At 43.8% G+C, this 70,658-nt stretch overlaps 4 protein-coding genes across 9 annotated transcripts in view; 2 read left to right on the plus strand and 2 right to left on the minus strand.

Annotated features, from left to right (window-relative positions):
• The window catches only part of Bag4 (BAG cochaperone 4), a 19,975-nt gene extending 12,878 nt beyond the window's left edge, over positions 1-7,097 (minus strand). For all 3 annotated transcript variants that reach the window (XM_034520316.2, XM_034520317.2, XM_034520315.2), the window contains exon 1: positions 6,677-7,097. In XM_034520316.2, the coding sequence (XP_034376207.1) occupies positions 6,677-6,949 (273 nt within the window). In that variant the 5' untranslated portion in view covers positions 6,950-7,097. The remainder of the gene's footprint in view (positions 1-6,676) is intronic.
• Positions 7,098-7,264: 167 nt separating this feature from the next.
• Positions 7,265-23,265, plus strand: Lsm1 (LSM1 homolog, mRNA degradation associated). The gene is made up of 4 exons (XM_034520401.2): positions 7,265-7,481; positions 12,854-12,922; positions 14,285-14,400; positions 22,670-23,265. Exons 1-4 carry the CDS (start codon positions 7,436-7,438, stop codon positions 22,838-22,840), a joined length of 402 nt encoding a protein of 133 aa, XP_034376292.1. The 5' UTR covers positions 7,265-7,435; the 3' UTR covers positions 22,841-23,265.
• Positions 23,266-29,346: 6,081 nt separating this feature from the next.
• On the plus strand, positions 29,347-36,499 carry Star (steroidogenic acute regulatory protein). Its single transcript, XM_034520596.2, has 7 exons — positions 29,347-29,527; positions 30,380-30,490; positions 30,736-30,863; positions 31,975-32,133; positions 32,243-32,427; positions 32,782-32,875; positions 33,958-36,499. The coding sequence occupies exons 1-7, from the start codon at positions 29,464-29,466 to the stop codon at positions 34,054-34,056; spliced, it is 840 nt and encodes a 279-aa protein (XP_034376487.1). The 5' UTR covers positions 29,347-29,463; the 3' UTR covers positions 34,057-36,499.
• Positions 36,500-37,706: 1,207 nt separating this feature from the next.
• Positions 37,707-60,708, minus strand: Ash2l (ASH2 like, histone lysine methyltransferase complex subunit). Of its 4 annotated transcripts, none has more exons than XM_034520415.2 (17): positions 60,506-60,708; positions 59,862-59,925; positions 59,597-59,742; positions 58,053-58,141; positions 57,314-57,408; positions 55,288-55,383; positions 53,902-53,997; positions 52,508-52,583; positions 51,667-51,684; positions 50,022-50,115; positions 48,292-48,509; positions 44,150-44,317; positions 43,705-43,898; positions 40,529-40,621; positions 39,388-39,486; positions 38,457-38,516; positions 37,707-38,361 (listed from the first exon to the last, which is right to left on the minus strand). In XM_034520415.2, exons 1-17 carry the CDS (start codon positions 60,679-60,681, stop codon positions 38,254-38,256), a joined length of 1,890 nt encoding a protein of 629 aa, XP_034376306.1. In that variant the 5' UTR covers positions 60,682-60,708; the 3' UTR covers positions 37,707-38,253. The 4 variants fall into 4 exon arrangements, with proteins under 4 accessions (XP_034376306.1, XP_076770055.1, XP_034376307.1 ...); XM_076913940.1 differs by lacking the exon at positions 60,506-60,708 and adding an exon at positions 60,301-60,322; XM_034520416.2 differs by lacking the exon at positions 51,667-51,684.
• Positions 60,709-70,658: the final 9,950 nt, after the last annotated feature.

The following is a 70,658-nucleotide window of genomic DNA, read 5'->3' on the forward strand; positions in this document are numbered from 1 at the left end:
TACACCAAGTAACCTGAAATTTGCTACACCACCAAGGCCTCAAACTTGCTACCCTCTTGCCTCTGCCTTCCAGTGCTAGAATTACAGGGAGCACTAACATGTCCAATTCAGTCAGACAGCAAAACAAGCACATCAAATACCTCTAACATGAGGCAAGATTAGGAGAATCAAAAAGAACAGACAAAAAAGGAGCTCTAGTATAGAGGCATTATAATCATTATTTAATTTAAGAAGATAAATTACAAAGTAAACCACATGCCCCAGAACAACTACTGAATATCTGGTAAAGACTGGTCTTATGCATTACATGGCACACCACTTGAAATGATAATAGAAGGAATTCTAGGTCAACATGACTAGTAAAACCAGAGACAGCAGTTTGCCGTTATCTCTGTCAGTCACTACTACTCATCGGCACATGTGAGTGTGCCCAATCTGAGAATCTGAAATCCACACTGCTCTAATTCTGGACACTTGGTGCTTTGATATGACATCCCAAGAGAAAAACTTCATACTTGATCTCATCTGACAAGCTGCAGTCAAATGCAGGTCATGGGTGTATGGCTTCATGGTAGGGTAGTTGACTAAGCACGTTAGAGGCTCTGGGTTCCATCCCCAGCCCAGCAAAACAAACAAAATGCAGGGGTATTAAAATGTTGTACAGTTACCCTCAAAGCCACATGTAAAAAATTATACATAAATAAAGTTCTTGTTTAGATTCAGGCCCTGCCTTCAAATAACTCATGTTTTATGATTTCAAAAATCTGAAACTTGAAATACGACTGGTCACAAACATTCAGATATGAAATATTTACCCTGTTTAACCAGTACAAAATAAGTTACTCGTCACTATTTAGAATTATACTTACCTAACAACTTTGCAACACAAAACTATTACTCCACAAGTACATCTTTTTTTTTTTTTAATTCCAGTGCTTTCTCCTATGGCCAAGCCTTCTGCTTATAACTTCAGTATTATCAACTTATATAGAACAATCACCATTGGAAGGTGTAACTCTAGCTGTGATAGTATCATCTTTTCAGGCTTTGTCTTTAAATAAATTGCAGTAAGGCACCAACTCTTGTAAGAATCCTCCAAACCAATTCTTAAACCTTTCTGACTATCTAGCTGAACACACAATGTATTTATTCTTCTGAAAGGCGACCTATTTTGCTTTGAATTTACATTTCAAGTGCACTTTTGGCTCATAACAAATCACTTTGATTTCCTTTAAGTAGATGAGTTTTGGTCATGCAGACTTAAACCTAGAGTAATGCTAGTTTGTATTACCTAGAGGAATTTGGTTATGCTGGATTAAACCTACACTATCTACCAAAAAGACAAGCGCTGAAGTTGACTGTCCTAGATGTGATAAACCCAAACCTAAACCTCCAGACTCTAAGGGTCAGTCCCTCCAGGGGACTCTTTAAGATTCAATTTAACTACCAGGATCCTCCACGCTATTCATTTCCTCTCTTCCTGACTTAGTTTCCTAACACCATAGTTCCTTGCTTTTCTTTCTTCAGCCAAACTCACCTCACAAAAACACACACTGAAATGCAGTTATCAGCTGTGTAGAGGAAATGCAAGCAGTGCTCTAGTTTTTTGTGTTTGTTTTGTTTGGATATTTTTCTTCTCATACTGGAGATAAAACCCAGAGTTTGTGATGCTAGGCAAGTGCTCTACCAGTGTGGTACATCCCTAGCCATTTGTTATTTTATTTTGAGACAGTGTTCTATGGCATTGCCAGTTTGGCTTGAGATTTTCTATCCCCCCATAAGCTACCTCAAAAGCTGGGATTGCAGCCCTGTGCCAAGCACTCCGCCTGTGTTTTCACTTTACACTATCACCATAAGGCTCAAGTGGGCACTCAGCACTGTTAACAATTACACAGTCAGTCAGTAGGCTCACATTCTCACTCTTCTAAACAATCTCACTTTTTCTTGTCACCTCAAATCTCTTCAGTACATTTAATTTCAGTTACTCACATGAACATGGATAAGAGTTATTTACAGGAGCTCAGACTACTTAACAGTGGCTACATCATTGATGACCACCTCGAGCCCCATCCCCAGCAACTATTAGCTGCCATTCTCCTCTGGAAGGGGAGGGAGTGCCTTGTCAGCCACTCTCTACCTACTTCTGTTTATGGCCTATAAATCCTCAGAAAGGTGGGGCCTAATGAGTCTCTCCTCTATCAGAGATGGAATGCTGCTGAGCCCAGTGCTGTGTAGGTCTTCCATAGGTAACCACAGCTGCTGAGTTCCTCAATGCAATCATGTCATACCAGAAGACAGTCTTTCATAACACCCTCTCCTTCCTCTGGCTCTTACATTCTTCCCACTCCCACTTCTAGAATGTTCTTTGATCCTTGGAGGGGATAGAATGCACGATCTCTTTAAGACTGAGCATCCAACAGTGACTTTTTTCAGCACAGTAACCAGTTTTGAGTCTGAGCGTTATTAGTTACCACCCACTACCACACACAACACCCTACTACCACTACCAACACCAACACAACCTTGACCAAACCTGAGAACAGCACTAATCTGTGAACAAACAAAATTAGACGAAAGATCTTTGGTGGGCACAATTTGTCCATTTAGCAAAACAAGAGTAGTAGCAGTTTTCCCCATTAGGGTCTACAACTCCCCCCCACCCACCCACCCCCAGCCATAGGTTCTGAACAGACTTACAGTACCAGGTATGAATTCTCTCCTGGAAAGTGCTTGGGAACCCTACAACAGTCATCCACTCCATCACACAGGTAGGCACATTTTGCCAGGTAAGTTAGTGGGTTAGCATGAATCCACTGTTAGAACCTAGGTAAAGTATTAAGGCCTAGGTAACCGTTACCTGGCTAGCCTGCCATTTATAAGGAAAATTTCTCATATGTTTCTGCTGTTACTAGGAAACTTTCTAATGCCAAGTTAATTACATATTCTGTTATGTTCTGTGCCCTTGGAAACCAATCACGATAGAAATCAGTAGAACTGTTTTATATAGTTACCCATAAGCTTGGACTCCAACCAACCACCCAGCAGCACTTCCTGCACCTATGTACTTGCCTATATAAACTGCCCCTGGGATGGACCCCAACATAAGAGAAACACCTACACCAATATAAGAAACTGTTTAGAATAAGACTTGAATTTTGAATAGTGGTTGAGTAAAGTTTAAGTTCCCAAGACCTCCCTGGGAACTGACATCCTACTTGGCAGAAAGACATGTACGTGGGTAACTGACATCCTGGTTGGCAAGTTAACACATGAATGTTAGATAAGTCCCACCCTGGTAAACAAGACAAAGCAAGCCCCCTGCCACAGTTGAATACCCCAGCCAATGGAAGCAGGATAAACGTACAACAAAGACAGTCTTAAGGAAATCCTCCTAACTTGGCACAGATGTTTACGGATTTGGGGCTTAAAAACCCTGTAGAACCTTAACTTCTGGACGGTGGCCCTGGTTGACCAGTCCTGGGACATATGCTGAATAAACTCTCCCTGTCTGATGGAGATGGATGTTTGTGTGGTTTGTGAGTCGATTCTGGGACACCAACATACTTATCTAGTTAAGACTGTTCATGAACATTTTTCCTCAAGCAGCCTGCACGCAACTTGAGCCATTATCAAAATTAGCCAGAAGAGAGAAAGCTTCCAGCTCAGTTTCACTTTGATTTCTCTATGGCCTGCAAACAAAGTATGTGGTGTCTTCAACAACAGGATTTTATCATCCAGTTCTGGTGGCTAACCAAGAACAGTGGCAAATAGGATAAAAATATTACAAAAACATATAACTAGAGTTACAGTTGTGAGCTGTATGTGAATGCTGAATTGAACCCAGGTCCTCTGGAAGGGCAACCATTGAGCCCTGAACAGTCAGTCAGTCTGTCTGTCTCTGTCTGTCTGTCTCTCTTTAAAAAAAAGGTAAAAGTGGTAGACTTCTAATTTTACCCTGTGCCATATTCAAATATATTAATTTTGTTTGATTGTTTTGTGGTTGTTTTGTTGGAAACAGGGTTTCTCTATGACACCTGGCTATCCTGGGAACTTGCTCTATAGAACAGACTAGCCTTGAATTCAGAGATCCACCTCTACCTCTCAAATGCTGGGATTAAAGGTATGCACTACTACTACCAGCTGTTTTCAATATGCTAATTTAAAACCCAGAAAGGCTGGGGCTAACCTATAATATCAGCATTTGAGAGGTAGAGGCAAGCAGCTGAAAAATTCAAGATCATCCTGGAATAGTGAGTTTGAAGCCAGCCTAAGATACAAGAGACCCTGTCTTGGAAGAGTTAATTAGTCGAGTCTTAGTTTTATGGGGACACACCTGTGCAGGATGTACTTGCATAAATAGAGGTCCAAGGCTGACTCCTTCAATAGCTCTTCTACCTCACTCCACAAGGCACAGCCTCTCAATCAAACCCAGCTAGTCTTGCTAGCTCTGGGGATCCTTCTCAACCTGCTAGAGATGGAATTGCAGGTTGAGCCATCCCAGCCACCCAACACTTATGTGGGTTCTAGGGATCCAAAGCCCAGTCTTTTTACATGCAAGGTGTGCCTTGGAGATAATTATAAAATTTAGTAAAAGCCAATAAAGCTAAGATTGTGGATTTGGAAAAAAAAAAAAAAAAAAGTACATCCATGACAACATGCATAGGCAAAGGCAGAAGCAGAGGCAGGTGGATCTCTGTGAGTTGGAGGCCAGCCTGATCTCCAGATGGTGTTCCAGAACAGCCAGGGCTACACAGAGAAACCCAGTCTTGAAACAAAACAAAATTTACAGATACCCATTATACATTTCCAGTTTATCTCAAAGGACTCTAGCCCCATAACCTGCCCTATGTGCTCAGCTCTGCTCCAAACCTCACAACTCCCTCCGTGATGCTTTACTTCAACTTTTGCAAGTCTTTCCCTAATGAGACAGACTTTTAGTTTGATAATAAACTCTACAGAAGCCAGGTTAAAACTCGACTCCTTTTCCGCATCAAATTTATCTTTAATTTGGGTACTAAAAGGCTGAGTCCTACATCTCTAGATCCTGTGATTAAAGTAAATCCGTCGGCCTACTTATCCCATCCTACTTATTGAATTGACACAGAAAATACAGATCCTTCTTTCCAGCTAACTTCTGAATGCTACATAGTTTTCTTCTTATACAATTTTTAGAGAAACAATTACCTTACCCTGTTAAAATGTACAATTGGGTGGTTTTCAGGATACTCAGAATTGTGAAACCATCCTCACCAACTTTAAAACATTGTATCACCTCAAAGCCCTGTTTTGCAACACTTCCTTCTAGTCCCCAACCCCAGCAGCCCACCACCGATGTTTCTGTCTCTGGGAATTGCTTGATATGAGCACTACAAACAAATGGAATCACGTGATATGAAATGCAATCCTTATGACTTAACTTCATCCACCAAGCATGATCTATCCAAGGTTCATTCCATGTTAAAAACAAATATGTGAGTGGGGAGGGGGAGAATATTCACACTTTTCTAGATGTTATGTTCTAAAATGTAAGTCATGTTTGTTAATCCAGCAATCAGTTGATAACTATATGAGTTATTTCCAATTTTTGGCCATTATCATTAATGATGCTAGAAAATATATTAAATCTTCTTATGTGGACATGTTTTCCATTTTTCTTGTTGTTGCTCTTTTTTTTGAGACAGGGTCTCACCATGTTGCCTGTCCTGGAACTCATTATGTCTATGTGGACCAGGCTGGCTGGTCTGCCTCTGCCTCCTGGGTGCTGGGATTAAACGCACACACCACCCCCTTTTTTCCATTTCTTGAGTAAACTTACAAGTAGATCTGCTAGATCATAAATTCTCTGTCAGAAGTTATAGGAACGACCCAGCTATCTTCCAAAGCACTATACTATTTTACAATCCCCTCATAGATGTGTGAGAATTTTGTAATTAATTTTCAGCAAGTAAGAATGTTATAAAGGCCAAAAGATGTGTGCCACCATCCTAGAATGATAGCACCACACAAGGAGAAACTAGAAATATATTTTTGGCATGTATGCAAGTAATAAAATGTTACAGTTCCAAACATACTAAGCAAGTTGATCTCTCAGAGCCTTCTTCATTCAAAAATTGGGAAGCATTAATAACACCTGTCTTGCAGTCTTGTGATGATTCAATAGAACATAAAGGTGCTTTACAACATTGATTATTCCTGATTCAATTCCAGGCAGAGCTTTAGTGATAAAGAACTAAATGATTAGCCCGCCCCGGTCCGATCGGATCCCTTCCCCGCGGGAGGGGCTGCTGAGTAACGACTGGGGCTGCAGCTCCCCTAGCCACGCAGGATAAATTGTTACAGCCCAATCACGCTAACCTACGCTCTCGGGAGAGAGATCCTGCAGCCTGCTACTAAGCTCAGGAAGTCAGCGCAGAATAATTTTTCGGGTTTTTTTTTTTTTTTTTTTTTTTTCGTGGTAACAGGCACACTTATGATGGCTGAAGTAAAAACGAAGGAACAAATGGAACCCAAGCATACATCCCCTCATATCTCCAGTCCTCGTCTCTGCACTCTCCCCAGAAAAACAACAAATCAGAAACCCGAGTCGTTAACAAACCCTAAGTATAAAACCCTCAAATGTCCTCACCTCCGCCCAAGACTTCCCTACTGGAGCTCCGGAAAAGACTTCGAAGCTTACCTGGTGGCCTCCGCCGGCTCTGCTCGGTTCTGCCCAGGCGCCTCCAGAAGGGTAGTAGCCATCACCACCTGCGCCTTCTCCCGGCCAGGTGGTCTCGGCCGGGGCGCCCCCGCGCCCTCGCCAGGAAACCGGAGGCTGGGGAGGCTCCGGGCGAAGAGGAGGGTATAAGGGCGGAGGTACGTGCACCGGGACATCGCCTCCCCCGGGCCCATAGTAGCGGCCGTACGAAGGGCCGTCACTGGGGCCGTAGCCCGAGCGCCTCAGGGCCGACATGGGCTCCGCTGCCGCGAAGCGCTTCCCGCCCCCCACGACCGTCCTATCGCGCAGGCGCCTGCGGGCATCAGGTATTGGCGGGCGGCGAAGGGGGATAGGACGGCTACAGCCAATCCCGAGCCGGTCCCGCCCCTTGCACCGAGCGCGGAGCGGTCATGGACGGTACTGGTCAACCCGGACCTCGGAGAAGGAAAGCGAAGCGAGGAACAGCGCTTGTCACGCGTGAGGAAACGCCTATCCTCCGCCCTTCCGAGCTAGACTTCACTTCACTGACTAGAGAGGAAGAAAACGTCTGTGACCGCCCGCCCGCCACGCCTCTTTCTGTGGATGGACAGGCGATACCGGAAGTGGGTGGGGTAACCTGAAACGCTTCCGGCGACTAGCGGTGTTTGAGGTGCAGGTGAGCGGCGGGTTCCCGTCCGCGTCCCGCCGACGGGCGACTGGACGCCCTCGCGGCCCTCAGGTGCATCCTTGCGAGAGCTCAAAATGAACTATATGCCCGGCACCGCCAGCCTCATCGAGGACATCGACAGTGAGTACCTACCTCTCCCTCGGGGGAAGCCTGATGTGGGACCCTTTCGGGAATGGGCATCCCTTGAGAGTGATCTCTGGGCCCGGGCCGGGTAGTCTGCCTTCACAGCCTCGGAGCCCATCCCCAACCTGCCTGCTCTGTCCTTGACACCTCCCCGTCCCCCAAGCTGTGAAACTCCTGAGGGGCTCAGCATCCGACTTGTGAACGTGAAGTGGCCCAGGGGACTTCCTTCGCGTGCTCTGCCTTTCACTGCAGCATTTCAAAGTTATATTTGACAATGGATGGATGGAGAACGCTTATAGGAAGGACTCACCAGACCCGGAAAAAAAAAATGTTACGACAACAGCAGTTGAATTTAATTAGCAGTAAACGAAGGCTTCCTGTTGTGCAGCCACTTGCGGTTTTCTTTTTCTGTGAGGATCATTAGCACTTTCAGATTAAAGTTATAGAGACAGGTGTTGGACGTAATAACTGGCTTTTCTGCAAATGCTAAATCACTTCAAACTTACTGTTTTCTGTTCGACAGTTTTGCTTTATACTAAAAAAGAGGTTCGTCCTGTACAAACCAAGAGGTTACAATTTCGTTTTTTATAAAGGTTTAATCTTATTTGTTTTGTATCCATGTCATGTAATTACACCACGTGCACTGGTATCCATGAGGCCAGATGACCTTCTTTAGATCCTCTAGAATCGGAGTTATGGACAGAATTACAGAGTCACAGTGTGGGTGCTGAGAAAGGAACTCAGATCTTCTGCAAGAGCAACAGGTGCTCTTCTGAGCCATCTCTCCAGCCCCCACTTTCATTCTCACACTCCCCCCCCCATTCTTACCTGTGTATGATTCCTCAAACAGAATTTTTAAAAGCAGTCTTTTTTTAAAAAAAGATGTATATAAACATGTATAATGTGCACTGTGTGCTTGCCTGCTGCTGGAGAGACCAGAAGAGGATACTGGGGATCGAACCTGGGTCCTCTGGAAGAACAGCCAGTGCTCTTAAACACTGAGCCATGTCTCCGATCTGTAATCAGCATTTTAAAATCATTTTAATCCTGTGACTTTTCAAAAGCAAAGTGATTTATAGAACTTCAAATAAGTAAAAGTCTATAAATTTACTGTATGAGTTTGCAAATTAGATGGCATCTATAATTGTATTGACTGGGACAAATATATTAAACTTTGCTGATATGTTTATATCTACAGATATAGATATTAATATATACATATGTTTATATGTGTATTATACCTACATGTACACTATACACACACTAGCCACTTTATAAGCCTCTCTGTGAAGTGTAACGAAATGTTCTTTTACTGGAGCTTTTTACCTTCACCTTTCCTTAGATATCTGAATTACCTGAAGCTTCCAACAACAAAGCTGCCATCTTACGAATCTTGCTTGTGTTCTCAAGCCTTCTCATACTTCTTTGTGGATCTCAGACCCTCTCCATTACTAAAAAAATTTCAAACCATTTGATATACACCCTTTAGTCCCCCATCAGGACACACAGAGTGTCCCAATCTTTATGGGACTTTTTGGCTTTTCTAGTTTTTTGTTTTGTTGTTATTGTTGGTTGTTGTTTTTTGTTTTGTTTGTTCTTGTTTTGAGACAGGATCTTTACATAGTCCTGGCTAGCCTAGAATGCCCCTGCCTCTGTCTCTCCATAACTCTGATTTAAAGATGTGTGCCACCATGCCTGGCTCAACTCTGCATGTATTTTTCTAGCTCTCATATCTGCTTGTGTGTGTGTCTCCATCAGACTTGCATCTCTTCTGAGTGTCTTGACTGTGTGTCTCCATCAGACCTGCATCCCTTCAGAGTGTCTTGACTGTGTGTCTCCATCAGACCTGCAACCCTTCTGAGTGTCTTGACTCTTGACCATCCTTACAGGCTAGATGGAGTTTGCTGTCAGAAGCTTTAGAGATTTGTTTTTTTGTTTTTTTTTTTTTTTTTTTTTTTTTTGGTTTTGATTTCATTTTTGAAAGGGCAGCAGCTGCCAGGTTGGCCCCTTTAAATCACAGCATTTCTTCTGTCTTGATCTATAAAATTCTGGGATCAGAAACTGTGTAGTGGTGGCTCTAATCCCAATACTCTGAAGGCAGAGGCAGACAGATCTCTGTGAGTTCAAGGCCAGCCTGGTCTACAAAGTGAGTTCCAGTGAGTTATACAGTACATGTGTGCAGGATGCCAGAAGAGTTAGAAAAGAGCCAGATCTCATCTACAAGAGGAGCGGTGTTCTTCACTGTTGAGCTATTTTCTAGCCCCTCGAAGCTGTATTCATAGTCATAAGTCTCTCCTCTGCAGCACCTTACACTGTGTTGTGTATTGGGGGTTTTTAGAGGTTTATTTATGTATTTATATTTATGTGTATGTGTGTGTTCCTGTATGCTTATGTGCATCATGTTCATGTAGGAACGCACGTTTCAGGCAGTTGTGAGCTACCTGATGTGTGTGCTGGGAAGTGAGCCTGGATCCCCTAGAAGAGCAGTAAGTGCTCTTAGCCACTGAGCCAGATGACCTGCCCTTGGTTTTTTCTTGGTTTCTCTAACTCTAATTCTTGCGGATTTTCTTAGTTCTCTAAACTAGGTGGTCTGAGTTGCATGTTTGGTTTGTTTTCTCTATGAATTTCTAGACATTCCAGATGTACTTGAGCATTATAACTTCCTATTTTTCTATACACCAATCCTTATTCTTTTGAAGTTAAACTTGCCTTCAATACTTTGCTGAATTTACCTCCTGTTCTTTCTTTCAACTTTGAGCCAAATATGAATGTGACTTTTCCCCTCGTGCTTAATTTACAGATTTCTCCATTTCTACTTTCCCTTTCTCATAGCCAAAATTTATTTATTCTTGAAGATCCAACTAGGATAGGTCTAGTTTCTTTTTTAAGTCTTACATAATTAAAATTTGCTTGCTTAAGATACTTAATTATAGCCTAATGATGATGTAATTCCTTTAGAGAAGACTCATTCTCCCTCTTTTCAGACAGAAAGTACTTTATGCTGGGCAGTGGTGGCACATGCCTTTAATCCCAGCACTCAGCAGAGGTAGCTGGATCTGTGAGTTTGAGGCCAGCCTGGTCTACAGAGTTCCAGAACAGCCAAATCTATATAGAGAAACCCTGGTGTGGGCAGGGCATTCACTGCAACACCTCGCTTGGTGTATGCACTTTTGAGCTAGTCATAATGATGCACACCTTTAATCCTAACACTTAGGAGGCAGAGACAGAAGTACAGTAGATCTCTGTGAATTCAAGGCCAGCCTAGTTTATAGAGTTTCAGGACAGCCAGGGCTATATAGTGAGACCCTATCTTAAAAAGAAAAAACCCAAAAGTACTTTATGCATAGCATTAAAGAAATGAGTGGTTAAAATCTTGCTTGCTTTTCTAAAGGATGCTTATCACATCCTTTACTGTCACCTTAAAGTTATCTCTTCAGAGTCCCCATGCCACATTTTCTGTGGCTGTTTTGGTGTGTCCTTCATCCTACTGTTTTGTTATTCTGTTGTATTTATCACAAGATGTAATTTTCTTGCTTTCATCCTACAGTAAATATAAATTCATGAGGTTGGTGACTTTGAAACCTCAGAATAGTTTAGAGCAGTGGTTCTCAACCTTCCTATGGCTACAGTTCCTTAATACAGCTCCTCATATTGTAGTGACCCCCGATCATAAAATTATTTTTGTTGCTACTTCATAACTGTAACTTTGCAGGCCATAGTGGCGCATATCTTTAATCCTTGCACTTGACAGGCAGAGGCAGGTGGATCTTTGAGTTCAAGGCCAGCCTGGTCTATAGAGCTAGTTCCAGGATAGCCAAGACTAAAAAAAGACAACCTGTTTCAAAAAAACAGAAGAAAAAAACTGGTGGGGCCATGGATCTTTCAAACACACACACACACACCAAAACCAAGAACTGACTTTACTAATGTTATGAATTGTAAATACCTGAGATCTGATATGCAACCTCTGTGAAAGGGTGGTCTGATCTCAAAGGGGATGGTGATCTCAACCTGAGGTTGAGATCCACTGGTTTAGAGCCTTCAATAAATCTAAGGAGATGGCTTAGTGTTTATATGTGCATAGTTCTTTTGAGAACTATTTGTAATTCCATTTTGGGTTTTTTTTTTTTTTTTGGTTTGTTTGTTTGTTTTGTTTTGTTTTTGTTTTTTCAAGACAGGGTTTCTCTGTGTAGCCCTGGCTGTCCTGGAACTCACTCTGTAGACCAGGCTGGCCTCGGAACTCAGAAATCTGCCTGCCTCTGCCTCCCAAGTGCTGGGATTAAAGGCGTGCGCCACCACTGCACGATTGTAATTCCATTTCTAAAGAGTCGATGCCAACTTCTGGTTTCTCCAAGCACGTACACAAACACAACACAAATTTTTTAAAAAGCTTTTACTTGAATTCCTGTTCTAGATCACTATCACATCTTCTTGCATGTCTGAGGCATTTTTAAATTTTGGTTTTAGTGTCGGGGATTGATCCTAGGGTTTGGGGGCCTTTGCTTCTCAACTACACACCCAGCTACGCTAATTGTACATTTCAAATTTCCTTGATTGAAAGCAAATGTTGAAGTAATTCTACATTTAAGATTAAGGTAATAGAAATATAGCCAACAGCCGGGCTGTGGTGGTGCACGCCTTTAATCCCAGCACTTGGGAGGCAGAGGCAGGCGGATTTCTGAGTTCAAGGGCAGCCAGGACTACACAGAGAAACCCTGTCTCAAAAAAAAAACAAGAAAGAAAAGGAAGGAAGGAAGGAAGGAAGGAAGGAAGGAAGGAAGGAAGGAAGGAAGAAAGGAAAGAAAAATATAGCCAACAATGAAAGTAAGTAGAGGGCTGGAGAGATGGCTCAGCGGTTAAGAGCACAGACTGCTCTTCTATAGGTCCTGAGTTCAGTTTCCAGCAACCACATGGTGGCTCACAACCATCTGTAATTGGGTCTGAGGCCCTCTTCTGGTGTGGCTGAAGATAGCGAGTGTACTCACATGTATAAACAAGAGTTCAAGGTTATCCTCAGTGAATTTGAGCCCAATTAGGTTACATAACACCCTCTCAGAAAAATAAAAACCATCTGGACTATTCTCTGTTTAAGGTAGAAAAATTATAGGATACTAGAAGTGTTAAATATAACATCAGAGCCAGAAGCAATTGGCTTTCTTGGCTACTCAGTCTCTTTTTCTAACTCTGCAGTACTACCTGCTCCAAGTCTTAGCAGTACTGATATTATTTCAATCCCAGGCTACAGTCTTCCCTCCACCCTAAATACATTATAACAGCTTAGGCAGCTATTAACTGAATTTTCATTGGTACTGTATAAGCTCACTAAAACTGACACCTTTGTTTTAAAAGATCTTTTCTCCTTTCCTCAGAAAAGCACTTGGTCCTACTTCGAGATGGAAGGACACTTATAGGGTTTTTAAGAAGCATTGATCAGTTTGGTATGTATTGGTTATGATCCCATTGAATTTTTTTGGCATTACTTCATATTGAAATTTACTTATCTCTAACTTTTCCACATGTGTCAGCCTATTGGAACTGTTTGGGGTGAGTAAATTGTTTTAAAATTATGATTAGGTGTTTCAAAACCTTGTATATTCATTCACAAGTTTGTATTTTAAAACTGATTTTCACTGGTGTTATTTTACCCACTAGAGGGAGCCAAATGATAGAAATAAAGTTAACCTTAAAATCATTTCCTGGATGTAAAGCCCTCCCTGTCCAATGAAAATAGGTTTGAAGCCATTTCCTGAAACTCTTATTGGGGTGAGACACAGATAAGCTCAATAGTTTCTATACAGGGACACATCAGATTCAGCAGTTGTAGTCTGTCTGCAGCTTCTGAAGGAAAAGGTCTATGTTTTTCCCTTTGGGGTAAGAAACTTCTCAGTTCATACTGACACTTGTTGGCCATCTGCTAGGTCACTGGATCTGAATGAGAGGGAAAACGTAGCTGAAACAGTAGACTATAAAAGGTGTAACAGCCAGCTATGTGCCTTAAGTCCCAGGGACGTCATGGGTAGAGCAAGAGGGTCGGTCACTTTGAAAACAGATCAAGAACCTTCTCAAACCAAAGCAACACAACTTCTGTTTTACTTCAAGTAAGACAAATAGTACTAGTTCAAAGGAGAAAAATACTTTTGACAAGTTAATGTTCTAAACCTTAAGTTAAATTCATTGAAGTGCTATAAGGAAATAAAAAGCAAATACAGAGCTTACCATGCATGATTATATAAATCATTGCTGTGTCCTGATCCATAAAACTCAGATGGGACTACATGAGTCATAAATACTAAATAATTAAATCTCACTGAAGTCATCACATACGCATACTCACACAGTAAAGCAGCTCTCCTCTGAAACGCAGACTTTCAATCTTGGTAGTTTTCTAGGCTCAGGTTTTCCAGATTTCTACTCACTATTTCCTAGGGACCATGTTGATACTAGCAGTGAAATGATAAAGAAGTAACTTATTCCTACCTTTATTCATTCATTAGCATAGCATAATCAGAAATACTTTTTGTTTGAAAGTCTCCTAGAACTGAACATGCCTGTAATCTCAGCATGTATAAGAAGTTGAAGCAGGAGAATCACCACAAAATGCTGGGACAGCCTAGATTACATCTTGATTTCCAGACCAGCTGAGGTTGTGCAGAACCCTGCCCCTCCCCCCAAAAAACCAAATTCTCATAAATGGATTGTTGTAAATGGTAAAATTTAAAAAATAACTAAATAATTGAGTTATAGGCCTTTTTAGTCAACAATATGAACTAAATATCTGTTTCTTCTTTGTGTGCTTGTAGCTAACTTAGTGCTCCATCAGACTGTGGAGCGAATTCATGTGGGCAAAAAGTACGGTGATATTCCTCGAGGGATTTTCGTGGTCAGAGGAGAAAATGTGGTCCTACTAGGAGAAATAGTAAGTGAGACTTACTGCTAAATTGTTAAACTGCTGTGGATCTGGGTACTGATGCTGGCTGCTGCTTTCCAATTTTACCAAGCTTCCCATAGGAAGCCACCAACTAGGGAAGCTGTAGTGGCCGGAGCAACACTGCAGAAGGCAACTAACATTAGTCTGTGGCCTTTGGCATCTTAAAGATTTCATCTCACTAGCAAAATATTGTTGGCGTTATCTGATAGAAAACAATATTGCTGGTGTTTGCTTCAATAGCACATATACTAAGATCTAGACCGTGCAAGGGCAGCACACATAAGTGTTGTTCCACATTCTCTCAACTGGAAAGAGAAACAGCATTGCTAGGTGTGGTGGCTCATGTCTAAAATCCCAGCAGTTAGGAAGCTGTGGTAGGTGGAACTCCTCTAGCTTGAGGTTGTCTCAGTTAGGGTTTTACTGCTGTGAGCAGACACCATGACAAAGGCATCTCTTATAAAGCAAAACATTTAATTGGGCTGCCTTACAGGTTCAGAGGTTCAGTCCATTGTATCAAGGTGAGAGCATGGCAGCATCTAGGCAGGCATGGTGCTGGAGGAGCTGAGAGTTCTACATCTTGTTCCGAAGGCCAACAGCAGAAGACCGGCCTCCAGGCAGCTAGGCTGAGAGTATTAAAACCCATACCCACAATGACACACTTCTTCCAACAAGACCACACCCCAAATAGTACCACTCCCTGGTCCCCATGGGCTTGTTCAAACACGAATCTATGGGGGGCCATACCTAAACACACCATAATGCAAAATACATTTTGTCCAACTTCTAGAGTCCCCATAGTCTATAGCAGTCTCAACAATTAAAAGACTAAAGTTTGAAGTCTTGTGAAATTCATTCAGTTACTTAAAGTCAAAGCAGATCACATATCTAAAACATCACAGGATATATATTACCGTTCCAAAATGTCATAGTGAGTAAATACTAGAACAGACAAGACCAAAACCCAGCTGTGCAAACTCCAAAGTCTGCATCTCTATGTCTGTCGTCAAAGTGCTCTTCAGATCTCCAACTCTTTTCATCTTTGTTGTCTGCAGCACAGTTATCTTTGGCTGGTTCCACTCCCTGTTGGCATCTTTCCTTAGCAGGTTTCCCACAGCTCTGGCATCTTGAACATCTTATGGTCTCCAAGGCAACTTCAGCATTACAGCTTCTTGTTCCAATGTCTGGGATCCACTCATGATCTTCTGGGCTCTTCTAAAGGGCTTTATTACTTCTCCAGCTCTGCCCTCTGTAGCACTCTAGGGTCTGGTTGATTCCACTCTACTGCTACTGCTGTTCTTGGTGACTGTCCCATGGTACTGGCATCTCCAGTACACTGGGGACTTCCACTGCAACTAGGCTTCACCAATAGCCTCTCTTCATGGTGCCAAGCCTCAACTTCTTTATGTGACCCCTTCAGTCCTGGGCTGTCAACTGTAACTGAGGCTCCACCTTCACCAATAGCCTTCCCTGGCCTCTCACAGTGCCAAGCATCAGCTTTTCTCCATGACCCCTTCATGCCTTCAAAATCAGTACCACCTGGGTAACTCTTACACATTACCAAGTCCAGCTGCAGCATGAGGTACAACCTTGGCTATCTCTGGAACACAGCTTCTTTGTGCTCTCAGAAAACACTTCCCAGAAGACTTCACCTCAGTGATGCTGGTCTCTTCTTAATCACTGCTAATTTCTTAGCTCCAGCTAACTAGCATCAATTGTCTAGTAGTGCCTTCTGTTCATGACTCTCAAGCCAGAGCCACATGACCAAAGCTGCTGAGTTCTGCTGCTTGCAGGAGATAGAACATGGCCCCCATGTTCTATTATGTTATCACCAGCTTTTTGTTTTCCAACTCTTTCCCTCCTAAGCTTACTTGTCCTGGAACTTGCTCTGTAGATTGACCTTGAATTTAGATCTTCTTGGCTCTGTCTCCTGAAGGCTGGGATGAAAGGTGTGTTTCACCATACCTGTATTTAAGCTTTTCTCTAATTGGAACTTATTCTATACCAGGCTGGCCTTGAATTTAGAGATTTGCTTGCCTTAGGCTCCTGGGATTAAAGGTGTGTGTAACCTACCATGCTTAGACCTAAATTTAGTTGAGTGGGATTTGGCCCAAAGTCACCACTCCTTTAATCTGTTCATCTTTTTAAACATAGGATACAGCTCCATTTCACTTGCTAGTATCCCTTTTTTACTTGAATCATACATTTTATATTTTTCTTTTCTCAGTTTATTCCTTTTCATTAAAATGCTCTTCTTAAGAGGAGTGAACTTTAGTAACTATACAACAGAATTTACACCAGGCTGTTTTGAGACTTCCTTTGTCAAAGCAATTAATCTAAAATTTGTCAGGCAGGCTCTTCAGATAATGACAAAAGGCAGCCATGTTCTTTACCAAAATATCACAAAAACAGTCTGTAGGCCACATACTAACATTCTTCTCCATTGGAACTATTTGTCTAGGTCTGCACAATTCAAAACACTGTTAGTAACAGTCTTTCATATTCTTACTGGGATAGCCCATGACGTCCTATTTAAAGCATTCCACTGCTTTCCAAATCCAAAGTCCCCAAATCTACATTCTTCCAAACGAAAGCATAGTCAGGCCTATCATAGCAATACCCTAGTGACCCTGCTACCAACTTCTGTCTTAATTAAAGTTTTATTGCCGTGAACAGACAGTTTGACCAAGGCAACTCTTATAAAGGACAACATTTAATTGGGGCTGGCTTACAGGTTCAGTGTAGGCTTGAATTTTTCAAATCCTACTTTTAATAGGGTTCATAAATGTTTTAACCTTCCTTCTAGCCCACCATCCACCAGAGGTAATGGGAAAGAAAGATTATTAAAATATGGTGGGTTGGGGCAAGTGTATCTGTTTAGAAATAGTTCTTTGGAGCAAATCCAGTCTGCATTGTCAGGATAGCAAACACAAATCAGCAATGGTGGGACGATCAAGTAAGAAACAGCCAGGCTTCCCTCTGCAGAATAGGCACCAGTCAGTAGGATTGAGCAGGAACAGCAGGGACACCAGCAGGCATTCTCTGCCATGCCTCTCTCAGTGAAGTGAAGATCAGCGATGACAAAGGCTCGAGGCCAGTGAAGCCTTGCAAAGCTAACTATGCAAGCCCCAGTCACTGTTGAGGCCTGTTTATATTCCCTCCAAACATCACATGCCCTCCCACAGGTCTTTCCTCAGCAAAACACTACATGAGTCTGTATCAGCTGACCTCACTCTGCCAAAGTCAAGAAACCGCCAGAACACCACCAGAAGTTTTTTGGTGCATTTTTTCCTATGAAGTCTCAACAAACGATGACCATTAAGGAATGGCAAGGCATACCAATACCATTCAGCGTCGTCTACCGTCTGTTGGGTTATATTTCCCTTCCCTCTTAACATCACATGTCCTTTCACATATCTGCTTTAGCAAAACATTCTTTCACCTGTGTCTGCTTCAGGAAAACACTCCTTCACATGTCTGCCCCAGAAAAACACCATTTGACATAACTTCCTTTCCAAAGAAACTAGAAGTTTCCACTTCAGTTCAGAGGTTCAGTTCATTATTATCAAGGTGGGAGCATGGCAGCATCCAGGCAGGCATGGTGCAGGAGCAGCTAAGAGTTCTGTATCTTGTTCCAGAGGCAGACAGGAGAATACCAGCTTCCAGACAGCTAGGATGAGTATCTTAAAGCCCATGCCCACAGTGACACACTTTCTTCAACAAGACATACCTCCAAATAATGCTACTCTAATTGGTTAAGGAACTAGAGAGATGGCTCAGTGGTTAAGAGCACATACTCTTAACATACTGTTGTCACTGAGTGCCTAAGCTTGGTTCCCAGCTCACAGCTGTCTATAACTCAATCTCCAGGGGCTCACAGGGCACCTATGTCAAATGCATATACCATCCCACACGAACATAATTTAAAAATAGTCCATTGCAAGTAGTTCTTCATGGCATGGAGTTAGTTGGCAGCATTTGAGGAAAGTGTTTTATGTTTTTAAAGGGGAAAAACCAAAACAATAGGTTAGGAAAAGCTGTTCTGAGATTTCAGAGTAGAGCTCATGACCAGAGAGAAGAGACCAGAAATGTACCAGAAAGAGACCAGATATGTACCAGAAAGACCAGATATTAGTGAGATGATAATCACATTTGAAGTATTGCTTGGTATGTATTTGTTGATTATATGTATACATACATGTATTACATAGATACGTTTTTATTCACATTTTCTTAAGTATATTTAAACCTTGAATCCTTTTGGGTTTGCTAGGAAAATCAGTACCTGTGAAACTGGCTGAAATGAATGGGGCAGGAGGAGTTGGTTTGCTCAGTAACAGTGTGTTTGGGTGTCATGTCTGGAACCCTGAATTCAATCCTCGGCATCACAAAAGGAGATAGGGAAGGAAGAAGAAATTAAAGTCTGAAATAACCACTGATTTTCTTTTTTTTTAATCCTGCACTTGCTGTTTCTTACTTGGTTTTTAGAGTTTCTCAGTGGTTAGCCATATCTTAATTTAGTATAAAGAAGTCTTTTGAGTAGAACAGTTGGGTATGTAGCTATTTTTTAACAATATTTCCACAAAAATGAGAACATTCCTTCAGAGATAATTTAATGCAGAGACTTCATGTTGGAACAGTCAGCTTAGTCTCAACTATATAGTGACTTTCAGCTCAGCATGGACTACATGAGACCCTGTCTCCAACACACTGGGCTAGGCAGATAGCTTCTGGGCAAACGTTCACTGCACAAGCATGAGAGCCTGAGTTTGGGTCCCCACCACTTCAAAGCCAGGCATGGTGGTCCAAGGCTGCAACTCCAGCACTGGGAGGTGATTACGGTCAGATGCTGTAACCTCAGAGGCCAGCTGGTCTAGCACTCGCCAAGAGTTCCAGGTTCCTTGAGAACTATGTCTCCAAAAATAAGACCTAAAGACACCCTTTGTCAGCCTTTACTTGTACATGCACATAAACTTGCACATACTTCTCAAATACTGCTATAAAATGTATTAATGCCTCATTTTAAAATATTTTTTTGTGGTAGGGCTAGAAAGATGGCTCAGCAGTTAAGAGCACTTGCTGCTCTTGCAGAGAACCTGGGTTAACTTCCCAGCAGCTACATGGTGGCTTACAACCATCTGTAACTTAAGTTTTGAGGGCTCTGATGCCTTCTGAAGGCACTAGACACGAACACAGTGCACATATACAATCCTTTAAAAAAAAAAGGATTATGTAAATCAGCAATCAGTCTGAAGAAATTATGTACTAAAGCTCAAGAAAACCATAACCAGAATCTATTTAGAAAAACATTGCCGGGCGGTGGTGGCGCATGCCTTTAATCCCAGCACTTGGGAGGCAGAGGCAGGTGGATTTCTGAGTTCGAGGCCAGCCTGGTCTACAGAGTGAGTTCCAGGACAGCCAGGGCTATACAGAGAAACCCTGTCTTGAAAAGCCAAAAAAGAAAAAAAAAAAAAAAAAAAGAAAAACATTACATTGCTTAAGTAGTCTCTAATGGTACCTACCCCATGGTGGCATGGAGGCTGAGGTAGGAAGATCACAGTATGGCCAGCCTGGGCAAGACCTTAATTCCAAAAAGAAAAAGGTGCCTGATTTCTGCCTTGGTGATGAAGGGTGCCAGCACTAAGGACCTTTACTGTTGAGAGATGGTTGCTTCACAGTCATGGTGAGTAGCTCAGTGACATACTGAAAACCTGGCTTTTCTTCATCCCAGAGTTATGAGGAAAGGGTTGGGGGATTATGTAGTTTTTACAGATAATCTTTGACCCAGGTACTTATGCAACTTGTGTGGCTTCTAATCTCCTGGTGAGAGTCCTCCATCTGATACCACAAGTGCTGAGCTCTGCAACCTTGGAGGCCTGTGTTAGTTAACATCCAGATTGAAAAATGTGCATTTTTTTGATCAGTGTCGTTCTAAACCTTCTCATCAAAAGTCATAAAAGGAACTGGAGAGATGGTTCAATAATTGAGTGCTTACTGCTGTTCTAAAGAACCTGAGTTCTATTCCCAGTACCTACATAGGGTATCTCATAACTGACTATACTCCAGCTCCAAGTCTGAACTTGTCTAGCATCTGCAGGCACCCTGTATACACATAAATTAAAAAGTAAAACAAAATCTTTAAAAAAGAAATCCATCACAGGAACAGAAACAAGAATATAGCCTGCTGTAGTGGCACACGTGTAATCCCAGTATTCACTAGCAGGGACAGTTGAGTGTGAGGGCAGCCTGGACTAGAGAGTGAATTCTAGGACAGCTTTTGCTGAATAACCAAGAGCCTGTCTGGGCTTAGTGGGGGGAGCCCAGCAATACTTTGCTACTCTGTCTGTATAGGCTTTCTATGTTACAGAAATATAAATAATATCTATACATTTTAAGGGTAAGTGGATAAGTGAGGCTTGCTTATAGTTCTACATACAAAGTTGGCTATTAAATATTTATGACATAAAAAGTGAATTATGCTCTGTTGAATAAAGAAAATTTAGTCAATATTTTCATTATGGGCTTGGTTTTGTTCTAAGTCATAGTTATGCCTGGTCTGATGATATAGCTAAGCAGTAGAATGCTTGCCTGGCATACCCAGGTTCTGGATAATCCCTAGCACCACAGAACAAAAACAGTTCCTAGGCCTGGGAGATGGTGCAAGGCTGACAATCTGAGGTTTGAAGTCCCATAACTCAAGTGAGTGGAAGGAGAGGACGGACTCCACCAGTTATCCTTAGACCTTCACACATGCAGAGACCACATCGTTTAAAACCACAGTTCCAGAAGATACACATAGACTCAATGCTTCTGATGACATATAGACTTGCCTACACCTGAAAACTGACAACATTTACCAAAGTATTTGTGTTCTATATGAGAATTATATTTTTAAAGTGTCTGATTATATTATAAATTTCCTACAGTGTGTATTTTTGAAGTAAGAAAAATGAAGTGTATTTTTATTAAACCAAATAACTTATTCAAGCATGGGTGCATGTCTTTTATCCTAACATTTGGGAGGCAGAGGGCAGCCTTGTCTATGAAGAAAGTTCTAGGATATCCAGGGCTACACATGTGAAACGTTCAAAAAAAAAAAAAAAAAAACCAACAACAACAACAAAAAAAAAAAAACAAAAAAACCAAAACAAAAACAAAATTATATATATATATGCATATATATTTAAACTAAATTACTAGAGAAATAATGTGTTGGACCAAACTGGAATGACTTACCTGGCCTCATGATGTTTTCTATCAATGGTTGCCACAGAGGAAACAGTATTTGTCTTCTGTAGCCACCATGGCTTGGATAATTATTTGTATCCTGTATAGTTAAGAAGACACTTTTCTGTAAACAGCCTTAGAGGTGTGTGTGCATGCAAAGGAATAGTGAGTGCAGGTGCACACCTAGAGTGTGTGTATGTAGCAGGTAGAGGATAGCCTTGGCTCTCAGCGCTCATTTTGCCCCTTGTTTGAGACAGAGGCTCCCTACTGTGCACCCCAGGCTCGCTGGTCCACCATGTCCAGGGATTCTCTGTAACTTCCTCTCTCACTGTAGGTTCACTTGGATTGTAGGTGTGCACTATGTCTGGCTTTCTGTGACTTCTAGGGGTTCAAACTCAGGCCTTCACAAGTGCACAGCAAGCACTTTGTCCACCAAGTTATCTCCCAAACTCAAATTTTACTTTGAAGAAAAGTTATTCTTTAATATAAAGTTAACCCTGACTAACATGGGACTTTTTTTTTGTTTGTTTGGTTTTTTGTTTGTTTGGTTTTTTTTTGTTTTTTTTTTGTTTTGTTTTGTTTTGTTTTTTGTTTTTGTTTTTCGAGACAGGGTTTCTATGTGTAGCCCTGGCTGTCCTGGAACTCACTCTGTAGACCAGGCTGGCCTCGAACTCAGAAATCCACCTGCCTCTGCCTTCCAAGTGCTGGCTGGCCTCGAACTCAGAAATCCGCCTGCCTCTGCCTCCCAAGTGCTGGGATTAAAGGCGTGCGCCACCACCGCCCGGCTACATGGGACTTTATATAACCTGAACTTTTGGTCTGTGCCCTGATACCAACCCCTGTGAGTCTGGATTCGTATGTGTTGTGTGGCAATGTTGCCACTGGTCTCTTTCCAGGACGAAGGGTACTTTGGCCTTATCACAATTAGAAAAAGCAGTCCACGCTACACACCGGGATCTGCTTGTCTTGAGAGCCATGAACTTGTCTGTTCTTGGTCTTCGTGGGAAGTCATTCAAACCTGCCTGTTTTGCAGGACTTGGAGAAGGAGAGTGACACGCCCCTTCAGCAAGTGTCTATTGAAGAGATCCTAGAAGAGCAGAGAGTAGAACAGCAGGCCAGACTGGAGGCAGAGAAGCTGAAGGTTCAGACCCTTAAAGATCGTGGTCTCTCCATTCCTCGCGCAGACACTCTGGATGAGTACTGAGTCCTTGCTCAGAGACTGCTCTAGAGAGCAGGTGCTGTCACCTCTGGTCACACATTTGATCAGATATCACATTGAAAAGTGATATTTTCTCATGGATGCCAACATGAAGAAATCATGGGATTTTGTGTGTGTGTGTTTTTAACAAGATCATTGTATATTAGTTTTGCTTTTCTTCTTCAGTCTCAACACACGGTCCTGGCCGACCTAGAACTCACTATGTAAACCAGGATGACCTCTAGCTTGTGGGATTGCAGGTGGGCTCCACCAGCCCAGCTTCACTGTTTAAAGAAACAGTGGCATGACCTCCCCTCACATAAGTCACTGTGGGGCCAAGAATCATGTCTTTATATTGCTTTTCTTATCTCAATTACATTTCTTTTCAAAAAATATTTCATTTACTTGTAAATAAAAAATGAATCTCAGAACTGTTGCAAAATGGAGTTGCTTCTGGTGAAAGACAAAGTTCCCCACTGCAGCATAAGGCGTGAGTATCTATTCACTAGAATGCCTGCTATTCCTATAGCTGGCTCCTCAGGAAGACATTCTGTTCTCCCGCTGGTCCCCGTTCCCATTGTCATGTTTGTACCTGATAAACTGTTAAGCTTGAGAAGGGGGTTTTCAAGGAACTGGTTACAACAGAAGCCTTTGGTTTAGAAAACTTGAACCCTGCTTTACCCACAGCTCTTCCAAACTATAAGAATGTCTTCATAATATGCTTTTTTCTCAATCTTACATTAAGTTATCTAGGCTTTCAAGTCCTTTACATTTAAGTCTTGATCATCTTTTGCTTAGATGATCATATACACAAGAACAACAAAACCCGACCCCCCCACACACACACACAAAACCAACCTTCAAATGGTGTTTAGAAACAACTGAGTCATAATGACACTGCATTTTGTTAGAGTGTAATGATTGCGTAGTAAGTCTGACAGATGACACTTTTTAAAAGCAGTGTGGTTTAGTGCAGAGAGGAATGAGGCAACAGTGTAGAAATTGGCTTATTGGCACATTAAATGATTCTCAGTAATTTATCTCACATACATCATTTTTTATAATTTTTTGGACAATAGTACTCTTTTCTTTCCTAAGATGTTTATGGACTTTTTCATACTGCAATATGAAATACACTTTTTTTTGTTCTCAGGTGTTTAAAATCGACCCTGTAAGTCATTGGGCACATGAATTCTTTTTTGTTGAGTTGGTCTTAAGTAGATACTTTTTGAAGTTACTGTCCTTGGATTGAGGAGGTGGCTTAGTAAGTAGTAGAATGCTAGCTTAGAATATGCAAGGTCCACATGTCACATGCCTAAGTGCAGTGACATCCTCATTCAGGGACAGCAGAGTGACTGGCTAATCGAGCTCTGCTATTTCAGAACATTTAGCACCTTCAGGAGCTGTAGGTCACTTAGCTATTATTTGAGCATCAAACAATTCCAGTGTAATAACAGATACGACTTATAAAGGGAGAGAGGACATTCTTGCCCCTTGAAATCTATTCTTTGCAAGGTTCAGTTGTATGAGGTTTTCAGTCCATATCATGCAGAAGCCTGGAATTGAACTTAAGTTACACTGTCAGGCAGGACTGCTTGCTTTCTCTTAATTCTGACTTATCAGCCGGGGGCTTGCTTCAGCTGCCCTTCCTTGTGTTTGTATTGAAAAGCAGAGCTCTGACCACAGGTCATTGCCAGAGCAAATCCAGTTCATACTAAAAGTTCCCACCAGCTTGGGGGAGTGAGATCCCCAGCGTGCTGCCACGGAGCCATCTGCATTCTCAAACAACTGAGCATGTCTGCTTCAGGCTTTTTTAATGTCTCCCTAGGCCCTTCATATTAGATTTCATGCTCTCCACTCTATTCTGAATACAAAAGAAAATGCAAAACAAGAAAAAGAGTGCATCATATATAATGAAGTTAGGTTACAAGTAAAACGTATGTGTCTAGGTACTATCAAGTACATGTTTCTGGGAGTGACTCAAGCACTTGAAAAACATTATAGTTTGGTTTGATATGTCCATTATAACTAGGGAAGGAAGAAGTACATGTTGATTGTCCTAGCTTTGATTCCAACCCCTGATGGTTACCTTTGCCGTGTGAATGTCATCTAAGTGGGAATACGTTCTCTCTGCCTGAATGCTGTTCTTTTTACTTCAGATCTCTGCTTAAGTTTCACTATCCTTGACTAACTTTTCAAAATACCATCTCTAGGATTGGAAGGGTAGCTCAATTAGCATGCACAGGGTCCTGGGTTCTAGCCCCCCAGCATCAGAGTAGCAGGAGAAAGCCCTCAAAATTCCTACCCCACCCATTTCCCTTCCAGCTTTATTTTTCACTGTCAACAGCTGACAAAAGTTGTCATCATTTACTGTCAATCTCTAAATGATTAAGACTGGGATTTCTGATGCATGGCCACATGTCTATAATCCCAGCAGTTGAGAGGCAGGAAGGTTGGAAATTTAAGGCCAACCTCTGCTACACTGTGACCTGGAGGCCAGCCTGGGCTACATGAGTCTTTGTCCTTAAAATAAAACTACTGGAGACACACACCTTTAATCCCAGCACTTGGGAGGCAGAGACAGGGTCTATCTGATTTTGAGACCAGCCTGTCTACATAGTTCCAGGACATCAAGAGCTACATAGACCCTTTCTTGACCAAACAAAACCAAGTAAAGGGATTTTTGTGTCTGCTTGATCTTGTAGCCCCAACATCTGAATGATGCCTTTAATACTAGGTTTCACTGTAAAGCTGTTTGAAGGATAAACGGTATATGGATGTGAGCTCAAGTTGAGTCAGACCCTCCAGGGACCAGTAGCATACCAAAAGGTGAGGAGAGCTGATGTATGCACTGCCTTAGCTGCAGGCCACAGATTCCAGGTGTCTGAAGACATCTCACAGAAACGTGGGGTGGAGAGTGAGCTAGGGCCCCAGTCATGTTAGGAGAGGAGCCTTAAGTCTCTTCTTCCAGCTGCCTTCCAAGGAATTGAACTCAAGTGGCCACCATTTCCCTTACACATCACCACTCCCCAACTCCTTTTCCAGACTGCCTGGTAGGTGCCTGCTGGTCTCTGTTCAGCAGGTCTTACATTTACCAAGTGGCCTAGGATCAAAAGTAAGTTTTACATAAGTAGGTATGCATCTGTAGCTCCTAGCTATCAGGGAAACTGAGGCAGGGCCAGCCTCCACAATATGGTGAACTCAGCTTTTAAAGAGAGGCTGGAGAGATGGTTCAGGCTCAGCAGTTAAGAGCACTGGCTCTTAACTTTTCTAGAGGACTCCAGTTTGGTTCTTAGCACCCATGTGGCAGTTCACAATTGTAATTCCAATTCCAGGGGATCTGATGTCCTCTTTGGGACTCCATGTGCACCAGGCATACAAGTGGTGCACAGACATATATTGAAGACAAATCCAAAGTAAAAAATTTTTTTTTGTTTGTTTGTTTTTTTGGTTTTTTTTTTGGTTTTTTTCAAGACAGGGTTTCTCTGTGTAGTCCTGGCTGTCCTGGACTCACTCTGTAGACCAGGCTGGCCTCGAACTCAGAAATCTGCCTGCCTCTGCCTCCCAAGTGCTGGGATTAAAGGCGTGCGCCACCACTGCCCAAAGTAAAATTTAAAAAAAAAAAAAAAAAAAAGGAAGAAAGGAGAAAAAAAAAAAAAAAAACCCGGGCAAAATAGTGCACGCCTTTACAGAACTCAAGGGCAGGCAGGGAGGGTGTGTGTGTGTGTGTGTGTGTGTGTGTGTGTGTGTGTGTGTGTGTGTGTGTGTGTGTGTGTGTGTGTGTGTGTGTGTGTGATGGGGGAGGCATTATCAATGCGGAGCAAGGCAACCCATAACTTTAATCTCAGCATTTACAGAAGCAGAGGCAGGAATATTCTATGTAGTACTCCTTTCTCTCTTACCCCTGTATGAGCAAAGTACCTCACCTCACCTTTGAATCTATGTGACATGGTGGACATTCAGTGTAGGGTAATTGAATACTTAATGGAGTTCCCTTTTCTGTTCCGAAGCCTTGTTCCCTCTTCTCATCTGCTCTGTCCATTCAGTCTCCTTTCCATGTAGTCTCTGCTCTAATCAAAAGGGAATGCCAGATTTAGATGCCCAGAATCTGAGGGCATTCCCAGACCTTTCTGCTCAGAGGAACAGCAAGAGTTAAGCTGTCATTCAGCCTGGAAAGGATAAAAAGAGGAAGAAAGTCTTGGCACTGGGGGAGGTCATTCAACACCCCCTCCCTGAGTCAATGGCAGTCTCTGACATCAGCAACAGCTGTACGCCTCAGTGTTCCCGTCTGCCCACACTGCCCCCTCCTTGAATGTCATAATTCTCCACGGAATGGCAACAGCAAGGCCTTGAACATTATCTGTATGGCCTGTCCCACACAACCCCCTCCCAGCTCCCTACCACTTTCCCTGAAGGAGGGCCCACGTGTGTCTGGGGCTGCACGTGTACCAAGCAATGAGTAGAACGCAACTAGGCCAGCCAGCCTGCCAGTGCACCCTCTCTGCCTAGGCACAGACAAAGGAGCAGCAGACTTCTGTCTTCTCTGGGACTCTGAGGGCTGGAAGTAACACCTGTGGGCGAGCTTCCTGAAGTAAAGGTGTGCCTCTGTCCCTTGCTGCCTTGCTAAGTAAGGCCCCAAGAGAGGAATGAGAACACTGTCCACATAGGAACTGAGTGCTGGAGCTAACAAGGGTTTGAGAGGGAAGTAGTACCTGTGGGAATTAATCCATAGAAAAAGGTGTGGCAGAGCCTACTTAAAGGCCGGAGAATCAGGATCTTAAGGCTTGTCTGAGCTACTTAGCAAGTTTGAGGACAGACCAAGTTAGACTTTTTTTTAAAGATACACACACACACACACACACACACACGAATGAGAACATTGTAGCTGTCTTCAGACACACCAGAAGAGGGCATTGGATCCCATTACAGATGGCTATGAGACACCATCTGGTGGCTGGGAATTGTACTCAGGACCTCCGGAAGAGCAGTCAGCGAGTGGACTTAACTGCTGAGCCATCTCTCCAGCCCAACACTTGTCTAAATCCCACAAAAGAGACAAGAATCAAGAACTGGGTTACACCTCTTCGTGGGCACTGATTGGGAGGGTGTGCACCAGAGGGACAAGCTACCAGAAAGCTGGGATGGACAAAATGAGCCCTGGCAGAAGAGTAGGCCTTTGGACTAGACCTTGGGGCCTCAAGACAGTAGCTCCCACAAGGTCTCTCACACCACCTCACCAGGAAAGAATGCAGGCTGTGGGCCTCAGCCGTCCTGTATGGTTCCATATATAGCCATTCATCCAGTTGCTTTGAAGGAGTGGGTCTTGTCATGCCTTGTGACAGTAGTGACAGGATACAAAAGTAACCTGCTGGCGGCAAGGTCTGGAGCAGAACAAATCTAATTAGACTTTACTGACGACATTCTTGATGTATGAGTTCGGCTTAAAAGTAGCCTCAAAGATACCTGGAAAGGAGATCTTGGCAGGGCAGTCCTTTTCCCTGCCTGGTGTGTCTGGGATCAACGGAGGCAGTTAATTCTAAGGTTTCCTGGACCTCTGCCCAATACCACAGGATCACATACCTGCAGAGACTGAGGGGAGTCAATGTCCAAGTTATTTCTTTCCTTTCTCACCTTTGTGTACAGGTCAAGTCCTGTAGCAGGGCTGGCCACCCTTAGCTTCGAGAGCCCTTGCAGGGTGAAACCTAGGCCTAAGTTCCGCTCGGCCTTGAGAGCTTACTGGGTGGGTCATCTCATACATATCCAGACAGTCCCCAGAATGAGAAGTTAGAATGGCGTTTGTATCAATGGGTGAGCAAAGAAATGAGTAACTGAACACATGGGGTGCTCAGGAAGCCACATGTGGAAGGAACCAAGGCCAGCCAGAGGACTCGAGCTATTGCCCTAGCCCTGACACTGACATCCTGTTTGTCTTTGAGCCAGCCACTGACACCCTCCGTTGCCGGTCTTGCAGCTTTTTTTTTTTTTTTTTCTTTTGAGACAGGGTCTTTCTGTGTAGCCTTTGCTGTCTGAAACCTTAATATATGTAGACCAGGCTGGCCGTGAACTCAACAGAGATCTACTTGCCACTGTCTGGGAGACTTGAGATTAAAGGTGTGTGCCACCATGCCTGGCTCTGGTCCTGTTGCAAGAACTTATTCTTTGCTTCTTTTACCCTGGCTCCCTTTCTCGGCCAGAGTTTCTCTATAGTTTTTGATTCTCCCCTCCTCCCCAGCCACTGGGCATTTAAGTGAATGCTGAACCTGGAGCTTGAGGACAGGCCTTGAAGTCCATATTTAAACCTTTGGAGATGCTATATGCTCCCTGCCCCATCTCAGTGACCACTGCTTTCTCCTACCTGCTGAGTCAGGTCCTCTACGCCCTTTCCGCAGTCTGCCCCCTCCCACTGTAGCCAGCACCGCAGTATGAGGCAATCATTCCATCCTTGACCCTCTGCACAATGACTGATGGCTTTTTTATCTCAAATGATGATGCACAGCCTTCCGCTGGAAGCATTTAAGGCAGAGCACTGGATCTGAGCCCCAGCTGCAGGACTCAGGACCTTGAAAGGCTCAGGGAGAACAATCTTTGAGAGCAGCTGCAGCACAGCCACATCTATCTACCAAGAAAGCATGTTACAAGCTACGTTCAAGGTGTGTGCCGGAAGCTCCTATAGACATATGCGCAACATGAAAGGTGAGTCTCCAGGGGCATGGGAGCTTGCCGAGAGCCTCTAGGAACATAGTTCTTTGGGAAAGATCTTGGGTGGGGGATAGGCCACCTCGGCTCCAATCCCAGCCGTGCCTCTTAACTGGGGGAGCCTGGGTAAAGCTCTTCTCTGGACCTCAGGTTTTCGCCTGAAAAAGTGACATGGTTACTAAGGTGCCACATGTCACCCCAATTCTGTAATTTCTAGCCTCTACTCTAAGGCTCCAGTTGTTCTGGAGCTAGTACTGATCTTGCCTTCCTTCAGGAGTGGACTGAGTCTGTACCAAGGGTCCCAGGCAACTCTTTGCCACGTTGGTTGAAAAAAATACAGAAGCTAGCTTTTACTCTAAGAAGCAGTGCCTGGCAAGTCTGAGACACTGTGTGGGAAGATGAGCAGAAGACAGACAGGAGAGTTGGGCAGCAGAAGTACACGGCAAAGGATGGTGGGGGTGACTCTTGTCACTCTATAGCTAAGAGGCAGACCTTAATAGTGGGGCAACCCTCAGGAGACAGAGTACATCCCACTCAATATCCAGTGACTCCCTCAACAGCCTTTTTCTATCTAGTTAACAACAGGCCCAGGTAAACTTCTATGGCCTGGTAGAGCCAGGTCTAACTGACCAGCCCACTCTTATTTTTCAAGATGGAAAAGATATCTGGGCCCTGGAAGTGCTAGAGGAAGCTGAACACTAAACTTGGAGTTAGACATGTGGCTGTAGTTCGGGTCCCTGCTGGGATCTGTGTTCCTCAGTCAGTTGGCACTTATGGGATTAGTGGACAGAATGGCTCCCCTCGTGGCAATTTTCTAGCTCCTTGACAAATGTCTTTCCCTCCCTGCAGGACTGAGGCACCAGGCTGTGCTGGCCATTGGCCAAGAGCTGAACCGGAGAGCACTGAGGGATCCCAGTCCTGGGTGGATGGGCCAGGTTCGGCGTCGCAGCTCTCTGCTTGGTAAATAGTGGGGCTTTCTGAGCTTCTGCCGGTGATGGGTCTTAGGATGCCGTTGTTCATGAGGCCTGTTCCCTGCCTGTGGTTACATAACTCCTGTGTCTACCCTGACCTGCAGGCGGGACCCTATGGCTTTGATCTTGCCTCTTCTAAGGGCTGAACATATTCAGAGGGCAAAGGGATGAGAGCTGTCAACTGGCTAGCACACTGGACCTGGGTTTTCTTTCTCTCCTGGGCTCTGAATACAGGTTCTCAACTGGAAGCAACACTCTACAGTGACCAGGAGCTGTCCTACATCCAGCAGGGAGAGGTGGCTATGCAAAAGGCCTTGGGCATCCTCAACAACCGGGAAGGCTGGAAGAAGGAAAGCCAGCAGGTAAGCAAAGGCGGCTGAGAAACCTGCAGCTACTGACTGTCTCACTACTGTGCTCAAGGCCTGCTGGGATTCCCACTGCATTCACAGTTGATAGACAGCCAAGCAGTTTTACTCTGAGAACTCTCCTAAGAATTTATCATCGGGTGGGGGTGAGGGTACATGCCTTTTAATCTCAGCACTCAGGAGACTGAGGCATGTGGATCTCTGGGAGTATAAGGCTAGCCTGGTCTGTGTAGCAAGTTCCAGCCCAGCCAGGGCTGCATAGTAAGATTCTTCTCAAAACAAGCCAAACAAGGAATATGTTCTCAGATAACTCTTTCTCTGTAAAACCTCACTAAGAAACATCACTCCTATTCTTTAACTACCCTCTGAAAGCTGTCCACTCATCCAGGAGAAAGCACACGTATTAGAGGACATACCACCCACCATTACAAGCACTACAATGCATTCTGTACTGTGCAACCTACCCTGTATATGAGCTCAGTGGGTAATATGACCTCATCCTGACACACAGACCAGAACCTATGTTAACACCAGGGGCTCTATTATTAGACCTACTTTGGTGACCTTATCTTCAACAAAAGTTTACACTGTGTCCCTCACCCAAAGTTCAGATGAAGCCTCTTGTTGCTCAGGCTCTTATTTCATGGAAACAGACCAATAGGATTTAACAGACTAATAGACTCAGCATTGGTCTTTGCTAAGAGTCCCTGGGCAAATCACTGAAACTTTCTGGCCCCAGGTTCTTCTAAAGTGACATATGTTGAGCCAACAAAACAACAAACCAAAAGCCCAGATCCTCTGTATGTAATCAGCTGTCACAGATCACACGTTCTACACTCCCAGGTCTGTCTGTTGAAGGATGGGCCATTCTAGTTGGACCTGCCCATACAACCAACATTCATCACAAGGCAAGGTACCTCCTTCCAGCTTTGAGTGGACCCACAAGGCTTGTGGGTGCAGTGTCTACCTACTGGATCCTCATGGTAGAGATCCCGGTACCCTAATGTTCACCGTAGACCTGCTGTCCCCTTTCCGAGTATTGTCTAAGACCTAGGCTAGGAATCATTTTCTCTAACCATAGTCCATGGCTCTCTTTTGTCCCTAACAGGAGAATGGGGATGAAGTGCTAAGTAAGATGGTGCCAGATGTGGGCAAGGTGTTTCGCTTGGAGGTGGTGGTAGACCAGCCCATGGACAGACTCTATGAAGAACTGGTGGACCGCATGGAGGCAATGGGAGAGTGGAACCCAAATGTCAAGGAGATCAAGGTGAGGAAAGTGCATGTGTGGGTGGCAGGGAGCCAAGCAAATGCAGTCCTGAACTATGGGTGCTTAGCCTACCACTGGCTGAGTCCTGACTCCAACTCCCTTGTGTTAGGTCCTGCAGAAGATTGGAAAAGACACGGTCATCACCCATGAGCTGGCTGCTGCGGCAGCAGGCAACCTGGTGGGGCCCCGAGACTTTGTGAGCGTGCGCTGTACCAAGCGCAGAGGTTCCACGTGTGTGCTGGCAGGCATGGCCACACATTTTGGAGAGATGCCCGAGCAAAGCGGTGTCATCAGGTAAAATTTGGCAGCGGTGTCCAAACTGCAGTGCTATAATCCTGATACCCCACCTCCAAGAAGCCAATTCTTAGTCCCACTTCCGTAGCCAGGAGGTTTGTTCTATCCTCCCAGGAATTCCTAAGAATCCTAGTCATTCTCCAAAGCTAGGAGCAGGCTTCTGTGGGTACTAACAATGGTGGCCTAGCAGGAAGCCTCTGGCCACAACCAGCAGGTTCTGATGAGCTAGTACTCACACCTACTGTTACATAGTATTTTTGGTAAAGTACTTCCTGGTGAACATTAAAATTGAAGGAACTCTAGAAGTGTAACTAACCAGTCTAAGAATTCGAACTTGTCCTCCTGCCTTGCCAGGGCTGAACACGGTCCCACCTGCATGGTCCTCCACCCACTGGCTGGAAGTCCCTCAAAGACTCAGCTCACGTGGCTGCTCAGCATTGACCTCAAGGTGAGAAGCAGGGAGATGGCCTGGGAGTGGGAAGCAGTAACAGAAATATGCTCTTGTCCCCACAGAGAGGAGAAGCCTCCTGCATTTTTTCTTGACCTTTAAAACTTTATAGTTGCCGGGCGGTGGTGGCGCACGCCTTTAATCCCAGCACTTGGGAGGCAGAGGCAGGCGGATTTCTGAGTTTGAGGCCAGCCTGGTCTACAGAGTGAGTTCCAGGACAGCCAGGGCTACACAGAGAAACCATGTCTCGAAAAAAAAAAACAAAAAACAAAAACAAAAAAAAAAAAACCTTTATAGTTATGTGTGCACAATGTGTATGTGTGAATGTAGGTGTTCACATGTCACAGCAGTATGAAGTCAGAGGACACTGCTGACTTGGGGCTTTCCTTCCCTTTTTGGGTCCCAGGAACATAAGTCAGACTATCCGGCAGGTGCTGTGACCCACTAGGCCATCCTGTCAGCTTTCCTCCCTCTTGCATTCTGATAGTCACAGGCAATGGACGTAAACACAGCTTGCTCTTCTGTCCTAGTGGAAGCTTGAGAAAGCTTACTTTCACTTCATCTAAAAAGCAGGGTGCAGTGTCATAAATTTCAGTACTTGAGGGCAGAAGTAGGACGATCACATATTTGAGTTTCCAAGATAGCCTGAGTTAAAATAGTAACATGCTTTTTGTTTGTTTGGTTTTTTGGTTTTTTTGTTTTGTTTTTTGTTTTTCGAGACATGGTTTCTCTGTGTAGCCCTGGCTGTCCTGGAACTCACTCTGTAGACCAGGCTGGCCTCAAACTCAGAAATCCGCCTGCCTCTGCCTCCCAAGCGCTGGGATTAAAGGCGTGCGTCACCACAGCCCGTCACCAACATGCTTTTTAAAAAAATCAGTTTTATATACAATTATGACCATTTAAAAAGAGGTGATCCTAGGCCCGTAGGTGACCTTTTGGGTGACATAGATGCCTCAGGGTCAGACAGCTGGGAATCCTATCTTTAACAATAGGGTAGCAAACTAGACCAAGTTTGAGGTGACACTGCCTATGTGAGGCACAGAAGTGTGCCTAGGATCCCAGCGCTCTTGTCTCTACCCTAGGGGTGGCTGCCGAAGTCCATCATCAACCAGGTCTTATCGCAGACCCAGATAGAGTTTGCCAACCATCTGCGCAAGCGCCTGGAGTCCAGCCGCCTCTGAGGCCCAGTGTTAAGGACTGCACACCACATTGACCTGCATGCCATTGGGAGCTCTCACAGGAAGCCTGCAAGCCTGTCAATCTTCAGTTATCGACAATGGGAGGGGTAGTAGTTGTAAGACACTAGGACTACTGGTAAAAACTATGAGAAAAATAGAAAGGAGGCTTAGAGTAAAAGCCCTCTAGTGCCTCCCCCACTGACTGGCTGTGAAGTGAAGGCTAAGGGACAGACATCTAGGAAACCTTTTTTCTAGGCCTGTACATGCTGACCTCAAAAACCTCTACTAAAAATGTCAGCAGCTGATGTGACCAGGGGGTGCCAAGGGCCGGGAACTGTTTGTTGCCTTAAGAGCTCCAAACTGAACAAAGCAAGGTTTTACCTAGGAAACTCCGTGGCCTTCTGCTCCTCTGTAAAAGGCCAGAACTTCAAACTACCCACAAAGGGCCCTCCAGAGTATTCCAACTTTTCTCTAAGGAGAAATGAAATCATCCTTGTGCTGGCTTCCCTACGTATCCTATGACAATAAAGAACCATACATGAATTTCAGCCTGAACATCTGAGTCCCAGTCTAAGGAATTGGTGCTGGGAATCACAGCTTCATTAGAGTTCTGGGTTTAAATCTCCTAGTTCATTAAAGAGAACAAAGCTTCTGGAGATTTACACCATTTGACTGTTTAGACTCTTCCCTAAAAATGTAATTTCATAACACAATTCTAAATTGGTTCTTATAGAACTCCAGCTAAAAGCCAGTGTGGTGGTGCATGCCTTTAATCCCAGCACTCACGTGGCAAAGGCAGTGAATCTTTGTAATACTGAGACTAACCTGGTCTACATAGGATAGCCAGAGCTGCATGAGAATGTCTCAAAAAATATAAAAGCAGGGATTGAAAAGATGGCTAACCAAGCTGCTCTTCTAAGGAATCCAGGTTCAATTCCCAGATCCACAGGGCAGCCCACAACTACTAATTCTAGTCCCAGGAGCCTGATGCCCTCTGGTGGCTTTGGTGGGCACCAGGCAGGCACATGGTACACAGACATACAAATATGTAGGCTGAATACCCATAAACATTAAAAACAAAACCCTTGATGGGGATGGTGGTTCAACAGCTTTAATCTCAACACTCCAAATGATGACACAGGTGAACTGCCCTAAGTTCCAGGCCAACTTGGACCACAGTGAGACCATCTTACAACAAACAAAAATAAAACTCTTCAGAGTTGGTAAAGATTAATAGCTTTTGGGCAGGAAGATTGTGAGAAGATTTCCATTTACCTAATTAAAGGGTTATAGTGAATAATACTGACCAATAATGCTAAGATAAAGTGACCGTGTCTATTGTTTATGAAGTTAGTCAGTAATACAGATTAGATGTCAGCCTGGCTCAGAGCTAGCAATGTCCTTGTTAGGAAAGGCACATGGTATTCTATTATCTTTCAGGAAGACAAATAGCTAGAAGTCAGTAGAGCTATAACATTCCTGTTCCAGAATTTGGAGACGTTACACTTTAAAGATATAACTTTGGAGCCAGGTGACGGTGGCACACGCATTAATCCCGGTAGAGGCAGGTGGTTCTCTGAGTTGGAAGTCAGCCTGGTGTACAGAGTAATTTCCAGAAGAGTCGGGGCTGTTACACAGAGAAACCCTGTCTCAGTGTGTAATAGTGTCCACCACCAAGGCTGATGACTCCGGGAAGCCACCGAGATGGAAGGAGGGAGGGAACTGAAAAACTGACTCCACAGAGGTCCTGATGGCTTAAGGATAAAACAATTGTAACAACCTAAAGCTTTTCCTTCTAGACATATTTTTAAAAAAATAATGTGTGAGTGTGCATGGGCCACAGAGGGAGTGTGCCTTCACCCCTGCCCTGGTCTTGGATTGTCAGAGTAGGCAGCAAGCACTTATACCCACAGTGCCATCTTGCTGCCCACTGTCCTGTCCCTCACAGCCTGAGCAGTGTGGGCATCCCCATCCCTCACAGTCTGAGCAGTGTGGGCATTCCCATCCCTTGCAGAGACCTGAACTTATTTATGAATGAACGATGGGGAACATGTATTTATTTACTCAAGTCTTAAGACTCACCTGGTATTTATTATAACTGACTCTGATCATTTCCAGTCTACTTTGGACACACGAGTACTGCTCACCCTGGCACTTCAAGCTGAGGAAGGGCAGTTGTAGAGCTTTTCTGATAGAACCGTCACCAGGGTCAGCTAAGAGACATCAGCCACTTGCTAAAAGACTTGGGACAGCAACAAGTGTGCTGGCTTCAAGAGAACAGGCTGACAGTGAAGAAAGGGCCTTCAGCAAATACCGTGGCTTTAACTAGACTAGCATTTGCTCCCGGGCACACTGTAACTGTGTCTCTCTGCTGTCTGAGGTGTTTTTCCCAGTTGTTTAATTTTACATTTCAATAAAAGCAGTTGCCAATGGCACTCTGATTATAGGCACCTGTAGATGAGTAGTTCTTAATCTTTCAAACAAACCTTATTAACACATCCAAGTTCACAACTGTACACAAATTTTTTTTTCCTTATTTTGCTTCAATTTTATTCTTTTGAGACAGGGTCTCACTCATTCTGTAGCCCAAGCTGGCCTGGAACTCTTTCTTATCAACCCTCCTGCCTCAGCCTCTCTTGAGTGCTGGAATTAATGGTGGGGCCTGCCAGCATCTGGCCTTTTTTTTTTTTTTTTTAAAGACACTAAACACTGTCAAGCAGCACCTTGGTAACTTCTAATGTAGGAAAGCCAGATACACAAATATCTAGGCAGACAGGAGACCCATGCATGGTTATGTGCCAACACCTCACCCCTAGTTCTTCTAATAGCTTCACTGTTTTCTTCAGCGTCCTTCAAAGGCCAATGACCTCCCTCTATAAGCTGGCTTGTCCTTTCTCAGACTAGTCCTTGCATTAGAGGGTATCTAGCAGCTGATAGGCTGTGAGCCCAGCTTTAAATAATACTGACTCCCCTAAAGGAGTCAGAGCAAGGCACATTTCTGTCAGTTTGAAGATAGCCAGGCTATGTAGACAGACCTTGCCTCAAAAGGCAAAAGAAGATATTCATGTCTGAAAGCAGCCTGGGTGACTCAGTAGGAGGCAAGTGTAATAAAATCGCCCTTTGTCTTATGATAATAGTCGCTTGAACTTGGGGAATTTCTTAAATAGCAAAACAAAATAATTAGAATAGGAATATTCTATGATGATTCTGCATCATACCTAGCTCCTAGTTAATCACTTTACCTAGTACTTAACTAAAAAAAGAACCACATAAGAAAGTCTTAGGTAACTGTAAAGTTTTGCTTTTGCCACAAACTTATTTATTTAAAAGCGGAGGCCATTAAGGATCATCCTAAAGGCAGGCACACTGTCATTTTGATCTTAACCCTTGCAGGCTACTAGACAGACAGGTGAGAGGACAGGCTGCACGTGAGCACCAGGTTCAATGACATGAATGAAGGCCTTCTACACCCTCGATCTGAGAGTCCATGGTACACAGGACAGTGAAAGCACCTGGGTGTCTTGAGGAGAGCAGGAGAGAGCAGTTGACACCCACATCATGAGCCCGTCCCAACCTGCCAGTGCTATCCCATTACACCGCTCACAGTGCTGGTACCAACAGGAACTCAACTTCAAGTGAAGCCAAGTACCACGCAAGCTTGAAGACACATTTTATTGGAGTAAAGATCTAGCTTTTAAGTCCCCGGGCAAATTCCTTTCACAATAATAGTTTCTAGAACCCCACTAGCTTCACAGATCCAAACTTCTCACCAAAAAGATTGCCTTTAGACTGCTCTGGAATGTACTGCCACTGATGTCAGCCTCTCAGAAAAAAGCTTGACTCCCCAGACCAGGGGGATGAAACATCCTTAAAGACGCTATCTGTCTGAGCAGGATCACTCACTTGTTAGAATATACAGGGAAGTAACAGGTCCTCGCTGGCAGGTCTGCTACACAGCACCAGTTTTACAGGGAGCTTATGGGCTCTTCAGATCAGCAGTTGATTTATGGCACTCAGAGTGAGAGCAGTAGTTGTGTGAGGAGGGAATGCTGAAGGGCGGGCAGGCAATGCTGCAGTCCCACCCAGCCTTTTACCTTGATCAAAGTGTACCGCAGCATCTTCGGGAAAACATTTGACACTTTATATAAACAAAAGCAAAATCCAGGATTATTTTACAATGTCATCAGAAGCATGGATTGGTTAGGGCTCCCAGGGTGGACTACGCCTTCCATCCACTTCTGTCTCCACGTGATACAAAACATCAGCCAGTGTGTGTTCTACCACAGCGCCCCAGCCCATGTCACTCATCTGCAGGAGCAATAAAAACAGAAGGGGTGATTACAGAAGCCAGAGCAAGAAACAGAAAGACCAAGAATGAATGCAGGTGTTCTAATGGTACTCACAGGGTGGTACGTGAGATCCTTCGGAGGGTACTTAAAGGATGGTCCAAAGTTAATGGAAACCTGGGACAAGTTCAATTCACACAGAAGCAGAAAAGAAATTGAAAAAGAAAACAAAAGTTCACTTGGCAGGGGATATTTAAAGGAAAACTATAGGAAGTAGGAATTGTAGTGCAAGCACTAGAGAGGCTGAGACAGGAGGATCCTGAGATGGAATCCAGCCTGAACTACATAGCAGACCCTGTTTTGAAATAAGAACAATGTCTCGGGAATACTTAGAGTCTAACTGGAACAAAGGGGACACATGCAACATTGCTAACGAGGTGGACATCTTAATGTCTACCAAGCCTCAAGCAGAAACAGACTTCTCATTGATTTCTGTCATCTTACTTCTGTTCAATAGAAGGTAATGAACTAATACAAAGAAATCTCCATGAGCTAATTTTTCCTTTATAAGCAAGCAGTAAGGGCAGGGTTTTTTGGTTTTTTTTGAAGACAGGTCTGGCTTGTCCTAGAATTCACTATTTACACTGAGCTAGCCTTGACCTCAGAGATCAGCCAGTCTCTGCTTTCCAAATGCTAGGATCAAAGGCATACACCACTATGACTGGTAGCCCTCCCTCCTCTCTCCTTCTACCCCTTCCCTCTGTGTGTGTGTCTATTCTATTTTTTTTAGTATAGGTCATCAAACATGACAGCAATGATTCATGAATGGATATGCTGTGTATCTTTCACGTCAAACAACGAGATCTGCAAAGCACAGTACACACTAATAATACCCAATTTCACTCAGGCAAATACTGAGACACCCAAATATGTCTATTTCCAGGCCTCCCGGAGGACGTTCTTATTTGTTTCTAGAAATCACTTTCCTCTCAAGTCAGTCAAAGGCTCTCACACAACCCATGCAGACTTCCAAATGCAGGGTACATACCGTGCAGCTCTTGTACAGTGAGATGGCTGGGAAGTAAACACCTTCAAAAATATCTTTGTAAGCCACACCCTGATTGACACCATTTTTATAAAATATTATCTGAAACAAAGATCAAAGTTTTGCTTTAGAATTTCACAAAGATTAAAAACACCAAACTCAACTGCAGAACACTTCATACTGCTACCAGAGTAACAATAATGTTAATGTACTCATTCTAAAATAACACACATCTTACATACGCCACTTTAGGCATTTCAAGTAAAATCAATGTAAGCACGTATTATTTCAGCTGACTTTAGGGGTTTTTTTGTTTTGTTTTGTTTTTTTAATTTTCATGCTACATATAGCAAATAGTCTGTATTCCATTATTTATTATACTGTACTTGGAGGAAGGACTGGGACAGAGTCTCACATAGTCTAGGCTGGCCTCTAGCTCACTCTGCAGCTGAGGGTGACCCTCAACTGTCAACTCCTTGTGTACAGCACCTAAGCACTGTGTCACATGTGGCATGGGCCATACCTAGCTTTCATCATTCTGCATTTGTAAAAAAGGACCAAAGACTTTTCTTTCTGGCTTGACCTTTTTTATGCCTGCTTCAGCTTTTATAACTGAATTTGAATTTCTTCTCCCAGAACAATCAGAACTCTCTGCTTCACTCGGCTTTTCAGAGTTTTACTTTCTTTTCTGAGCTTTGGGCCCTAAGCTTGACTCAGTGTGCTGGAGGCTCTTCTCTGATTGTGCTGTGACCTTGGGCTGCAGGACAGACTCCTGGGACGGGAAGGCAAGGAGAGTTCTAGAACAGTGAATGAGCCATCTAGCCCCCGGTATCTCCAAGTGACACAGCATAATCTCCTCTAGTTCTGGTCTCCCTCTGTGCTAGCATCTCCTTCAATGAGAAGACTCTCTCTCACTGGCTTCTTTAATCTCCTACACGGTCTTTATCAGCTCACTGACTTTGTAGCCCTTTCTTTACAGTCACGCAGCAGACAACAGAGGGAGCCTGGTCTACAGGCAGCGGGACTTCTCAGCTGCAGGCAGCGGGACCCTCAGCCCCTTGAGCCTCAGCTGCCTTCACTTTTATCCTCAAGACTGTCAATCTCCAAAGCCTCACCACCCTGATGTGTTTATGACGAGACTCACCTCACTATGGGGAGTCTGTTTGAGGCTCTTCTCAGCTTTGTCCACAAAGTCTTTTTCTTCAAAATACAAATAACTCTTGAACTTTATCAAAGCCTTGAAAGTGAAGTAAGAAAAAAGAAAATGACACAATGAAGAATCATTGAAATCATCATGGGGAAAAGAAAGTCAGCTTCACACAGACAGTGCTGCGGCCTTATAAAGTTCTTCCCACTGAATTCTGTCAACTTCAGTTCCGAAGACGTCACTGCCCTCTCTCCCCCACTCAGGACCCTGAGCTATGTAGCTCTGGCTGTCCAAGAACTGACCTTGTAGACCAGGCTGGCCACGAACTTAGCAGAGATCTGCCTGCCTCTGTCTCCCAAGTGGGATTAAAGGCATGAGCCACTATGCCTGGCTGCTAAGTGCTTCTTAAAAGACTCTAGCTGGTCATGGTTGTTAACCATGTCTTTAAAAAACCCTTAGCAAGAGAATTATACAAGCACACTTTAAAAAAAAAAAAAAAAAAAAAAAAAACAACAAAGTGCCTATAAAAGAAAGTAAATTGATTGAAAAATTCACAGAGCCTAAACCTTTTTTCTTTTAATTAATACGCATTGGTGTTTTGCTGTATGTCTGTGTAAAGCTGTCACATCCTGAAGACAGTCGTGACCTGCCATGTGGTGCTGGAAATTGAACTTGGGTCCCTTGGAAGACCAGTAAGTGCTCTTAGCCACTGAGCCATCCCATCCCTCCAGCCCACTAAAACTTCTTATTCTGTGACATTTTGGGAATCACTGGAAGAGTCATTGGTATGACTGATTTTCAATAAATACAACAAAGAAATCCAGTGGAGGACACAAGAAATTAAATATATCATGTTGGAATAATCTGATATTCCTAAGGAAAAAATAAGCTCAACTTTAGTACCACCCTTTAATTCAAAGTCATCAGTGACCTAACACAGGGACAAAGGTAAATATGGGAGGATATTCTCATGACTTGTGGGTACCCCCAAATTTATTAAGTCACAGAAATAAATGTAAAAGAAATCTCAAAACAAAACAGGGCTGGAGAGATGGCTCAGAGGTTAAGAGCAGTGATTGCTCTTCCAGAGGTCCTGAGTTCAATTCCCAGCAACCACATGGTGACTCATAACCATCTGTAATGAGATCTGATGCCCTCTTCTGGTGTGTCTGAAGACAGCTACAGTGTACTCATATACATAAAATAAATAATTCTAAAAAAAAAAAAAAGAAAAAAAAAAGAAAAGCCGGGTAGTGGTGGTGCACGCCTTTAATCCCAGCACTTGGGAGGCAGAGGCAGGTGGATTTCTGAGTTCAAGGCCAGCCTGGTCTACAGAGTGAGTTCCAGGACAGCCAGGGCTACAAAGAGAAACCCTGTCTCGAAAAACCAAAAAAAAAAAAAAAAAAAAAAAAAAAAAAAAAAAAAAACACACCAAAAAAAAATAAAAATTTTGGTTCATTAAAAGACACCATTCAGGGCTGGACAGCCGGACGGCTCCATGGCTAGAAGCAGGTACTGCTGGCCGAGACCCGAGTTTGGTTCCCAGCCCCATGGGAGGTGGGGTGGTTCAACCACCTGTAACTCCAACTCAAGTGAGGTCAATCTACTACTTCTGCCCTCTGTGGGCGGTACACTCCGTGTACACAACCCTATACATACACATCATTTAAAATAATTTGTTTTCTTGAGACAGAGTTTCTCTGTGTAACATTCCTGGCTGTTCTGAAACTCTGTTTGTTGACCAGGCTGGCCTTAAACTCACAAAGATCCACCTGCCTCTGCCTCTTGAGTGCTGGGACTAAAGGCATAAATGCCACTATGCCCAGCTAAAAATAATTTAAAAAAAATCATCTTTAAAAATGATACCATTACAACTGAATATGGGGTTGGTGCTGGAGAGATGGCTCAGTGGTTAAAGGCACAGGCTGTTCCTGCAGAGGTCTGAAGTGAAATCCCCAGCACTCACATGGTAACTCAGAACAGTCTACAATGGGATCCGATGCCCTCTTCTGCTGTGCAGACGTACATGCAGACAAAGTAACAATACCCACAAATCAGTAAATGTTTAAATAACTGACAATAAAAATAAGGCTTAACAAAACAGAACTGGATAGAGGGGCTAGAGAAAGAACTCAGCAGTCCAGAGGACATGGCACCTACATGGTGGCTCACAACAATCTATAATTCCAGTTCCAGGGAATCCCCTAGATTCTAGACACCAGGTACCCTCATATATACAAGCAGACAAAACACTCATGGAAGAAAAATGAGTAAACTTAATTTTTTTCTGTTTCGTTTGTTGAGGCAGGATTTCTGTGTAGTCATGGCTGTCCTGGAACTTGATTTATAGACCAAGTTGACCCAGAACTCAGAGATGTGCCTGCTTCTGCCTCCTGACTGCTGAGGACAAGGGGGCTCCATCACTGAAGACAGCTCAGCAGGTAAGAGAACTGCTTCCTCTTGCAGAGGATCCACTTTGACTCACAGCATCTATACAACAGTGCCCGACTCTATCTCTGGTATCAAGGGACCCAACTCCCTCCGTGGGCACCAGGCATACACATGGTGCATGTGTGTGTGCAGGCAAAACACTCATAAATAAAAACAAATTAACAGGAAACAAAAAACCTTTAAAAGAAAGAAAGAAAGAGAAGGAAGGAAGGAAGGAAGGAAGGAAGGAAGGAAGGAAGGAAGGAAGGACAGGGTAAAGTGGGGCTGAGGTGCCAGCCTAGCACGCAGAAGGCCCTAAGATCCATTCTCAACACTAAAATCTTTTTTTTTTTTTTAATGTGGAAAAATTCTGTATCTGACAAATCTTAAAATTCTGTTTCATTTAAAAATTGACACACACACACACATGTTTACACATATATATATGTAAACAAAGTTCAACAATGGCTAATGATGCATTTCCTGAAATACATATTGGGGGAATTACAAGAATGTAATAAATTGGTAACATGTTAATGGTAGAATTTCAGTGACTACTCAAGAACTAAGTCTGAAAATGTTCAGATCAAAAGACAAGGAAAGCACACACATGGGTGTGTGTGTGTGTGTGTGTGTGTGTGTGTGTGTGTGTGTGTCACCATCCCGAAGTCAAACAATAGCTACAGACACCGACTGCCCCAGGCTGTCAAAGCCAGAGTGCCATGAAAGGAGAACAATCTCACCTTATCTTTGTAAGTATCTGGCAGCGACTTGGCTGTCTCTGTATCTTCAGGAAGGTTGATATAAAACCCTAGGACATCTCCTTGTCCATAGCCAGACGAGTAGTGTTTGCCAATAGATTGGTGAAACTTGGTTCCTTTTTTGCTCCGCCAAGAATAGCTAAATTTATCATAACCTAAGGGAGCTTGAAGGTTACCTGTCCCAATGAGAAGAGACGTGAAAATCAGAGGATGGCTATAAGTTAACTGCTTTGTTAAAGAAAAAAAAATTCTACTTTTCTTTGTACATATTTTTGGTCAATTTTGCAAACTGCTTACAAACTACCTCTCATAGTATTCTAAGAGTTCCTAACTGGCTTCAGCTTCAAGAAATTAATTTTAAGACCATGATCTGGTAAACCCCAAGCCAATTACCCCTGCTGTGAGGCCCACAATTCTTCCAGCTTACCTAAGGGCTGGGACCAGCCCAACCTGGCAGCAGTATCTGGTGGCATCTCATCCACAGTGATTTCAAAGTACCAGGCCCCTTTCCGTACCCCATGAGAGGCCCGTACCATGGAGTAGCCCTTCTCTCCAACCACAGTCAGCCGGTCGTCAGAGATCTTTAACTGGGGAGCTGGAGTGGGAGGGAGTCAAAGGTCAGTAGTTATTTGAGGGACTTAGAGACCCGAGTCCCTTGTACTGCAAGATTATAAAAAGGGCCCCAAAAGAGTTGGCATGGGGGGGGGGGGGCACAGCTTTGATCTCAGCACTCTGGAGGCAGAGGCATGCTGATCTCTGAGAGTTCCTGGACAGCCAGAGTGATCTAGTGAGACCCTGTCTCAAAATAAATTAAGAAAAAAATGATAAAGAAGAAAAAAGGCAAGAATTATTAAGTGTTTATAGCGGCAAGAGTCCCTTCTGTCAGTTTCTATAAACACTAATGTCTATCGCTACAACACAGTCAAAACCAGAAACTGTTCCTTAGGAGGCTGTAGTGCAGGATCAAACGGGAGATCCACGTACATCTGAGGACTGATAGCAGTGAGATGTACATTTCCTGACAGTTGACTACATGCTGGTTCTATAAAGATGGAAGATCTTTAAAGGAGAACCAGTTCTTTCCAGAGAAAGTTCAAACCACTCCACTCGAGTGGGAGGGACTGAGTGACACTTTGTTTTAGACAGGATCTTGTAACACAGCTCTGGGAGAGCCTAGTATGCACTATGTGGCCTCAAATTTGTGACAAGACTCCTGACTCGGCATTCAGAGAGCTGGAATTGTATGTATGTGGCACCATGCCCAGTCGAAGTAACTGGCACTGTAGAAGACTCAGTGTGTGGCTGTGTGTTGAGCACCCTCAAGGTACCTTGGCTTAATTCTTAGCAATCAATCAAGTTCAAGTGACCAACAAACTTCAGACAAGATGACAACCAGCTGCCATACAAGATGACAGCTTTCTCAAATCACTTGCTTTAGGGATCATTTTGGAGTACTTATGAAGCTACTACAAAGGAAAACCAGGGCAGAAGAAGTGGCTCAGTAGCTAAGAGCATCCTTCCCAAGGACAGCAGTTTAATTCCCAACACCTACCTCAGGCAGTTCACAACTGTCTACAACTCCAGCTTCAGGGGATCCGAGTCATCCTCTGGCCTCCGTGAACACCTACTCACTTACGGCATATTCTCACAGATATACAGTCCTACACACCCACGTTAAAATAAGAATTGTCGGTGGTGATATATGCCTTTAATCCTAGCACTGAGGACGCAGAGGCAAGAGAAGCTCTTGAGTTTGAAGCCAGCCTGGTCTATGAGTTCCAGGATAGCCAAAGCTACAAAGAGAAACCCTGTCTTGAAAAACAAAAAAACCCAAAACAACAACAAAAGAGTCTAGTTTTTCAACTGGTATAAATCAGTGTACAGAACAAAATGGAAAGATTACAGGATGCTGTCCTTCATGTATAAAAGAGACAGGAGAATACATGTATCTGTGAAGACAAATACCAGTGTCCAGGCATGATAGATGCCGTCTCTGATCTCAGCTCTCAGGAAGCTGAAGCTGGATTACTGTTGTAAGTCTGAAGCTGGCTACATTATGTACTGAGACACTTCCCACCAACCCCTGCACTCCAAAAAAGGGAAAAGACAACAAAACAGGAAAATAAAGAGAAAAAAACTAGAAACAAGGGAATGGGTGGGAAAACCAAGAGAATGAGAATTGAATGTAGCCATGAAGAAGCAGTGACATTAAATACAAATTTTTATCAAAACCAATAGTAATTAGGTCAATGAGATAATTCAGTGAGGAAAAGGTACTTGCTGCATAAGCCTGCTGAACTGTGTTCAATCCCTGTACCCTACCCAAGGATAAAAGATGGATTCCAGAACATCCTCTGACCTCCACATATACCCATGACATAAGCACCTACACACATGCACCTACACACACATGCAAACACACACAGACACACACAGACACAGACACACACACACACACGAGATATGGGAGGACCCAAAACAGTAAAATACATCAGTAAGTCAACCTGGCTGAATATCACACTGAGAAAATTAGGGGAAAACAACCAATGGATACTAAAGTCAAACAGAGCTGCACACAAATACTACAATGACTTCTCACAGTAGTTGTATCCTTATTTGACAAGTCCCAATCTATGTATGCAGTGTGTGTGGTGCTGGGGAATGAACTCAAGGCCTTGTGTACACTATGTAAGTTCTATACTTCTGAGCTTCAAAACCCTCACCCCATTAAAAACAAACAAAATACTTCCTTACATTCTGGCATTACGAGAAGTTCCTGGCCAACAATACAGTACTTTCTGAAATTATCTTAAATGGGTATTAACGAACAAGTAAATATACTACAGATAATCATCCAGAGCCATCGAACCAGTCAAGTTTTCTTGTTTATTTGTTAAGCCAAGTTTTCCACTGTTGGAAAAATAAGTTACAAATACATAAAGTGGAAGGCCACGTGGAAACATCCTATGGTGTTTGGCTGGAGTTCCAAGGGTTACAATATATGTGCAGGTTAGCTTACAAACGCCCTGCTCTTCCCTACAAGGCACTCTGGAGGCACTGAGACCCACTAACATGAGCATACCTGCTATAGTGTGGATGTGGTTTGAGGTTTGCTCCCACAGAGTTTATGTGTGGAAAGCTCAGTTCCTGTGTGGTTGTACTGAGATGATGCAAATTTTAAAGTTGTACTAAGTGACAATAATTGATCATGAGACATTACCATGAAAGAAGTTTTAATGCAGGTCTTGTGCGAGAAGACAAGCTCTTGAGAACATGTTATTACAAAAGAATCTTGGCTGACCTAGTTATAGATTTCTACTGCTGTGACAAATACCAAGTGTAAGTGTCCAGTGTCTGGGACTACAAAGGACTTGGCAGTCACACGTCTCTGGTTCTGTCACTTACAGCACATCCGCCACATTCCTTAGGATCGGACAGGCTCCACTCCACACTGCTGCTGTCCTGGCACCTCCAGTATCCTGAACCAGCCACTGCAAAGGAGCTGTACCTTCCCCAGCAGCCTCGCCTGCCCCTTTGTATGGACTGCAGTTCTGCACATGGTGCCAGGCCTCGGTTTCTCTGCATGACTCCTCAAACCCAGCAGCTTTCACTACAATGGAGCTGCATCTTCCTGACCACACTTCAGAACTCCAACCTTACTGAATGGTACTTCTATGACCCCTTCAATCCTGAGGTTTCCCTGTAACTGAATGGCCCCTTCATCAACAGCCTCTCCCAGCCTGTTCTCTGTGACCTCTTCACTACTTCAGCTCAAATCCTGCCAACACCAGTAAGGTGCTGAAGACTTCCATACATCAAGTTTGGTTGACAGCTTGAAAGGCAACTGTGGCCCACTCTGAAGCAAAGTTCTGTGTGCTGGCCCTGAGGAAATGTTCCCAGAAGATTTTACCTCAATGCTACTGGTCTCTTCTTAATCACAGTTGATTCTTCAGCCCCAGTTAACCAGAAACCACAGCTTCTTAATACAAACTATCAAACATCCAGTCTTAGCAGGACTCCCGGGCTTCTCTGAAGGCTCCACTGTCTGCACTGCTCTCCGCATTACCATCCAAGCTCCCAGACAGCAACCTGTTAGCTCTGCACTTTCCTGGCTTTTCCAGCCCCATGTTCTGAATACTTGAGCTATGTTCCCCAACACAGTCAGGCTCCCAGCAGTACTTCACAGTCCAGGCACCAATTACTATTGGTGTGAGAAGCATCACAACCAAAAGCAATTTGAGGAGAAGGTTTTATTTCAGTGTGCACTTCCACAACACAGTCCACCACTGAGGGAAGGCAGCACGTAAACTAAAGCAGAAACCATTGAGGAATGTCGCTTCCTGGCTTGCTCTCTACAGTTTGTTCAAGTTGCTTTCTTATACAGCCCAGAACCAGGGATAGCTTCACCTCCAGTGGGCTGGGCCCTTCCCATCAATTACCAATCAAGAAAATGCCTCAGACTGTCCACAGGCCAATCTGATGGAGGCACTTTCTCAGTTAGGATTCCCTCTTCCCAGAACAAAAAACCTAAGAAGCGCAACTTCTAAATGACCATTAAAGCGTACGCACCTCGATCATGTAGGGCTAACAAGACTCGTTCGTATAAGCAGGCTCTGTAGAGGTCTCCAGGGATAGGTTTTCCTGCCCAGCAGTCAAGTTCCAGCTTCTCTGGGTCAGGGGCATGAGGATCGGGCTCAGCCAGAATATACCGATAGCCATCTTTGTTAAATGGATGTTCCAAAGGGTAGCCATGAGGAGGGAGACGCTGAGCAGAAAATAAAGGGTCACTGAAAAAAAAAAAGAGAAACAAATGAAGACACGGAGCCCTCCCTCTCCAGTTCACCTGTGTTCTGGCCTATAAGAAAGGCTCTGGTTTGTTGTTTCTGATAGAACACATGCAACTTTACTGTGTTAACTTCAATTAATCATCTGCCCCCGCCCCCCACAAATATCTAGTTAAACTACTTGTAGTTTGTAGAGATTGACAACTAACTTGTGGGGAGGGAATCTGTACACATATACTGTCTGTCAGTACAAACTGAACAATTCTATGAAGGGAGGAAGGCACAGGAGAAACAGGGTGAATGTGGCTGCTTTCTTTTAGCATTTCTTAAAGCCTTGTTTTTACTTTATGGACATGCTTGGCTGATATGCAAATTTATACACCATAGATGTGCCTGGTGTCCGCTGAAGACACCAGGTCTGCAGAAGAGCACATCAGATTCCTTCGGGATTGTACTTACAGGTGGCTGTGAGTTAGTCACCTTGTAGGAGCTGGGAAGCAAATCCAGGTCCTCTATAAGAGCAGCAAGTGCTTTTAACCACAGTCCTATCTCCAACCTCCATTTTACTTAACTTCTGAGACAGCATGAATCCCATATTCTGCACTAGAAGTGGCCAGAAGCCATGTGCACCACAGCTAGAAGCAGACAGAGGCCAGGCGTGCAACTAGACCCATGGGCCATCCCCCACGCTGCATCCACAAAGCTTTGCTAAACCCCAGACAATATCTGCCATTCTAGCAGTACCGGGTAGAATGAAGACTCTTAAAGCTTAAAATGATTATCTAAAGGATTTATATATTTAGAAATACTCAATTAACAGATGCCCACACAATTAGAGTTGTTACCCAATATCTAACCTTTTGATAGAAGTTGCTACCCAGGACAGCTTTCGACCCATCTGTGGTTCTCCATGGTCCATAGCCTCTTTCTTTTCCTCCCCTTCCCTTCCTCTTTTCTTCTCCCAGCTCCACCTCCTCTTCTACTGCCTAATCACTGAGCTCCAGTGCGAATACAATGTAGCAAAATAAAGATCCTGCTACAACTCTCGGTTGCCAGTCTAAATGAGAAGTGATCTGGATTTCATCACCTCAGCTTTGGACAGAGGGAAAGGAAGAGACATGAGAAAGGAGAGGCACGTTAAGGAGCTAACATTTAGTGAGCTCTATTTCCTCGTCCCTATCTAACCTCAATCTAATAAGGGAACTTTATTCCTCAGAACAGAAAATAAAACTGTTATTAGGACTATTGTTTTTTGTTTCAGTGCTGGGAATTCAACCTGGGGCCTCACCATGTCAAACAGCCCTCTACCACTGAGCTGTATTCCTAGAGCAAGAATCTATTTTATAGTAATGAGTTCATAAAAGAGAAGACCTCACTTGAAGTTGTTTTGTCTTACCGGAGGCTCAGGACTCATTGAAAACAAGCAAACAAAACCTAAGAATACAGTTCTTTCCCTTTCAGTGAATTTTACCCACAGCAAACACCCAGGGACTAAGTTGGGTGGGGTGATCACACCTTCTGGCCTTCTTGGTGGTCCCTGTTGTCCCTCCGTCCTGCTGCTTACGCTTGGCTCCTCTTCCTTTCCCACTGCTTCCTGCTGCGATTCCCCCTTTGAAGAGAAGGCAGATCATTTTCACAGAGCCACTACAGAGCCACAAGGGCACTCAAAGTCCATGGCGACTACCATTCCCAATGTGCATTTGTGTAACATCAGACGGTTTTCTTCTTGTCCTATACAGATTTTAGCCTGGTTTTGAAAGGATCAGCTATATCTCATAGCTGAAATTCTGGGCCAACGTCCAGATAGTAAGGTCACATGAATCTAGTACACCTGATATCCAAGTTATTATATCTTCAACCAACCTTCCTTCCTTAAATAAACAAATAAATAGATAACCAACCAATCAATCAATTAAAAAAATCCATGTGGAGGTCAGGATAACTCTGTAGAGTTATTTCTGTACTTTACACGGGTTCCAGGGATTAACTGAAGTTGCCAGGCTTGCAGCCAGTGCCTTTACTAGCTAAGTCTTCTTTCCAGCCCTTTCTTAATCAACTGTAACCAATGCTACTTTATGAGGTTGTGACACAAATGCATCTGTACCCAAACTCCAAGCACCCACAGCTAAAAAGAATGAAAACACTGCATGGACTGTGCTTATTCACCACTTAATACAAACATCAATAAAAACGTCCTTACTGAAGGCCAATGTCCACTTGCTTCAATTGCATAATGTATTTCATAAACATATAAAGGCATTATCTACATAAAGCACTCAAATATCCAACAAGACAAAAATACACCAAACATAGGAAACAAAAACAAAAATACTAAAAAGGTGTTTCTCTCCAGTGTTTGTAAATTTATCATGATTATACATAAAAGGACAGAAGCTTTAAATTTAGTATGCAATTTTTAGTTCCATATCAAGAATTGTGCCAATAAATTCAATAGGTTACATTAACCTGGTTTGTGGAGTTAAGGGCAAATCAAACAATTCATATATTTTATATTACAACACTTGTACACATTCAGACCACCAGGAATATTGACTTATATGTTTTAAAGTACTTTGTAATTTTTTTTTCCATTTCAATTATTCCTCTCAGTTTGTTTTTGTCTTTCCAGAAAATGGCCCCTGAACTGCAGGAAAACACCTTTATGTAAACGACTGCATGGAGTGCTATGTGTAAATTTGGGACAAGCTTGGAGATTACCAGCAGCTCTACTGCAATAAAAACAATAAGGACATGGAGAGCAGGTCATATTCTGCACACATAGTACCAGATTAATGCACAATGTCCTTTTATGAACCTGGCTGCTATTCATACAGCTCATAAAAGGTTTAATGTTAAAAACTTATGATGACATGATTATTAATCAAAAGACTGCCAAATCCTCTACTGCCATTTGGCGCTGCTTGAGCAGAGTAGGCAACACTGACGGGACTGCTGGCTGGCCATGTTGGCAGAATATGACAACATCAAGCTTTGACTCCCACCATCAAATGGGAACTACAGCTCCACAGTCAGTGCCGCCACACCACTTTCACAATGCTTTAGAATTATGGAGTTTAGCTTCTACCAAAGCTCAGCAAAAAGCACTTCAAACCACAAGATACTTAGGTCTGAGGCTGAAAGAAGACAGAGAGGAATTCACCTCCCAAAGTGGCTCCACCTGTAAGAACAGAAGTGGCACTATGTATTGTCAGGTATCAACAGTCCCAAAGGGAAAGTTGTAACAACAGAAACAATACACTCCATTTCCAACACACCTTAGAGTGTTAAATGTGGACTGTATAATACACTTAAGAAGCTCCCATTCTAAAAGACAAGCTCATGAATGTTGCCCTGAGTGGGATGGCTAGCCACTAAGCTACTGCCTGGCCCCTAGTTTTTATTAGATTAGCAACAAAGAAAATTCCCTCTGTTAATTAATTAGCTGGATTACCAAAAAAGGGGGGGAAATGCCCATAGTAGGTGATCCATACAGAAATACTGACAGATGAATGTGCTGAAATATTCAGGGCAAGAAAAATCAGATGGACAAAGGCAACTTGTCAAGCAACTATTGAGCTATGGAAAAGAGTAGCAAGCAAATGAATTTCCCAGATTAGGTGTTTATCATCATACAGATGTGGAATCTAATGAAAATGCAGGAAGGCTAACCTTCAAAGTACATACTATCTTACACAAAATCTGCGTCACTTCAGTCCTAATTGAATTTGGGTGGACAGACTTTATTAATGTCCAATATATGCATAAATAGAAATTCACAGTACATCCCATTAATGTGTAGAACTACTAGTAAGACCAAGCTGCTGTAAAGTGACAAAATCTCTCTTCCATTATTCCCCGCCCGCGTGTTTAGTGAGCGGCTACAATCTGCATTTCAATTTAAAAGCGTAATTACCCAGGTCTGGCGCCTCCTAAAGAGCACCCAGCCCCAGGCCAGGCTCTCCTTAGCCACAAAGCTTCTGAGGAGACACTAGAGCACATACCATTTAGGTTCCCACTAGCAGACACGGCGCTGCTTTGTTTCTGGTTGTCATAAGCAGGACCAATAGTACTAAGATCCTAGAAGAAGAAATATCCTAGTAAAAAAAAGGCCACATGAGCAAATTAATCTGGCAACTGCTCCAAAAATGGACAAAATTAGAGCACAGAAAATGAAAGTCATATCCTAAAAAGCAAGAAAGGTCCTCAACTTGGATGCTTCAAGAATTCAGGAAGGAGCGTGTGTGCAGCAGGCCTCAAGTCAGGGTCAGAATGGTTCCAGGATGGAACTGACCAATCAACCGGGTGAGGGAGAGCTGCACAGCAGGCCAGGACACTTAGGTCCCCTCACTCTGGCCTCTGTAGGAACTGTGACCCACACAGCTGAGCTGTCCCATTCTATGAGACAGAAGTCTGAATTTTCACTGTCCATTTTACAACAGTGACCACCGAGTATACCCGCAGCTCTTCAAATCTGCATGGGCAGCCAATCAGCCCCCACCTCAGCGTCTAGGAAGGTGGCTGAGGACAGAGAGTCCTGAGCTTGTGCCACACTGACAGATTTCATCTCAAAAAAGGCAGAAAGTCAGACACTTTACGGCAAATTTTCTCAGGTGCCAATGTGTCCTTTGCTCTGCAACAAAAAAATGGAAATTTCTTTTTCCCATAAGATTCTAGCAACACAGATTCCCCCAAAACTTCTTCAGAACAAAGAATGCTTTTAGGAGTAAAATTTCATATAAAAGAAGATTAGAGAAAAATTTACAAAAGTAAGCCCTAACACCGAGGAACAACCAGAATCAAAACCGGTTCCTGAGCCAGGCATGGTGGCTCACATATGTAACCCCAGCAAGTGGAAAGTTGAGGCAGGAAGAAGGATCATGAGTTTAAGCTAACCTGGGCCACAGTGAGGTCTTGTAACAAAAAGATCACTGCCAACTCCTGGGAACTGGGGATACGAAATCATGTTCTTGTGCTTGAACACTTTTTGAGTCAAGGCCTCATGTAGCCCAGGCTGGCTTCGAACCTATGATCTTCCTTATTTGCACCTCCTTAGTGCACTACCATGAGTATACCATGATTCCCAGGTAAGGACTTCATCAACTCAGGCAAATCTCCAGCCACATGCTTCACTACCCCTACATGGCTTCTGATAAAAAAGAATATGGAGAGGTGGCTCAGTGCTTAAGAGCATTTGCTGCTCTCCCAGTGGTCCCAGGTTCAAGTCCCCAGCACCCACATGGAAGCTCACTATTGTCTGTAACTCAAGTTTCTGGGGCTCTGCTCCCTCTTCTCCCTCTTCTGGCCTCTACAGCTACTACACAAACATAGTACACAGACCTCAGTATGAGAAAGAGAGACAGAGACACAAAGATCCTATGAAGGAAGATTAACGTACCTGATCCAAAAGTCCAAACTTGGGGTAATCTTCTTCTGGGTCTTTGCTTCCTGGATCAGGGTGTTCCTTTACCAAGAACACATCTCTTTCCTTACTCTAAAAGGAAACAGTATCTTCGTGATAATGAACGTTTTACTTACAAGGGTAGAGATACTCGCCAACCGCAAATGTCAATTCCTAATTGTATTCTCCAAACCCCCTCAGGTTCCTTTTATCAGAAAATCAGTACATGACCAGAACAATTCAAGTGAGAGAGAGCACTCAGAGCCTGGTCAGGCAGGGAGGCAGCAGGGGTGGCACAGTTCTTGCCTAGAATGCATGAAGACCTGGGCCTGAGCCCTAGCACAACATGAACACCAAGCATGGTGGCTCACACACATAAGCCCAGCACATGGAGCGCTGAGGCAGGAAGAGTGACCATGAGTTACATGAGTTACAACTGTACTGGCACTGGGGGGGGGGGGGGGGGGGGGGGAAGAAGGTCAGAGGTCGGTCACCCTTGGCTACACACTGAGTTCAAGGCCTGGACTACAAGAGACCTAACAATAACAAACAGGACAGTGAGAGCCAGTGCTCCAACCCTCCTCTCTCCTCTTGCCTGGATTAAGTAGACTTCTCCCCAAGTACTCTCATTACTTCTAAAGTCACTGCTCAGAACAAGACTTTTCTTATCTAATGAAAAAAGAAAAAAATGTATCCAAAGTCAACTTAAAATTCAATCTGCAAAAGTGTGGTGGACAGAGATGGCTGGACTAGAGGGATGGCTCAGTGGTTAAGAGCACATGCTGGTTTTCCAGAGGGTCCAGGTTTAGTTCCCAGCATCAGTATCAGGTGACTCAAAGCCATCTGTAACTCCAATTCCAGGAGATTCAATGGCCCTTTCTAGTCTCATACACACATATGCATATTAAATAAATCTTAAAAAAAAGACAAGAGTTTCAGCACACAAAAGTGGTCTTAGAGGAGAATGATATTCACATAAGACAGTAACTGGCTGAATTTGTATAAAAAATTAAAATTTATAACTACCTGTAGCTTTTATTCAATGATTAATATCAAATTGCTTGCAGAGTTTCAGCCATTATATTATTTCAAACTGAAGCAAATTTATCTCTTAGAAACAACACTGGTGGGCTGTCGAGATGGCTTAGCAGTTAAGAGCACTGACTGCTCTTCCAGAGGTCCTAAGTTCAATTCCCAGCAACCACAAGGTGGCTCACAACAATCTGTAATGGGATCCGATGCCCTCTTCTGGTGTGTCTGAAGACAGCAACAGTGTACTCCATACATTAAATGAATAAATAAATCTTTAAAGAAAGAAAGAACGAACGAACGAACACTGGCTTCAGAAACTGATTGTTATCTATCCCATTTTAATTCACTTACCATTGTTTTGACAATGTTATTGGGCCAAGTCATTTTTCCAGGTCTCTGTCTGGTTGTCATACATTCCCAGTATTTATCAATAAATGGTATAATATCCTATTTTTAAGAAATAAAATATATTAAGAATTAGAGCTGTTTTCAAAGTTACACACAGACACATCAGACACACACACACACACACACACACACACACACACACACACGTCTTTTCAAAGACTTCGTTACAATCGAAGCAAGAATCTGCCTGTAGTTTTTAGGTATAGAAAAAAATTCAATCGTCCAAACTAATATATGGCCTGTAGGGTGGCTCAGGCTTAACAATCTCAGCACTTGGGAGGCTAAGGCAGGAGAGTGGCTATGAGTTCCTGGCCAGGGCAACAGAGTAAAAATCTGTCTCAAAGAAACAATAACCCACCAACCAAGCATATATAGATTGTGGAGATTTCAAATGAGTATACACAGGTTTTAGCTAGTTAGTACCTACAGCCCACAGAAGTTGTATTCCCTTCTGTGGCTGTCAGTAGAAAGTAGATTCTGAGCTTTTATCTGTGTCCTGAGAACATTTTCTTCTGGACAACAAACAAAAACCTCACTCTTCTTTGTAACTGAGATGGAGCTTTGTACCTTGTAAGTTTACTCTGTACAGCTCTATTCTTGCTCTTATATTGAGAATTATCGATCACTCAGAACCAGTTGTTCTGAGTCTTTCCTCAGTCTTTATAACCAGAACAACATGAATTTAAAGTTTTCAGGCACTTCACCTCCGCCAGGCTCCCTTCCAGCTACTTTGACAGTAGCCCTGCCTGCCAGCTCTTATCTGACTGAAACAGCGTCTGACCTTGGTCTGCAGGCATCACACCACTTGACATTGTCTTCCAAATTCTAAGCAGTTATCGTGCAGAAAAGGAGTTGAATCAGGAAAATGTACAGAAAGCACCGTCATTCCAGAAAACAAGGAGTTTAGAAACTCATGGGGACATATCTAAAGGTTTTGGCTATCAAGGTGACAAAGCTATCCTGGTCAAATGTGAGACAATCCAATGTCAGGAATTCAGTGGACTATAGGACAGTTATATATTACTGCTTCTAGGGTCACAATGAAAGCTATGTGAGATTAACTCAAACATAGGAGAATGACAGAGCCACGGAGAGCAGGGGCTGTATGAGCCTGCTGACTTGCAGCACACAGGTTTACAGTGCACCTGATCCAGAGTCTTGACAACTCCCCACAGCAGTGTGTCTTGGTGGCTCCTGTCCTTCCCATCTTTGCCTGCAGACTCTGGCCTACTGCTCATAATAACGGCCCTCAGCTGGCCAGATAGCAACTGTTTTTCCCACAGGGACAAGGATGAATGAGGTAGAAGACCAGGCAGTCAGCTTTGTGTTCTTTCCAGGAAGCCTAAGACAGTCGTGCCTATAGTATAAGGAAGGGTTCTATGTGTGACCTTAGAATCAAGGACAGAGGTTTTGTTTTGTTTTGGAAAGAAGGCAAAACAGAAAGACTGAAGAAGATTATGAGCTTGCAGTTACCAGTTTCAGGCCAGCCAAGGCTAGAGACTGGTTTACACCAGACCTGATTATGGGACAGATGACTTGCTTGTTTCAAAAAGCCAACCAAGTTTTATTTAAGGATTGATAATACTAACAGCTAAGCCAAATGACATCTACTAGATAGCTGGTAAATTATAATTTCCACATATGGAAAAAAATAAGGTAACTACTACACGATTTACTAATAAATAAAAACTGAGCAAAGGGCTGGAGAGATGGCTCAGCGGTTAAGAGCATCCTCTGCTAGTCCAGAGGTCCTGAGTTCAATTCCCACCAACCACATGGTGGCTCACAACCATCTGTAATGGGGTCTGGTGCCCTCTTCTGGTGTGTCTGAAGACAGCAACAGTGTACTCACATACATAAAATAAATACATCTTTAAAAAAAAAAAGAGCAGAAAGAACATGCTTGCTAACGAGGATATGCAGAAGTTCCCCTTGATTCTTCAGCATATTGCAATGACATTAGTTCTACCTTATCTTTGGAAAACATGGTTTTTGGGTGCTCATCCTGTGTCCGAGACTGCCACGTCAAGTTCGCCAAAGCACTAAGGCACATCTCCTTTAAATCTATCAGAAAAAGTAAAAGACATCTCTGTAAATCTCTGTTTTTACCAACAAGCGCATACTCAACAGAATAGGTGTGATGGTTAGCTTCAATTTGACACAATCTAAAACCTCCTAACAAGAGTGTCAGTAAGGGGCTATCTGTATCAGGTTTGGCTGTGTGCCTGTCTATGGAGGACTACTGTGACTATTTGAGAAAGCCTGCCCACTATTTCCTGGACAGGGTGTCCTGAACTGTGTGAGTAGAAAACAGCAGGCAGAGCTTAAACACCCACTGTGCACTGTCAACATGAGGTGAGCGTGGCCGCTCCCTCAGAGGCTGCTGCTGTGAGCTGCATATGGTGAAGCTAGGATGCAGTGGAACCGGAAGTGCAGGCCTTAGCCTTCCTCCTTTGAGTTGCTTGTGTCAGTATCATACGCTCTCACCAGGTAGAGAGACCAAGACAGTGGTCTACAAAACAATAATCTCAGCAGCTAAAAGTGAAGTAATAACTTGATTTGAAATGGACAACTACAGTTATTCAGAGCTAAATACCAAACTAATTCCAACCAGCTCTTGGGCAAAGATATCCTAAGTGTGCTAACCCAGATCTCTTCTGTTTTCCAAGGGACAATCGCTCTTTAAAATACTCTGGAGCTGTTCTTACTTGCTTGCTTCCGGAGAAAGTAGGTATTCCCACTGTGATGGCACACATTGCAATGGAAGCTGTAGTTGGTCATAAAAGGTAGGCATGACCTGTGGATGGGCCAAATTACACAGATTAGTGAGCCACTCAACACATTCCTGTGCCTTCCTTTACAAAGTCTATCAGCAGTAGTAGTATGTGTACACGTAATGCATGTGAAGGCACATGTCCCAGGTGTACATGTCCCAAGATGCACAGCTCCCAGGGACTTGGAGGCCAACCCTGTGACTTAGTTCTCTTCTTTCATCTTCATATGGCTCTAGGGACCAAATTCAAGTCTCAAGGCTTACTCAGGACGTGTCTATCTGCTGAGATATCTAACTAGCCCACTCTTTGGTTTCTTCTGAGATAGGGACCTAGTCTAGAATTAGCTACAGTTCATACAACCTGGAACTTGTGATCCTCCTGCATCAGCCTCCTAAGTACTTGAATTACAGGTGTGCACCACCAGCTCCACTCAATATACATTTTTTCCCTTCAAGACAAAGTTTTATGGTATAGCTCTGGCTGGCCTGATATTCAACTATACAGCCCAGCCTGGCCTCAAAATTAACATAGACTGGCTCAAAGACCAGAGGATTCCTGCAATTTTAAGACCAACTTGGTCTCTAAAGGACACTCCAGGCCATTCAGGGTTAGATAGTTAGAGAGCCAATGACTTAATAGTTATCCACACTGAGTCAAAATGCTCACCTATTACCTACTGATCTACTACTCCACAGAAGAGGAGACCTTTCGCTCTAACTCATAATATTTTCAGTTCTCCAGAATAGGTACATGTTTAAAAGGGTTTTTTTTGTTTCCTCCTGAGAAAAAGTGTAAGATACCAATTGGGGTACATTATTAGCAATGAGAAAGGAAACAAAGTAAGCTAAATTTAGACATGAAAAGCACTGACCACCTCATTATTTTCCAGAAATTAAAAACATTTCTCTCCAGTCAGTGATAGTGATCTCCCGAGGCCTTTGCACATCGTAGGCAAGTACAGTACAACCAAACACTACACTTCAAATGTTTGTGACAAAAGGCCTTGCCCACTGTAAATACTAAACCCAGAGTATACTGTCTCAAATTTAATTACATAATCTCTTCTAATTGCATAGACTTGTTTCCCAATCAGATTGTAAGTTCAAAATCGAGGACAATGCCCACACTGATACATAATAGGGCTCTTATCTCAATACTTAAAAAATATGCCAAAGGGACAGAAACAATTTTTTAGTCAGCATACTGGTCCCTGAATGAGTGAACACAAAATACTACCAATTGATTTGGGGGGGGGGGGGATATTTAAAAGTACTTCTCCATTTTTTTTTTTTTTTTTTTGAAATTAAGATAGGATTACTTAATTTTCCCTTCCACCCCTGGAACTGGGGTTCCTGGACCACTATGAGCTGTCATTGCATGTTGGGAATCAAAACCAAGTCTTTGGAAGGGCAACCAGTGCTCTTAACTGTTAAGCTACGTTTCCAGGAGATCTCTCTAAGGCCACGAAATGTACTCACGACGTGTCTATTCCAAAGGTGTCAGCTGTGAACCACTTTGTACATATTCCACACTGCAACTCGACCTCTCCCAACTGACGCCCATTCTCCTCATCCACAGAGCCCGCCTGGGCATCCATCACTTCTGACGTATCTCCAGCACCTTCCTGGAGCCACAGGACAGTAAGAGAATCAAATGGGCTGACTGACTATATTTTAAAAATTAGGTTAAAAAATTTAAAATAAAATCTAGTTTGCCTTTCAAAGGCCTAAAGGAAATACTTACCAAAGTATCTTTTCCATTAGAAGATTCTGTCTCCAGACCACTTACATCAACCAAGTTTGCATCCCTATAATGAAAAGACAAACATCAAAATGCCTATTCCTAAACAAAACAAAAAAACCCCACTGATCCAAAACCTGACAGACTTCCTATTATGTCGTTTCCGGCTAAGCATGTCCTGAACGGGATGCCCAAGAAAACAACCCTGAATATTGGGAGGGAGGTTGTCAAGACAAAAGTGTTCATGGCTTAGAGTTCGTCCTGAGGGAAGTCACTCGGGTCTGAGTTTCCTAGTGCACTCAGGATTGATTCCCTCCATTCCAATAATGAAGGGAGCTTTCCTTCCTCGGTTATTTCAGCAGAAACCAGTATTGAAGAGTGTTTAGCTAGCTAGGTCTTCTGGGGTGCAAGGGCGGGAGAGAGGAAAACACGCTTGGCTCACACTGGTGCAGATGGAAGTCTGAGGTGCAGTTCGGAGCCGACCCACCAAGCAGCCAGCTGGGTGCGGAGGGTACCGGGCAGACCGAGCCGTTGGCCGTAGGGCCTGGGAGCGGAGGGCGGCGCGCGGAGCAGCGCGAGCCGCGGGGTTCCACGAGGGGCGGGCCCTCCTGGGCGCGTTCTCCTGGGCTGGGCTGCGGATGTCTTACCCACTTTCAGCCTCTCCAGAACTGGGCTCCGCTCCCGGGGCGGCAGACGGCCCCTCTCCAGCCCCAGCGGCCACCGGCTCTGTCTCTCTGTCTTCTGCAGTTGTGGCATTTGCAGCTGCTCCTGGACCAGGGCCGGCGCCTACTCCGGGGCCAGGACCTGCTCCAGTCGCCGCCATTGCTGCTACTTCCCAAGCTCTCGCGAGAATACATCTGTGCAGTGCACGCACAGTGTTCTTAAAGTGGTAAAGACCTTTTGTAGGGCCCACCACTTACTTGTAAATTATGCACTTTGAGCCTGCCGCTTTAAGGCCAGAAAAAGCAGGGCGAACCTCAGATTGTCTGGGTTTGAAGGAAGCCGCTTACTAGGTCGGTCATTTACTTTCCTCTGGGATTTATGTCATTAAAAACGCCTGCTCATTTTCGTGGCTAAAAGTGGAAATCGCTGCGCACATGAGGATTTGAGAAAGTCCCCTTTACACCGTGCCGAGCAAACGATCATACTAAAACGTGGGAAACTTCCAAACAACAACAAACCAGCACTCTTTGGCTCACACCTGTTAACTTAGTGGCTGGCCGCTAAAAGCCGATTCCAAACGGCTTTTGGAGACACTGGAGAGTCTGATTCCAGAGCCCGAGGTAGTGGAGAGTGGAAACAACGTTAGGGAAACATCTGGCCAGGAGACAAGAAGTACTGTGCGCTCTAGGAGCACAAAGAGCTAGTCCAAGGAGGAAAATAAAGCCCCAGGGGAGAGTCTGCTACCAGGGAAGAGAGTTCGGCCAGGTTTGATACTTAGCTAAAAGGGCAGAAACTAGACCTAGAAAGATGTTAGCTGGTAGTTAAAACCCTGGAGCGAGTGGAAGCATATGGTCTCCAAACTCGACGGTAACAGAAACTCCGCCCCCCGCCCCCTTGTGTGCACGCCGGCTTTATAGGTGTGTGGGCATGTACGTGGCATGGTGCAGTGGGCAGGTGGGAGGACAATAGTGCGAGAATAGCTTTTTCCCTTCCACTATGTGAGTTCTAGGAAATCCAACTCAGGCTTGGCAAGCAAGTGGCTTTGCCCACTGAGCCACCTCACTGACCATACATTTGCTGTTTTCAAAGATTAAATTTCAGTAGAGCACAGATCTAAAACAAACACTTAGGGATTGGATCATTGCTACGCTATTTTTCAGTTGTTATGAGAAAGTGCCGCCACGACCAAAGATATCTTAAGCAAGAGTGGGTTCAAAGAGGTATGGCAGCAGGCATCCGGAATGGTGACTTTAAACTCAAGCTTGCATTCTTTACCAGAGTCACCAAACACAGAGAAGGAGAACTTGAAGGAAGCAGCTTTACTTTTTACTTGTAACTTGCCTCCCAGTGACATACTTCCACCAGAAAAAGTTCACCTAAGCCTCCCCAAACATTATACCAACTGGGACTCAAGTGTTCAGATCCCCAAGACTGGGGGGGGGGGGAAGAGGGGGGGAGAGGGGCACATTTCTCATTCAATCCACCACAGATCATATTCTTTACAAAGTAAACTTTCTCTAAAAGTAGGTAGTACTGGGACTGTAGCCTAGCATGCAGAACTAGCCATCCAATTCTGAGTCTATAATCTCAGAACTGTTGAAGCAGAGACAGGGAAAACCACAAGTTTGGCCATATAAAGAGTTCGAGGCCTACAATATATGAGATTTCTGTGTCAGAAAGCCAAAAAAAAAAAAAAAAAAAAAAAAAAAAAAAAGGGGTTTAAATATCATTTCTATTGATGAAAATTAAAGAGGGTAACTTTAAAGCAAAACTAATGGAACCATAATAGATCTGGCAATGTGGCTCAGTGGCAGAGCACTTGCCTAGTATGCTGAGGCTCTGGGTTCGATCCCCACCACAGAAATGGTGGCATACTGTCAACAGTCACTAAATCGTTTCATATACACATCTTGAGCCACTGATTAATTTTTAAGTGGTATCCCTAGGGTGACAGTACATACCCATCAACAAAGAGATGCATACCCCAAAAATAACATATGTAAAGCACTCTCCCTGAGAGTCACAACCATCTTCAGCCTTGAGGTGGAACCTATTTGGTCTTTCACTATTTTGTGAACGGGGACTTAGGGTTTTCTTTTTTAATAATGTAAGAATTTTTAACTAAAATAGTTACATTATTTCTCTCCTCCCTCCGACCCCTCCCACGCCCCCTTACCCTCTCTCAAATTCATGACCCTTTATTATCATTATGTGTATATTATACATAAAATATGTAAACATATTTGTGTATATGACAAATGTGTATAAAATATATAAATATAATGTGCTGAGTGCACTTAATGTTGTTTGTGCTGATTTCAGGGCTGACCACTTGGTATTACACCACTTGGTATTACCCCCTGGGGAAGCCTAATTTTCCTCCTCTCCCGAGTTATTATTTGTCTATAGTTGTCTAGAGGTAGGTCCCCTGAGACTTCTCCCCTTCCATGTTAATCTGTCTATTAGGATTGCCATCCTTCCAGTCTTGTTTCGGCAGCCATATTGCTGTGATGTCATGAGTCATTCCTGATAGCCATCATCTCACGGCAGACTCCCCAGTCCTCTGGCTTTTACAGTCTTTCTGTCCCTCTCCCCCTCAACGTTCTCTGAGCCTTAGGTATGTCGTTAGAGATACAGCCACTAGGACTGGGTACCCACAGTTAACCAATCTCTGCATTCTGACTAGCTGAAAACCCCTGAGTAAAACATTTAAAACTGAATATAGATATTCATAAAAAAGATTATCTACCATGACCAAGTTAGCTTTATCCAAGAGATGCCAGGATGGTTCAGTATATATGAAGCCAATAAATGGATGGATTTAACTGAAATCACATGACCATCTCATGTGCTTGCAGAAAAATCTGCCAAAATCTAACATGCCTTCATGATAAATGTCAGAGGGGAGAGAGGAAGAGAGAGAAAGAGAGAGGCTGGAGAGAGCACACTTTAACATAATAGAGGCCATATAAGACAAACCCATAGTCAAGAGCTCAGAGGGGGAACCACAGTGTTCCTGACATCAGGTCGGCAATGGTCATGAAGGCTGATAGTCATCCTGCAATGCACAATACAGCAATACAGTCCCCAACCCACCTCAAGATGCCAACAGGATCTAGACTGCGGAACCCTGATCAACACAGAGGACTGTGTTCAGCGCCTACATCACTGAAAAAATTACTTCCCTTATGACAACAACTGTTAATTATCAGCTCTCCTGAGCCCTCTCCCCATCCAGCATAAAATGTTGACAAGAACCCCATCATGTGCAAGTAACGCAGCTACTTAAGTTTATGAGTGCCATGCTCATTCCATGGGCAGAAGACAGTGGCGCTGAGTAGGTGCTGGGAGGTGGGTAGACACATGGCTCACTAAGGCTAAGTACTCAAAAGTCACTTAGTCTTAGCACTGGCCTGTAAGACTCTACATTAATCACTGCAAAAAGAAAGCTAACTCTAGGCACTTAGGAGGCAGTTTGATGACATGTGCATTTAGCAAAGTAACAGTAGCATGTCCCCCATCCCTTAGGGTTGTGGGATTTTGATCAAAGAGACATTGGAGTTTCTTCAAGAAAATAGCTTTAAATGTTAGCAGACTCAGCCAAACATCTGTCGAAAAGAAAAGAACCAAAAACCTGAGAGGCACTGGGTAGAAACCTCACCACCTCCCATATGTCAAGCAATGAAGGGTTTCTCAGGAAATGTCACAAGGTCCCATATAAGCATTTTGGCAGAGACTAAACCCCAGGGTAGTAGTCTCTTTGCCCTTTCCCAAGGCCTTCAGAAAGGTTTAGTCAGTAAAGAGGGTGTGGGGGAGGGGTAGCATTCAAGGACATTGAAGGTCAGTAAAGAGGGTGTGGGGGAGGGTTGGCATTCAAGGACATTGCTTGGCTTTTGTTTTCCCAGGGCTCTACAGTGCCTCAACACACTAGGGCCTATCACCCTTGGAGCCATGAGTGTCTGACTAGGTTTACAGTTCCAGGCATGAATTCCTTATTGTGGAGCAGGCATTTGATCTAAGCAGAAAATGCTTGGTTAACCCCAAGAACAGGCATGCCTCTATTATATCTGGACACATTTTATCTGGCAGGTTGGTATCCTAGCTAATGCGGGTTCAGATTTGAGTCTCTTTACATCCAGTAATCTACACAGAACCTTCTGGCAATATGAACTCTATCTAGCCAACATGGAGGACATTTTAAGGTCAGTTCCAGTCAGATTTCTCAATGTGCTATAATCAAAGTGTGTACTATCTTCAGCAATATGGTCTTACCATCTATTTCTGGTTAGCAACCAAGAAGAATGGCAAAGGCTCCCTGACCAACAACGAATAAGGAAATCCCTCTAACCTAGCTTTGGGACTTTTCTTTAATAATCTGTGACTCCCTGGAAGCAGCAGTGTTCATCCACACAAGGTACTTCCATTAAATTTCTCTCTACTCTTTAAAAGGAACACTTACAGAATAATGTTCTCCACCTGTATTTTTATCTATCTTTAGCTCTGGATAACCCTCCCCCACTGTCTTGACCCACTCGCACCCCCATTTCCACCCCAGTCTTCTCCCTGCCTTTGTACTACCTGTGTTTCAGTGTCTCCCTTCTTTCTGTACTTCCTTAAGCCCCTTAAAATATCTTTCTGGTCCTAAGATGAAGCACTTGCTGTGTAATTTTAAAAGTTTGTTTACTTTTTAAGTCCTTGGGGGGGGGGCACAAGCACACTTGCACATGTGACCCACATGCATTTGACAGTCTGGCTTACAGTAGATACTGAGAAGACTTTCTGCTTTTCATTTTCATCAGCTTCCCAGGCACAAGCGGAGAACTTTCTTTCTTTCTTTCTTTTTTTTTTTTGGGTTTTCGAGACAGGGTTTCTCTGTGTAGTCCTGGCTGTCCTGGAACTCACTCTGTAGACCAGGCTGGCCTCGAACTCAGAAATCCGCCTGCCTCTGCCTCCCAAGTGCTGGGACTAAAGGCGTGCGCCACCACCACCCGGCTAGCAGAGAACTTTCTTAGTAAACGTAGAATGTAACATTGCTGAGGGGTTGTCCACCTTCCAATCTCTGAATATTGAGTTGCCTCCATGACAAAGTAACTCAATAACTCCATGAAATGTTATCAAATTTGAAACTAGCAGCAGAGATAATTACACTTTGAATAGCAACTGTGGCACATATCCACGAGTGTAGGATATTACCCACCCATCAATATGCAGTGAGAAAAGACTGATGTATGGAATAGAGAAGTGTAAACAGCTCAAGTCTATGTAGACTCATACTTCATTCCCATAACATATAGTTCTAAGGATCTGTAATTTACACATTCAGTCACCAAACAATGATTAACTTCATGGGACTTGCCAGGTGCAATGTTAGATACGGGTGGGTAGTGCTGAGTGAAACAAGCAGGATACGCTGTGTTTGTGAAGTGCACAGACTTAGAGGAGAGAACAGAAAACAAGCCAGTAACATATTTAAGAGTACCATGGAGTGGGACAGAGAAAGGCCCCGAGGTGGAGGCAGGAGGTTCAGAAGGTTAAAGCCAGTCTGGGCTATAAGGCCTGTCTCAAAGAAAACACCACAATCACTCTTTTACCAAGCAAATAAATGAAAATCACCAGAGAGGGGTCAGAATGCCATAAGAGACCATCAGACCAGCACGTGGGATTAGAGACCATCAGACCAACACGTGGGATTTGGCTTCCATGGGGTGGTCAGGAGGAGGCACTCAGACCTGAGAAGTGGAGACCCGAAGGATGGCAGGTCCTAGAATCATGCAGTAGGCAGAGGAAGCAGACAGCACACCACAGAGGACTGCAGAATAAAGGACTTTGTATGTTCCCACTAAAAGGAGGCCATGCGGCAGGCACACAAAGGAGGCATGCAGATGACCAATGATCTCATTTTGCTCAGGACGGAGCAGCTTCCCAGGGCATACAACTTTATATTGAACAAGGGGCAAATTTTGTTTTGAGACAGGGTCTCACTATGTAGCTTCCTATGTAGAGTACACTGGCTTTGAACTCACTGCCTCCCCCTGAGTGCTGGGATTAAAAGTGTGTAGCCCCGTGCCTAGACAGTTCCTGGCAACTGGGGAATGTGGTTCACCCTAGAGAACATGAAGACCCCAGAATTTAAAAGTACTTATTTAACTGATATATAATTATAGGACAATTAAAATGACTTTATTGGTTTTTCGAACTTTTCAAGAAATTTCAAAATTTTTAAAATAAAAAAAAAATAAACTATGTTTAGATCACATTTACCTCCTTTCGGATTCTTTTCATATCCACCCTCCTTTCCCAACCCACCTAATTTTGTTTCTTTCTTTTTAAAAGACCATCAAGTCCAGTTTGTATTGCCTGTGTAATCTTGGATGCGTAGCCACATCCACTGGAGTATGGTTGACTTGCCAGGGCTACAGGCTTGAGGAAAACTGTCGGGATGACCTACACTTACTGTATCAAATGGCCATGGAGGGCCCCTTTATTTTCACGTGTTAACTGTCAGGCTTTCTTTTTAAAATTAACTTATTGTATGTATGCATGCTCTATCTGCATGTATACTTGCATGCCAGAGAGGGCATCAAATCCCATTATAGATGGTTGTGAGCCACCATGTAGTTGCTGGGAATTGAACTCAGAACGCAAAGGTGTACTCTACATAGGAAGCTACACAGTGAGACCCTGTCTCAAAACAAAATTTGCCCCTTGTTCAATATAAAGTCGTATGCCCTGGGAGGCTGCTCCGTCCTGGGCAAAATGAGATCACTGGTCACCTGTGTGCCTCCTTTGTGTGCCTAGAAGAGCAGTCAGTACTCTTAACCACTGAGCCATCTCTCCAGCCCCATTACTTGTAAATGTTTGTCACCTCCTCGGCTCCCCCAAAAGAGTTGAAAAAGCAAGCTACTATGGGAGAGGTCATGGAGGGACAGGTTGCATTCCATCTAGCCAAGAGGCAGCACTAATATATGGACCGGACGGCAGAGTCCTGCTGCTGAACGACTCAATGTGGACCTTCCGCCACTGTGCTGATAGCTCTTTGTATGAGAAATGGATGTGACTGACACGCAGAAGGGGAGCAGACACCGGCAGGAAACAGAAGCGTGGACAGGACCAAAACAGGGAGGTAAAGAGAGAGAGCGCCACATGGCAGGGGCAGTGGCAGAAGTCAGATTAAGTTAGAAGCTGGCTGAGAGACTGCCTCGGTGAAAAGGCCAACAGCCTTAAACTAGAGATGTCTCTGCATCTGTCTCATCACACCACAAGCGGGGACTCCCGAACGCCCCACAATAGAAAACTGACTCCACTTCTCCCAGCAACTATCAATTGGCAAAAGGTCATCATCTAGGGGTGGGATTTTATGCCCATCCTCTCTCTCCATGTGACAGGATTTCTCTATATAGCCCTGGCTGTCCTGGAACTCACTCTGTAGACCAGGCTGGCCTCGAACTCAGAAATCAGCCCGTCTCTGCCTCCCAAGTGCTGGGATTAAAGGCGTGCAACACCACCGCCCGGCCATGCATGTGAGGATTTGGGATGGCTTGATGCAGCACAGGTCTTGTGCACGCTTTCACGATCATTCTGAGTTCTTATGTGCAGCTGCCCTGTTGCATCCAGAAGGCATTTCTCCCTGAACTCATCCACCGTCTCTGGCTCTTACATTCTTTCCAACTCCTTTTCCACAATGATCCCTGAGCCTTGGAGGAGTGACACAGATGTCCCTCTAGGTCTGGTCATTCTGCACTCTCTTGGTCTCTGCACCCTGACCAGTTGCAGTTCTCTGCGATAATCACCATCTACTGCAGATAGATGCTTCTCTGATGATGGGTGAGAGATGCATCAAATTATGGGTACAATGGTTAAGTCATTAGGAGTTGGTTTTAATACTATGTCCATTTAGCAGAATAAAAGTTGGCCAAAGGCCTGTGTAGTCACTGGTTCTTGGCATAACAGTAGTACCAGGTATGGGTTCCATCTTAAAGAATAGGACTTAAATCAGAAAGTGATTGGTTATCCCATAATGTTCCTGTCACTATGGTACTACTGGGCATGCCTTGCTAGGCTAGTCATTACTGTAGCTCAGGGTTCACAGCCGTGTATAATTGATAGTTACTTTTCTCTCTGGCAGCTTACATTATACATGGTAGCAGTAGGAAAGCCAGCAAGTAGAAACAAAGTTTCTATGTCAGCACCACCTTGATAGCGCCATGTTCTATGACACTAGCAGGTGGTATCTTCAGCAAAAGTGTCTTACCATCAGGTTCTAGAGGGTAACCAGTTACACTGTCAACAGCTCCTCCCTCCCTCCTTCTTTATTTATTTAGACAGGGTCTTACTGTGTATCCCTGATTGGCCTAGACCTCATTCTATAGAGCAGACTGGCTAGGAACTCACAGAGATATGCCTGCTCCTGCCTCCCAAAGGCTGGGATGAAAAGTGTGCACCATGCCAGGATGGCTTATTGTTTTGCAATAAGGTCTATACCTCAGCCTTGCTGTGGAGCCAAAGATGACCTTGAACTTCCCACTTCCAAGTGTTAGAAGCATATGCCACCATTCCAGGCTGGATGTGTTGCCGTTCAAACCCAGGGCTTCGTGAACACCAGGCAGGCACTTTACCAATGAAGCTACATCCCCAGTCCCACTTGTACACTCATAATTTAAAAACTACACTTATTTTTCCAAGTGTGCGGCAGTGCACACTTGGAAGTCAGAGGACACCTTTGGAAAGTCAGTTCTGTCCTGAGGGACTGGGAAGCAAGAGGTTCATTAGGCATGGTGGCAAGTACCTCAGACCCAAGCCTCCTCACCAGCTCCATGTTACAGTATGTACTGGTGACAGAATATCAAGGAGAAAAATGGCTTGGTGGACTGGAAAAATAATCACAACAATGTAAGCAGAAGCAGTCTGAAAGAGTGCTGTAGACAAATGTCTGACCTTATTTTCCAAATAGCTACCCGTCTCTCCACGTCTGTGTGTGTGGGCACACACTTCATCACAGAATCAAATGCACGTGTATATGATAAGCACATGAATCGGAGGCCAGAGGTGTTGAGTGCCTTGAAGCTGGAATTCTACATGGTTGTGTTGGCTACCTGATGGGGGTGCTGGGAAACAACCAGAGGTCCTTGAGCCATTCCTCCAGGGCTGTAATGTTTCCTCACTACCTCTCCTCTCCATTTTGAAAAGGGCTGCAATAGTTACTGGCATCTGTTCTATTAGAGGCCACTTTGGCCTCAGAGACCCCTTTTATATAGAGTCTCCATCTTGTATGAGGCTGATAAGTTCCCAAAAAAAAACGGCTTCTGTCCCCAGGTGCCCCATACAAACTTAGACCACGGTATCTCCTCCTATGTTTTGTTGTTTAGCACCCAGTCAGTACTGAAATCCAGTAGCTGCTAACGAAGCTGACTGGCTGGTCTCAATCCAGGCCAAGTTATCAGGGAAGCCATATGAGGTATCTGACAACTAACTTAAGATGCCAGGTGTGAGAGAGAGCTGGAAGTATACAATACGCATGGATTGGATTGGTTGCCCCTACCCTTGCCCTTACTCTTCCTGGTTTGTGGAGTTTTTTTGCTTTAAAAAGTTGCTCTGTCTTCAGCTGGGGAACCCCTGTGGTTGAATTAGGGGAAAGCTGTAAGACACCGAGGAGGGCAACCCCTAAGACCAACAGTCTCAACTAACCTGGGTCCCTGAGATCTCTTGAACACTGAGCCAGGCAGCACACACTAGCTGATATGAGGCTCCCAACACATATACAGCAGAGGACTGCCTGGTCTGGTCTCAGTGAGAGAAGATGCACCTAACCCTCCAGAGACTTGAAGCCCCAGGGAGTGGGAAGGTCTGGTGGGGTGGGGGTGAGGGAGGTGGGGACATCCTCTAGGAGGGGAGGAGGCATGGGATGGGGAGTGGTTGGGGTGCAGACCCGGAGGGGGATAGTGGCTGCACTGTAAAGGGAGATTAAAGATTTTTTTTTTAAAAAAGTTGCTGTCTTGCCCCATCCCCACCCCTGAAACAGTTTAGATCCTGAACCCAGACACCTCCCTGATATATTGGCTATCACCTATTTGAATAAAGAAACTTTTGTTGGCTCGAACTTGTTTTTCATGGTGTATTATTCCCAATCTCAGACCATAA

The sequence above is a fragment of the Arvicanthis niloticus genome, chromosome 16, assembly GCF_011762505.2.
Source record: "Arvicanthis niloticus isolate mArvNil1 chromosome 16, mArvNil1.pat.X, whole genome shotgun sequence".
NCBI lineage: Eukaryota > Metazoa > Chordata > Mammalia > Rodentia > Muridae > Arvicanthis > Arvicanthis niloticus.

Bases quoted from the DNA above. Each gene is read 5' to 3' on its own strand.
- Lsm1 (XM_034520401.2), top strand. From the start codon at position 7,436: ATGAACTATATGCCCGGCACCGCCAGCCTCATCGAGGACATCGACA. The intron at 12,923-14,284 runs GTATGTATTGGT...GTGTGCTTGTAG, and splicing joins AAGAAGCATTGATCAGTTTG to CTAACTTAGTGCTCCATCAG. The intron at 14,401-22,669 runs GTAAGTGAGACT...CCTGTTTTGCAG, and splicing joins TGGTCCTACTAGGAGAAATA to GACTTGGAGAAGGAGAGTGA.
- Ash2l (XM_034520415.2), bottom strand. From the start codon at position 60,681: ATGGCGGCGACTGGAGCAGGTCCTGGCCCCGGAGTAGGCGCCGGCCCT. The intron at 59,743-59,861 runs GTAAGTATTTCC...CTGTGGCTCCAG, and splicing joins CTAATGGAAAAGATACTTTG to GAAGGTGCTGGAGATACGTC. The intron at 39,487-40,528 runs GTGAGTCTCGTC...TCTTTGTTTCAG, and splicing joins AACAGACTCCCCATAGTGAG to ATAATATTTTATAAAAATGG.
- Star (XM_034520596.2), top strand. From the start codon at position 29,464: ATGTTACAAGCTACGTTCAAGGTGTGTGCCGGAAGCTCCTATAGACAT. The intron at 29,528-30,379 runs GTGAGTCTCCAG...CCCTCCCTGCAG, and splicing joins ACATATGCGCAACATGAAAG to GACTGAGGCACCAGGCTGTG. The intron at 32,876-33,957 runs GTGAGAAGCAGG...TCTCTACCCTAG, and splicing joins TGCTCAGCATTGACCTCAAG to GGGTGGCTGCCGAAGTCCAT.